The following is a 72,089-nucleotide window of genomic DNA, read 5'->3' as shown; positions in this document are numbered from 1 at the left end:
TTCCTGAGCTCTAAGGATGATACATACAATGAAGTTTCCAATTTATGTAAAGAGCCTTAGAAAACAATTGAGATAACTTGGCCATAAAAGCCAGGCCATTTTTCAGACCCCAGAGATATGGGGAGGCCAATTCTGGGAATAATCTGCATTATTGACTTCTTAGCTACACTTGGGCCAGCTCCATTTGGGATGGAATGGCCTCTAATCAGCCTGTGATTGTACTGACAAAGAACAACAGATATTTCTAGCCATACAGTCTTGGCTTGACTTCAGTGAAGTCCATTTCCCCAAATTCACTGGGTGCTGTGCCTTGACTCTCTTGGCAAGGGGGAAGTATTTCATTTCTTTGCACTTACCTGGGCATAGGTCAGGCAGTGGTCTGAAATATTCTTAAGTTTTTCTTAGTGTCCAGGTAGCCAAACATGAGGGGAGATGAGTTCTGAGATCTCCCTAGGTAACAAGTGGATAGCATGACGCAAGGCAGTTTTGGCCCAGTACCTTTGGTATGCAGACTCTTCCATCAGGCAAGACCCACAATCCATTGTTGTTCTCCTGAGCCCTCAAGTTAGAATACCATCATCAAGACAGAGTCAGGGCTCAAGAGCAGCAGATAGTTCCAGTACAGTCTGGAGTTAGGGTTCCCCCAAAACTGCCTCTTTGGCAACTTGATCTACATGGTTGTTACCTTGTGTTTGGGGGTTTTTGTCTTTTTGGTATCCTAGCCAGTGAATAATGGCCCATTCTTTGTCAGCCATATGACCTCTAGCAACTAGGCAATTTTGTATTTATTTTTAATAGTCTTTCCCTCTGAGGTGAGTAAACTCCTTTGTTTATATATCTGTCCATGAACAAGAGCCGTGGCAAAACATATCAGCTGTTTGTGTAGATGTTCGCATTTTTTTCCTACAGCCTATCTTAATCTTAAAGCTTGTGTCAGAGTAGTTATTTCTGCTCTCTGGGCAGATATGCCCCTGGGCAAGGCTTGTGCCTAAATGACTTCCTTCTGGCCTGTGGCCACTACTGCCCCTGCATACCTGATTGCTTCTGTAATGAAGCTGCTGCCATGCATATAGAGATCTGCATCTCTAGTAGTGAGATGAATGTCTGTCAGGTCAGGTTGCATACCTTGGATAATATCCAGAATCTCCAGGCAGTCATGGATGTGTTCTTCAGGATTGGCATCCAGCAGTAGTATGGCAGGATTAATGGTCAAGGATTTATCTGTCTGTCCCTGTCTAAAAGAAGAGCTTGGTACTGGCTTAGATGGGCTTTAGACATATACTAGTTGGTGGCATCTCTCAACAGGGCTTCTAAAGCATGTGGAGCTGTTACAGTTAGAATCCATCCCAACATGAGTTTATCAGCTTCTGTTACAAGAATTACAGTGGCTGGGATACCTCTTAAACAAGAGGGCTATACAGAGGCTACAGAATCCAGTCTGTAGTTAATGGCCTTTTCCAGGGACCCAGGGTCTGAGTTAGGACTCATTTGGCACTGTCCTTTATTTCATGGACATAAAGATAAAAGGGCTTAGAGATATCAGGGAAAGTTAATATAGGGGCCTGTACCAGGGTCTCTTTTAAGTTCTTAAAGGCCTGTTCATGTTCCTCAGTTCAGTTCAAAGGGATGTTACTCCCGGACACAGCAACACAAAAGGATGGCAAGAATCCAGCTGAACAGAAATGATAGTTCCAAGGAGTATGGTAGGGTAAGGCTGAGATCCTGGCACTCAGGAAACAGAGACAAGAGGATTGTGAAATTGTGTCCAGCCTGGGAGACAGAATGACCCTGTCTCAAGCACACACACACAAAACAACAACAACAACAAAAACAAATAGCTATCTTTTAAAGAAAATTTGGTCATTACTTACATCCCTATATCATGTGATCAATCAACCCAAGGTCTGGCCCTTAACCTAAAAGGAATAGGAACATCTGTCAGATTTGAGAGACAATACTCCATGTGGTTGTGACCTGGAAAAACTAGACTTTAGAGTACCTAGTCCCCTGCTTCCACTCTCCAGGACTGGGTTATAGCTTTTGCTACCATGCTCAGCAACACAAGGTACTCCTTAATTTATCTTCCTAGTCCCTCTCTGTCCCTCTGACTGCTTGAGAGCACATTATTTTATGTCTATTAGTTGTGAACATGCCAAAATTCCTGCTAACCTCATGCTACAGTTTACCAAATAGATCTTCAATTCAAACTAACAGCTTTAGACACATCTGTTGTTCAGTGATAGGTCTGCGCTTAAAAATCAAAAATATCCATTTGGAATGACCTGCAGAGTACTTCAAGCTTACCGAAAAAAGCCATCCCTGAAATATTTACGTGAAGAGGAATCTACAATCCAGTCCATCACTCAGCTTGCTCACCAGACTTTGTTTCAAACAGCATCTGAAAATTTCCAGAAGCAAAACCTACCTTGGAGCATAACAATCTGCTATATGGTTCTTACCCCTAAAAGGACAGGCTGTCCAGTGGCTCTAAGTTTATGTAGCTATCCATGATATAAGGAGAACAAGGTTTGAGTAATAGAGTCTGCTTTCCATCAAGAAAGAGAAATAAGCAAAGCATTCTGGATACTAGAGGAGGTCTATGCTGCCATGGGTAATAGGCTAGTGAAACTTGAATTTCACCATTCATGGAACTACATCTATGTTTCCACCAGGGCTGGGGTGTTGAGTTCATCTTTACAATGATTAAAATTTGGGATATCCTACCAAGATAGGTGTTCTCTATTAGGGTTAATGATGAACCTAATTTTCCATGGAGAGACTAACCCTAAAGTTGGTTAAAAAAAAAACACTCTGAAAAAACAAACAAACAAACAAAAGGTTTTGAACATGTTAAGTGAAGACTTGTGGCCATTCTTTCTAGTAACCTGGCCCCTTTCACCTCAACTACCCAGGATTGTTTGGGTTATTTTGAAAGGTGCACTCAGTGCTGGTCATTATTGGCTATGCAACCAAAAAAGTTGCAGAAATTTGAGGAAATTTCTCTGTCAACTCACAGTAAAATTGAACTGGAATCATTTGCTATTTTCAACCTTTCTATTGACATAGGCTACAGATGGAGAATCCTCACTCCAAGGTGCAGACTTCATGGTCTTCTCAGAGATTCCCTTTTCTAGCCACGTCTTCCCTGCTATAGGACTTAACATTTGATCTCCCATGGCATAAGCCACCACCTACCCTGAGTTCTCTTCCACTCATGAATAGAGGTGTCTCAGTCTCTTTTTTTTTGGTTTATATATTCTGCCAATAAATGAATTCAGTAAATGTTGAATATACACAATATTTGAGAAGTTTCCAGCAGTGCACTGGCCCAACATGCCTCTGCTCTCAAGTTATATTTCACTGTAGCACTTCACTCTATTCCCTTCAGAAAGATGTTTAAGATGAATAATATATAACATCACTCTCATTCCTCTTACTCCCTAACCTACTGCATTCTGGCTTGATTCCTCACTTAATCTCTTGCCATCAAAACTGGCCAAGCATTTTGCTTCAATCCAAGTTGTTATTTTGTTTTTTATGTGTTGGTTTTTCTTTGGATCTCCCTAGGCCTCTGAAGCAATTACTATTATTGGCCATTCTGACATTTTGGAATCTCCATTTGATTCCCATGAAACCCTCCCTACTCAAAACTTGTCAGTTACTCATTCCTGATGTTCTTTCTGGTTGTCTTTCCCATGCTGCTAATTTCATCTCTTATAAATTAGATATATCAGCACTCATTTCCAGTCTAATTTCATTCTATTTCCATATATATTTTTCTTGTATACATTTTAAAAGCCCTAAATATTGGGCTCTGATTAGCATTCAGTTCCGAAAGCTGTGCTCTTCCAAATGTCCTCTTGTTATTCATTTGGCTTATATTAACATTAAATTACAACATGACACAAAGATGATTTCCCACTAATTTCTTCCCTATCCCTACTCACCTCCTGTCAATTGCCACCATTTCCTTTTCAGAAATGACATCACAAACCACGTCAGAATTATGAATGTCTCCTGCTGAACCATGCCTATTTCCTTAGGCCCTGTTCTGCTTTCTTTTCATATTATTGCAGTATACTTTATATTTTTACTTATTTTGAACTTTTTCTGTCCTAGATTAATTTTCACTTCTGTGATAAAGTACACTGACAAAAAAAAATAACTTCATAAAGGGTCTGTTTCAACTCCCAATTCCAGGTTATAGTCCATCATTGTTGGGAAATGAAGGTCACAGGAGCTTAAAACAGCTAGTCAACTGCCAGTCAATGCAAGAGTAGAGAGAAATGCATAGACACATGTTTGCCAGTGCTCTGCTCAGATTCTACACTTACTTAGTCCAGGATGCCTTGCCTAGAGAATGGTGTTCCCAACAGTGAGCTAAGTCCTCCCTAATCAATCCACACAATCAAGACAACCCTACAGACCAATCTGATTTAGATAATCCTTCATTGAGACACTCTTTCCAGGTGACTCCACACAGTGTCAAGCTGGCTACTGAAACTCTGAGGCCCAAACAGGAAAAATACACCTTGCAAGCTAAGAGCTCCCTTTGAAGTTAAGAATAAGTTCCTGTTTGTTCTGTTTATTTGACCCAGCTGCAGCAGATGTGCTTGATCATGTGTAGGCAGGAGGTACATGACCAGGAATTATGTTATGATATATGCTTGACTCCAATTGGACCTCATGAAAAATATGGGTGGTCCAGTGATTTTGCCTTTTTAAGCCCTTGCAAAATGTGACTTGTGGCCACCTCCTGGGAACCTCAGGATGGTGTTGGACAGAGCCCATTCTCCTGGGCAGTATTCAATTAAAGGTTGCTTCAATTTCAGCTCAAATTGTGGTATTGGTCTGATTCTCAACTGGTAGGATTAACAACCCCACATATGCACACATATGTCGGTGTGTATATATAATTAGCTTATAAATAAATTCACAGATGATAGATTAAGAAAATAATGTGGTACAAACATGCAATGAAAATTTAAACAGCCACATAGGAAATGATATGATGACAGTTACAGGAAAATTTGTAAAACAGGAAATCATTATGTTAAGTGAAATAGGCCATACTGGAAGAGTCTGCAGAATCTATGCTGACTCCTACCTTATACACACGTCCACTGTTATACCAACACCTGGTGTTCTTATCATACCTTTTCAGCCTTCTTCATTACACATGCTCTATAGATGGAGAATCTGCATCTTATCTGACATGGTGCCTATCTCATAAGTCAGAAATAGAAGCTAAATGGAATTGCATTAAATATTCTAAACACTCACAAATCACTTTAGTCAATTCAATTTGAGGTATGAGAGTTTTAATTTCATCAGCATTCATCACTCTTAAACAAAGAAAACTTCAAGGGCAGATCACATTTTAAAGATGTTTCTGACAGAAGATTAATTTTATATATCCCTGAAAGTCATGTTCTCCTTCCAAAAGATTTATCACTTTCTATTAAAAGAAAGTCATAAATTTATGTATTATTTTTTATTTTTGTATTAAAAAGGCATAAATTAAAATCTAACTGAACTTTTAGTTGAGAAGTGTTGAACAGTTTGAAAATGGTATACAAAATGATAACAGCCTCCAAATCCAACATAGTAAGAGATTTCTGCATGTGTCAACTTCTGATGCCTTATCATTTAAACTGACTTTTATCTAGAAGATTGAAATCATTACAAATAAGGAAAAAACAGCTTAAAAGTCCTTGAAAAACTATTATACATTTTTCAGACCAGTAGTATTTGTACACACATTCAAGTTAATTGAATATTTTCTTCGAATTTGCAATCAATAGCAAAGAGTAACAAAAAAAGTGATACAAATAATCATGCTTCACTGGAATCTTGCAATACTTAAAGGCAGTAACAGATCTCTAGGGCATTCTTAAAGGAGCTTAACAGATCTCCCAGCCTGGTATGCAAGGATTCAAAAGACTTCATCCTATCTTAAAAGGAAATAAAAAGCTCAAACCACCAAAACTCCAACAAAATGACTTACGGTCATCACAGAAGTTGGGTCACAGTGTAATCCATGTCCCCATAGCAGTGGAAACAGATGAATTCAGAGAAGCAAAACTGACTAGGCCAGAGATACATGAACAGAAAACACTGTGTGAAACATTACCTGATTGATAAATTCATTGGCTTAATGTGGACAACATAAGAACTCAGTGGAACTGAGTCACTGGGGCCCTCTACCCTTCTGCAAGTTTGATTTGTAGCTTCACTGGGTTCTTGGTTTGAACATGTCCCCTGTTTCTTAATTTCCAGCACAAGAATTGAGGGACATTGATGTCAGGATTAGACTCTAGTCACCCCAGTAATGGATGACTAGTAAAAGGAGTCTTCCTCCACCTCTCTTTACACCCACTTTTGGACTTTCCCCTTCTGTGATGAGATGACAAAGCACAATCTCCCACACAAGATGTACCTATTCCAGAAGTCTAAGTGAGAGGATTGTATATACTACACAATTTGTAGGAGCTTTTTAGAACTAATAGAAAATGGAGTTAGACACACAGTGAAGACACAGGGTGATTCCTCTTGTTTAGGTCATAAGGGGTGGAAAAGCAAAGATTTGGAGATATACAGACCAGACTATTTCTTCCAAGAGCCTGCCTTAGGAGAATTGTTTTACCACAGCCTGAACTACTAGGGCTTAAGAAGATCTTAACCTATCTTCAAGGGAAAGAAAGCAAAGCCCAACTGCAGCTTTGCTTTGCTTTGCATATGGGAAAAGGGTCATAGAGGAGGCAACAGCCCCCTAGCTCTCATGAACACATGAGACAAGGTTCCTGAGATTCACTTTAGAAGGGCCCAGAGATGACATACAGGCTCACCCGAGAAGCACCTACTCACAGAACTGCAGAGTGTGTTCTGTCAATCAATCCCAAACACCACCTTTAGAGGGCCTGTCAGTTAAGTTACTTTCAGCCATGTCACATACATTTTTCAATTAAAAATAATCACAAGGAGTTCTAAGAGGTAAAATGCACAATGAGAGGAGGCTGAATATATATTAGAATAGAACCAGAAATTGTGACAGAATGATGGGTTTATAAAAGCAGAACTTCTTAAACCATGAAGAATATTTAATGGCATTAAAAGAGTAGGCAGCATGGCAGAGAGTAGACAAAAGCAGAAAATATATGGAAATTCTAAAAAAAAAATTACAGAGAAATGCTGTGCAAAAAATACACTCCAACATATGAGAGCCTGATGCGCAGGTAGAAAAGCAGACACAATTGAGAAAAGAATCTGTGAGCTCGAGAGCAGGTAATGAAAGCTTTCCAAAAGAATAATGATAAAAAAAACTCTGAAAAATATTAGAAAATCGAAATCAAGACCACGGACAGTAATAAAAATATTATGTAGGTATATATTAACAGCACCACTAGTAAGGAAAGGGAAAATGTAGTATTTAAAACAATAATAACTAACAATAAGCATGAAACCTTAGATGTGGGAACTTAAGAATGTGAAATGAAAAATGTCTCACAGCTCAAAGAATTAAATAAATAAATAATGATGCATCTTGGAAAGTCACATTTAAATGTAGTAAAGTAATAAAAAAATCTTGAAATATTCTAAAGGGAAAATATTTATCTGAAGAGGACAAAACAGGAAATAATTTTGGGGGGAATTACTTGCATGAGTACTGTATTTAAATAATTTCACCCCACCCTATACTTCTCCAAGCCTCCCATTTCCTCCCACTCCCTCTCTATTTCAAGACCCCTTCTTCTTTATTATATTCTTATATACATGTACACATATATACATACAAATATACATAGAAACGTATAGATTTATGGGTCTGTTTAGTGCTGCTCTTACATGTATTTGTATAGATCTGACCAGTTTTCAGGTTAAGCAGTCAGGATGCTCATCTCTGGAGAACATTAATTATCCCTCTTTGGGCATCCATTAATTTCCTATAGCTCTTCATCTAGAGTGAGGCCTTATGAGATTTCCACATCCATGTTGGCATATCACTGGTGGTGTATTTTATAGGTTTTGTTCAATCAAATAAGTGTGTGTGTGTGTGTGTGTGTACATGTGTCATGTGTCAGTTTGTGTTTGTGTTGTATCTGTGAGAAGAGAGAGAGAGAGAGAGAGAGAGAGAGAGAGAGAGAGAGAGAGAGAGAGAGATGAAAGGCAGGCAGGTAGAGACAGAGACAGTGATAGACTAAATTTTACCACTTAGGGTGATAATGCTTTACTGAAGAGCCACAGGTTATCTAACAAAAAACCGAGTATCAGCTATGGGTAGCTTCCCTTTGAGTTTGTAATCAAAGGAAGCCAAAGAAACTCACAAATTAAATTCACAACCATTGTCCTTGGTTGCCGACCAGAACTTGAAAATACTCTATTGCAAAACAAAAAACAAAAAACCCACAAATGTTGCATACAGGACTTTGAGGAACTGGGCAGGAACAGACCTGGCAGTCTCCTCATTGTAGACTAGCTCTCACAGTGTCTAAAGATGCTATGCAAACTGCCAACTGAGAAAAGCAATCATTAATTCTCCTGATCTATAAAGCCTAGCAATAACCAGCATTGAAAGATATCCCCAAGGATACAGTAGGGTATTTTTACCTTGGGATAACAATGTCTAATTGGACTTGAGCACTGCTCAATAAGAGGGAATTTATGCCCCAAACTGTAAATCTAGCCAACTGCCCGAAGGACGTGAGGCCTGGAGCTTGGAGAACAACCTACTGCTCCCACTTTGCTAAGCCAGTGTAATTTCTAACTGCATTCTAAATGTGTACCCTTAGACACACAGGTAAGTGTAGTTTTTCCACTCATCAAAGAAGCCTCTTTTTGTGGCAGGCAGAGACCATTACAGAAATCCAAAACTAGTAAAAATACAAAGAGCAACAAAGCACAGGGCTGTATTAACACCAATTATGTTGATGCATTAATAACATAACCCCTACACTCAAGTCTTAGGGAGCATTATGAAAGAGGAGACAGAGAGACTGCAAGAGACAGTGGACTAGGACAACTGCTATTAGATCAAGTCTTCTACATATAGTAGTTGTACCCATAAAATCTCATTCACACATTTATGAAAAAAATCATTTGTATCATTGTCAACTTTTGACAATTTGCAGTACATTCAGTGACCAACTTTGCCAACTTCAAAGGCTTACAATATTTTTCTGACAATAAAGTAGCTAACCTTTTTTTAATAAGGAAAGCAGCATTTTGCATCCTTTGTACATAAGCCTTATTTGTCCATTTCTTTTCAGTAGCCATCATTTCAGAAATCATAAGAATAACTTTTTACCCAACATCCAAAAAAACATTCCTACTTTCTAATATGTAAATTTGTCACATAGGGAGTTATCACAATCTAAAAGAAAAAAGCACACAAAAAAGAAATAAGCCCAATCTCTAGGTCCTAAACCCCAGGGCATATCCTGTGCCCCTCCCATTCCTGTCTTAGCCCCAGCAAGGCAGCTGGGCCCTGCCTTCAACTCTGGAGGAACTCCACTGCCCTGGTGCAGTCTCCAGCAGCAGCAATAGCTGGTCAGCAGGTGAGAGACTTGTGGGCAGGCATCACTGACACCCACTGGTCTCTGTTCCTATAAGACCCACTCTGTTGCCCAACCCCACATACCCAATCACCTTCCCCATGGACAGCCCTCCCCCACAACATCAGCAGACCCATACACACAAGCACCACCCACACAAGATAGAAGAATAGACTCAAGCACCATCTACACCAGTTGGAAGAACAGCAGCCCTTATAGGAACAGGCATCACCTATAACAGTTGGAAGAACAGATAGAATAACAGGTGCAGGTAGAACCCACACCAGTTGGAAGAACACAGTCCATAGGCACAGGCACAACCCATACCAGTTGAAAGAACAGCATCCATAGGCACAAGTAAAGCCCATACCAACCAGAATAACTGGAGGATAAACTGGATTTAGCCACACAAACCCCAACAAACCTCAGCTGAGACAACACTACTGAACCTGACAACCAGCCACTCACCAGAACCCTTGGTCATTCAGGCCAAAAGGCAATAAAGGAAATAGATAATAAAGGGAAAAAGGACCCACCTAACAAAGACATCAGAAGAATCATCACCTGTACCTATAATGATCCCAAACCCAGATGGGTAAATGCCAGTATAAAAATGCATTCAACAACATAAGGAGCAATATGGCATTATTATAAGCCAGTGGTCCTACAACAGCAAGACCTGCTCTTCCCAACACAGATGAAGCAGAAGAAAATGTTATTGAAAATAACTTTATGAAGATGACAGAGGTCCTTAAAGAGGAAATGAAAAAAATTCCCTTAAAGAAATCGAGGAAAAGACAAACAAAAATTGGAAGAAATGAATAAATTCCTTAAGGAAAGCCAGGAAAAAAACAAACAGGTGAAGGAAACAGTTCAAGAGTTGAAAATTGAAATAGATGCAATAAAGAAAACACAAACTAAGGGAATTCTTGAAACAGAAAATCTGGGTAAGTGAACAGCACCTACATATGTAAGCTTACCAAAAGAAAACAAGAGATGGAATAGAGAATCTTGGCTGTTAAAAATACAATAGAGGAAATAGATTCATTGGTTAAAGAAAATGTCAAATCCAAAAAATTATTAGCACAAAGCATTCAGGAAATCTGGGACAACATGAAAAGACCAAACCTAAGAATAATAAGAATAGAGATACAAGAAGAAGAATTCCAACTCAAAGACACAGAAAATATATCCAACAAAATCATAGAAGAAAATTTTCCCAAATTAAAGAAGGACATGCCTATGAAGGTACAAGATGCTTACAGAAAAGCAAATAGACTAGAGAAAAAAATGTCCCCTTGCCATATAATAATCAAAACACTAAACATACAGAATAAAGAAAGAATATTAACAGATACAAAGGAAAAAGGCCAAGAATATATAAAGGCAGACCTATCAGAATTACACTGGACTTCTCAATGGAAACTCTAAAAGCCAAAAGGTCCTAGACAGATGTTTTGCAGACACTAAGAGACCACAGATGCCAGCCCAGACTATTATACCCAGCAAAACTTTCAATACCATAGATGGAAAAAAGAAGATATTCCATGATGAAATCAGATTCAAACAGTAGTTTTCTACACTATGAATATGTATTACTCTCATTGCTTAATTAAAAGCTGACAGGCCAGTAGCTTGGCAGGAAGTTAGGTGGGAAAGTCAAACTGAGAATGCTGGGAAGGAGAAAGGTGGAGTCATGAGTGCCCAGCCAGGCACAGAGGGAAAAGGAGATGAGTGTGCTGTGCTAATGAAGGTACTGCCACATGGCAGAGCATAAATAAGGAATATGAGTTAGTTAACTCAAAATATAAGAGCTAGTTAGTAATAAGCCTGAGCTATTGGCTGAGCATTTATAATTCATATTTAGCTTCTGGGTTGGTTATTTGGGACTAGAAATTTGGGAAAGGAAATGTCTGTAAGCATATGGCATTCCAATGTGTGACTAAATTTCCAAATAAAACCTGACAAAGCTTAAAGAAGAATTCTAGACTCACAAGAATGGAATCAAGCATAGCTTCTTGGTAGCTCCCTTTTCTCTGGTATGCTCTACTTGCTGGCAGTGAACAGAGGCATGGCTACTTTAAGATCTGGCTTTCTGGTTCAGTGCTAGTGGCAAAAATGAGCAGATCTTTTAAGAGTTCTTCCTTTTTAATTAGACAAAAGGGGGAAATGCTTTTTTTTTTCCATTGGTTAATAAAAAGTTGGCAGGCCCATAGCTGGGCTAGAGGTTAAGCAGAAAAGCCAAACTGATTATTCTGGGAAGGAGAAAGATAGATTCAGGAGTCCCCAGCCAGACTCAGAGGAATCAGGAGATGAACATGTCATGCTAATAAAGGTACTGCCATGTGTTAGAACATAAATAAGGAATATGGGTTAACTTAAAATGTAAGAGCTAGTTACTAATAAGCCTGAGCTATCAGCTGAGCATTTATAATTCATATTTAGTCTTTGAATCAGTTATTTGGGACCAGGCAGTAGGGACAGAAAACATCAATTTACACCTGTCCATAAATCTAGCCTTACCGAAAATACTAGAAGGAAAAACCCAACCCAAGGAAATTAACTGTACCCACAAAAACACAGGCAGTAGAAAATCTCACACCAGCAAAACCCAAGAAAGGAAACACACATACACTACCATCACCACCAAAACCAAAAATTAACAGGAATTAACAATCACTGGTCATAAATATCTCTTAATATCAATGGACTCAATTAGACTATAAAAAGACAAAAGCTAACAGAATGGATATGAAAAAAGGATCCATCTATCTGCTACATACAAGAAATATACCTCAACTTCAAAGACAGTATTACCTCAGATTAAAGGGATGGGAAAAGATTTTTCAGTCAAATAGAACTATGAAGCAAGTCTGTGTAGCTATCCTAATATCTAACAAAATATATTTCAAAGTAAAATTAAACAAAAAGATAGAGAAGGATATTTCATATTCATTATAGGAAAAATCCATCAAGAGGAAGTTTCACTATGGATATTTTTGCCCCAAATACAAGGGCACTCAAATTTGTGAAGGAAACATTACTAAAAGCTTATATCACACATCAAACCCCACACATTAATAATAGAAGACTTCAACACCCCACTGTCAACAATGGACAGGTCTGCCAGATGGAAACTTAACAGAGAAATAAGGGAACTAACAGATGTTATGATTCAAATGGGCTTAAAAGACATCTACAGAACATTTTACCCAAACACAAAAGAATATGCTTTCTTCTTAGCACCTCATGTAATGTTCTCTAAAATTACCATATCCTTGGTCACAAAGCAAATCTCAAAAGATGCAAAAAAATTGGAATAACTTCCTGTATCTTATTAGATCACAATGAGTTAAAGTTAGAGTTCAACAACAACACAGAATACAGAAAACCTACAATCTCATGAAAACTGAAAAACTCTCAACTGAATTACCACTGGGTCAAGGAAGAAATAATGAAAGAAATTAAAGACTTCCTAGAATTCAATGAAAATGAATACAAACATACCCAAACTTATGAGACACTATCAAAGCAGTGCTAAGAGAAAAGTTTATAGCACTAAGTGCTTCTGTAAAGAATCTGGAGTTGGGTGGTGGTGGCACAAGCCTTTAATACTAGCACACGAGGCAGAGGCAGGTGGATCTCTGTGATTTTTGAGGCCAGCCTGGGCTACAGAGTAAGTTCCAGGAAAGACACCAAAACTATACAGAGAAACCCTATCTCAAAAAAAAAAAAAAAGAACAAACAAACAAAAGAAAAGAATTTGGAAAAATCTCACACTAGCAACTTAACAGCACACCTATAAGTTCTACTATAAGCTATAGAACAAAAAGAAGCAAATTCAAGGAGAAAATAATAAAATTGAGGGCTGAAATCAATAAAATAGAAACAAAGAGAACAATACAAAAAATCATTGACACAAAGAGTTGGTTCTTTGAGAAAATTAACAAGACAGACAAACCCTTAACCAAACTAACCAAAAGGCAGAGAGAGAATATCCAAATTAACAAAATCAGAAATGAAAAGGGGGACATAAAACAGACACTGAAGAAATCCAGAGAATAATTAGGCCATGCTTCAAACACCTGTACTCCACCACACTGAAAATATGTAAAATAAATGGACAATTTTCTTGATTGGTACCACATACCAAAATTAGATCAAGACTAGATAAACAATTTAAACAGCCCTATAATACCTAAGGAAATAGAAGAAATCATTAAAAGTCTCTCAACCAAAAAAAAAAAAAAAAACACAAAACAAACAAACCAAAAACAAAGGCCAGGACCAGGTGGTATCAGAACAGAATTCTACCAGCATTTCAAAGAAGAGCTAATACCAATACTCCTCAAATTGTTACACACAATAGAAACAAAAGAAATGTCATGCTATAAGGCTACAGTTATCCTGAAACCAAATCCACAAAAACATGCAATAAAGAAAGAAAATAACAGGCAAATCTCCTTCATGAACATTAATGCAAAAATATTCAATTAAGTACTCACAAACCAAGTCCAAGAACACAACAACAACAAAAAAAAATCATCCACTATCATCAAGCAACCTTCATCCCAAAGGTGCACAGATGTTTCAACATATGAAAATTTGTCAATGTAATATACCATATAAACAAACAGAAAGAAAAAAACATACATAATCATCTCATTAGATGTTGAATTTGACAAAATCCAACACCCTTTCATGATAAACATCTTGGTGAGATCAGGGTTACAAGGAACATACTTAAACATAATAAAAGCAATATAAAGCAAACTGACAGCCAACATCAAATTAAATGGAGAGAAACAGTGATTCCACTAAAATCAGGAACAAGACAAGGCTATCTACTCTCTCCATGTCTATTCAATACAGTATTCAAAGTTCTATCTAGAGCAACAAGACAACAAAAGGAAATCAAGGGGATTCAAATTGGAAAGTAAGATGTTAAACTTCAATATTTGCAGATGATATAATAGTATACATAAGTGACCCCAAAGATTCTACCAGGGAACTCTTAGAGCTGAAAAACACCTTCAGTAATGTGACAGGTTAGAAGATTAACTAAAAAAAATATCAGTAGCCCTCTTATATACAAATGATAAACAGGCTTAGAAAGAAATCAGAGAAACATCACCCTTTACAATATCTACAAATAAAATAAACTATCTTGGGGGTAATTCTAAGCAAAAAAAGTGTACAACCTGTATGACAAGAACTTTAAGCCTCTGAAGAAAGAAATTGAAGAAGATATCAGAAAATGGAAAGATCCCCCATACTCATGGATAGGTAGGATTAACATAGTAAAAATGGCAATTACCAAAAGCAATCTACAGATTCAATACAATCTTCATCAAAATCCAAACATAATTCTTCACAGACCTGGAAAGAATAACACCCAACTTCATATAGAAAAACAAAAAACCCAGGATAGCTAAAACTGATGGAAGTCATAAGCCTAAGTGACACTTGACACACATGCCGCCATATTTGGGTTTCTCTCCTCTTTTTTTGATCTAGGCCTTGCTTAAGTCTCACACAAATACCAGAACCTTTTCTCAGATATCAGGTGAATGATAAGCAACTAGGCAACTAGACAAGAGTAGATAGATAACCCCCAGAGCAATATTCCCTTCTGGCCAAACAGCCCATAATTAAGTCTCTTCCTGCTTGCAACCCCCATAATTAAGTCCCTTCCTCCTTGCAACTCCCATAATTAAGTCCCTTCCTGCTTGCAAGCCCCATAATTAAGTCCCTTCCTGCTTGCAACCCCCTTTGCCTACCTATATATGCCTTGAGAGAAAAATACAATTTTGGAACTTGACCAGACATCCTGTCTTGCTCTCATTCTTTATGTCTCTTGTCCCTCTCATTCACTGGCCCTCCCTTTAGGTCCCTGTTGAGTACCCTGCTGGCAGGGGAATAAAATAATCTTTTGCAATAAAGGAACTTCCAGAGGTATCACTATCCCTGATTTCAAGCTCTACTATAGATTTATAATAATAAAAATAGCTTGGCATTGACCTGAAAAAAGACATGTGGATCAATGGAATCAACTCAAAGAGTATGACATAAATCCACACACCTATGAACACCTGATTTTTGACTAAGAAGTCAAAATTACACAATGGAAAAAAGAAAGCATCTTTAACAAATGGTGCTGGCATAAATGGATGTTGACATGTAGAAAAATGCAAATAGATCTGTATCTATCACACTGCACAAAATTCAAGTCAAAGTGCATCAAAGACCTCAACATTAATCCAGTTACAGTGAACTTGAAAAAAGGGAAAGTGGAAGTAGCTATGAATGCACAGGAGACTACTTCCTGAATATAACACCAGTAGCAAAGACAATGAGAGCAACAATTAATGAATGTGATTTCCTGAAACTGAAAAGCTTTTGTAAGGCTAAGCACACTGTCAATAAGACAAACAGCAACTTACAGAATAAGAAAAGATCGTCATCAGTACTATATCTGATAGAGAGCTGATCTCTAAAATATATAAAGAACTCAAGAAACTAGATGTTAAAATATCAAATAATCCAATTAAAAATGGACTACAGATCTAAAAAGAAAAATCTCAACTGGCCAAAATACACTTAAAGAATTGTTCATCCTTAATCATCAGGGAAATGTAAATCAAAATGGCTCTGAAACACCATCTTACCCTTGTCAGAATAGCTAAGATTAAAAACACTGAAGACAGCTTATGTTGGAGAGGATGTGGAGTAAGGAGACCACTCCTCCACTGCTGATGGGAGTGAAAACTTGTACAGCCACTTTGGAAATTAGTATGGTGGTTTCTCAGAAAATTGGGAATAAATCTACCTCAAAACCCAGCTATACCAACCTTGGACATATACCCAAAGGATGGTCAATTATAACCCAAGGACACTTTCTCAACTATGTTCATAGCAGCAATATTTGTAATAGCCAGAACCTAGAAGCAATCTAGATATCCCTCAACTGAAGAATGGAATAGCAAAATGTGGTACATTTACATAATAAAGTATTACTCAGCTGTGAAAAACAATGACCTCGTGGAATTTGTAGGCAAGTGGGATGGAACTAGAAAACTCCTTCTGAGTAAGGTAACCCAGACATGGTATGTACTCACTCATAAGTTGATGTTAATAGGATAAGATAACCAACCTACAATCCACAGCCCCATAGAGGCCAGAAAACATGGAAGGCCCAAAGAATGATGCATGGATTTTCCTGGGAAGGGAAAATAGAATAGATATTCTGGGTTAATTGTGGGTGGAGGTGGGAGGATAGGGAATGGGAACTTTTGGGAGCAAGGTGGGCAGACTGGGTTCACAAGGAGTGTTGAGGTTTGAATGGAGGGTGAGCATCATGAAAGAGACATCTTATTGGGGATGGCATTTTGGGATTAGGAAGAAATTGGTACCAGGGAAACTCCAAGGAATCCATAAGTATGACCCCAGGTAAGAAGCCCTAGCAATAGTGCATGCCTGAACTGGCCATCTACTGTAATCAGATTGGTGAGTACCCTATATGTCATCAGAGAGCCTTTATCTAGTAACTGATGGATGGAGGTGCAGAGATCCTCAACTAGCACTGTGCAGAGCTCTGGGAGTCCTGCTGAAGAAAGAGAGGTTGGTTTGTACAAGCCATGGAGGTCAAGGTCATGACAGGGGAAAACACAGAGTCAGCTGATGTGAATTCATGGGAGCCCATGGACTATGGACCAACAGTTAGGGAGCCTGCATGGAACCAACCTAGGCCCTCTACATATGTGTTACAGTTGTGTAACTTGGTCTGTTTGCAAGGCTCCTAGCAGTGAGATCAGGATCTGTCCCTGGCACTTAGCTGGGTTTTGGAAACTTGTTTCCCATGCTGGATTACCTTGCCCAGCCTTCATGCAGCAGGAGGAGCTTGGTCGTGCCTCTACTTGATATGCCATGCTTTGTTCAAGCCCATGGATGAGGCCTGCCCCTTTCTGAATGGAGAGGGAGGAGGAGTGGATGGGAAAGGGGGTAGATAGGAGGCAGGGGGAGGGAATGGGAGGACAAGAGGAAGGAGAAACTGTAGTTAGCATGTGAAATAAATGGAAAAAAATAACTAAATAGAATGTTTAAAAAGTAAAGAAGAACTCTGAGGTTATTTATGTGCCAGGCAGGAAAATATATACCAATGTCAAAATTCACTAAAAGGTTATGTGGAGTTGGAGAAGCTCTATAGTTTTCTTGGGGCCTGCACCCAGGCCTTCAGAACAAAGCCCATCATTCATTGGTCAAACATGAATTCTCCCATAATCCCAATAAGAGTTTGATGTGAGTGATTCAAACCCTGTGAAAGTTAAAACCTTAAGCTTATTAGAAAAATTACAGCGAAACCATTTTCAGCTGCTATCTCCTAGGCAACTTGAACTCAGGGAAGTTTTCATTCTCACCATACAGCCTCTTAGTCAGAAGAGAGAAAAACACAGTGTGAGCCCAGCCTCCGTGATTTTTCAGTGTGACCTGTAAATTAAGAATGGTTTCACATTTTTATGTAGCTGTAAAGAAAACAAGATAAAAAGTATACCACAAAAAACATACGTGCACTTCTAAAACAGTCCCCACCTGTTCTATTACAGGGATGTCTTTCACCTGTGTCTTAGAACACAGGTTTATGTTACACATGGCCTTGGAAATCATAAGACAAACTGGACTTTATAGTGAAGTACTGTCATAACATCCTTTTATAAATTAAGGTGGGTAGAAGAGGGAAATAACAGGAAAACTGATTTCTTGAGAGAATGATATCAAATACATAAAGTAGAGTTAACAGGGCAAGTCTTTTTAGCAGATTAGAGGAAATGGGAGAGTTAGAAAAGTAAACGGATGGAGGTGAGTTAACTCTTGTGCAATTCTGGTCAAGTTTCCCTGAGAACCATGGTGCATGTTCAGTTGTGGATGCACAAGGGACATCACACTGCATAGGAGCCAGTGACTCTTCAGTAAGTACTATGTTATATTAAGATTTAAACGACAAAGCAGGAAGCAAATATAAGCAGGGAGTAGAAAAGCTTTTCAGATAAGCACTAGCTTCATCCAGTAGAAATAGAGGCTGCACAGAGGACATTTCTATTATAGCTAGTGTTGTCAACTTTACAGAATCTAGAATCACCTGGGGAGATGGGCTCCTGGGCATGCCTTAGAAGGACTATCTTGATTGCCTTTGATGAGACAAAACACCCTCCCCTATGAGTGGTGTCATTCCCTAGCTGAGATCCTAGACTATATAAATGGAGAAAGGGAGCTGAGATGTGGCATGAATTCATGCCACCTTGATTTGCTCACCATAACAGACTGTGTAGCTGGAGAATTTCTCTCCAGCTCCCACCAAGCCCCGGCAGTCTGACAGCCCACTTATAATATAAACACACAGACACTTATATTATTTACAAACTGTATGGCCGTGGCAGGCTTCTTGCTAACTGTTCTTATACCTTAAATTAATCCATTTCTATAAATCTATACCTTGCCACATGGCTCGTGGCTTACCGGCATCTTAACATGCTGCTTGTCATGGTGGTGGCTGGCAGTATCTCCTTCCGCCTTCCTGTTCTTTCTTTTCTCCTCTCTGTTAGTCCTGCCTATACTTCCTGCCTAGCCACTGGCCAATCAGTGTTTTATTTATTGACCAATCAGAGCAATTTAACATACAGACCATCCCACAGCAAGACTGTACTAAATAAATCTTTTCTCGCTTAAGTAGCTATTTAAACAGTATTTTGTCACAACAATGGGGGTGAGGAAGTGAGTGATAGATAGTAGTCACAACACACACACACACACACACACAGACACACGCAAGTTTGTTTTATAGACTGTTGTGTTACAATTTCTTCTGAGATAAAACTTCTGAGAAGCTTGTTAAGAATCATGATGTTAAAAGGGAGGTGAAATATTCTATCCTGCAGCAACACTCATTATCCTCAAGAAGTAAACAACTCAATGGTTTCAGGAAGTTCTGAAACAGAACAGATTAACTAGAACTCTCTGTCTCCAAGAATATATAAACAGCAAGGGCTGCTGAGTGATCATCACAGACAGCTGAGCTGCCTAGAAGCAGCTAAAACCAGTCAAGCAGAAGTAGCAGAGACTAGTCAAGCTGCCTGAGAAAGGCACTCTGACCTGTCAGGCTGTGAGCATGTTGTGTAGTGAGATCTAGGTTTCCAGATTTTATGAGCTGTCGCAGATCCTGGGGTGACTTTGGTGATGTCGATGTCTGCTCTTGTAAGGAATAACTCACCCACATTCCTGTAAGTAGCCCTAATAAAACTCACTGCTTTATTTAACTTAGATTTTAAAGTATCTTTATTTAGGTCTCTTGTTGGTTCCCTATCTCCCTAAGAATAGTGTGTGTGTGTGTGTGTGTGTGTGTGTGTGTGTGTGTGTGTGTGTGTGTGTGTGTTAGGTCACAAAGCCAGAAAAAGCATCATGAAAGTGGAGGAAGGGGATGAAGAGTTCTTATGGAAACAGAGAAGGAAATAAAATACGTGTGAGAAGAAAGCAGAGTGTTCTGACTGGGAATAGCTAAAAATAGGAGAGTTTACAAGGTAGATAGTGGAAGAGAGGACCAAATAACAATGCTTAGTGACAGATATGTATGAGGATATGATGGTCAAACCCACTATTCTGTGTGCTAGTCTAAAAGTAATCAAGATTATAAAGCTTTACAGACATATGAAACCAAACTTCAATGACAGCAGAAATTCAGAGAGGTAGCAGTTGAAGGTATAAGTCCCTTTCCCACATATCTTGAAAAAGGCATTAAGCTACCCACAAGACATGGGATGAAGATTTTGGCCAATTACTTTATTCATGCAGACATGACAATTTCATTAAGTTGGAGTATCAGTTCAATAAACATGGGCACAATATAGATTAAAAACTCCTGGTTCTATAGACACAAATGTAACTTATTCCAGGATGCAAGTTTTCATCCTCCTTTAATTTCAGAGACGCTGCAAAAAATACAAACATTGAGCTAGGTGCAGCAATGGTACAAGAATTTCTAATGTCCTTGAAAAAAATATGGTCAACGTATTAAAAAAATGATACCCAATTTCACAAAAAAAGTTGCAGGTAAAAGTGAGAGATGATTGCCATAAGGAAATCTATTTTATATAAGAATATATCTACGTGCATCAGCAGTGGAGGCTGGATCTTGTCTGTCTAGAGAAAATTCACAGCATAATTTATTGCTATGAATTTATTCCCATATGAGGCTTACCTTAAAACTGTACACACACACACACACACACACACACACACACACACACACACACTTCAACACTGTTGCCATCCACATCGAAACCTTAAAAATCAACTCCTGAGATCCAATTGCAAAGACAATTCTACATTACTATAACTCAACATCTTTAAACCAGCCATCAGCATCAGTGTTGGGCTACAAATCTATCCAATAAGACATATCAATCACACATGGAAATGATGACAGCAACTATAAATTGGGGAAAATCAAATCACCTGCCAAGCCTCTCACACTCCAAAAATGTGTAATGAGGACAGTAATTATCTCACACTTGAGAAATAACTTCCTCAGCCTTGCAGAGTTCATTCATAAGGAATTTCTCCTCCGTAAGCCATCAGCTAATGAGCATGTGTCACATTGTGTCTTTACAATTATTGTGTAAAATCTTATATGTATAAAGGGATAGGATCATCAAAAGGCACCTAGTCTCAAAAAAAAAAAAACAAACAATGATTTGTAAGCTTGAGATAATGTTATTCATTTTAGATGAGATTGTTCAGAGTAAAGACTCATGCTTATTCCAAGGAGTCAGAAATACATGCAGGTTATCCCATCAAACTTATTACCATTTCAGGCTTTGTTTTTACAAAATAGTTAGAAAACATGTTTGCTTTGTTTCTCTTATCCTTGGGTACCTTTGTTGAGTTGGGTGTGCCTATATTGCCTTGTTTAGCATTTAATTACCTTTATTCTATGGGCCAAATAATACTGAAGAACTTACCAAGTCATTTGCAGAAAGTTGACACAGTGAACAACTGAGATGTGGAGTGAGAATTACTGTATCACACTGCAAGAAAAAGATAAGGAAAGAAGGCATGCAAATAGGTCAATTCTATTTTTGCATAGGAAGCAAAGTCAAGGTGCACAGTTGTTCTTGGATGTGTTAGGATGATACAATCTAACTAAAATGAGAATAGTAAACATCATTGTTGATAATATGAAAATATTCATCCAGTGGTAATGAACCTCATTTAGATGCCAATTTATCAAAGACGCTGGGGCTTTCAATCAATGCCGTAGTCTTCTGTCTTGCTATTGTGCTAACAAAATACTGACCAAAAACAACTTGGGAAGAGAAGGGTTTATTTTGTCTCACACTTTACATTTTACTATCAAGAGAAGTCAAAGCAGACTACAGTAAGTAGCAAATAAAGCAGAGACCATGGAGGAATTCTGTCTTCTAGCATGCTTTCCCTGACTTATATGACTGCCTGTCTTACATAGCCTAGGTACACCTGCCTAGAGTTGGCACTGCACGCAGTAGGATGGGATCTCCTATGTCAATTAGCAATAATAATAAAAAATGTTCTACAGACATGCTCACAGGCCAATTTGAAGAAATTCCTCAACTGAAGTTCTTTTTTCTCAGGCATGTCATGTTGATAACCAAGATTAGCCATCACATGTAAGCTCTATAAGATGATGGTATACAGTTATTAAACAATTATTTGTGGCCAAATTTATAAGCTAGTAACTGCTAAGAACAGGAACCACCTTTAGCATCTCAACACCCTCTCTTCCCTTACCTCTTGGATGTGGCCAATGTGACTGTGTGAGTTAGGATTTCTATTGCCGTGCAAAGACAGCATTACCATAGCAACTCATATAAAAGAAACCATTTAATTTGGGCTGGATTACAGTTAAGAAGTGTATTCCATTATCATCACTGTGGAAAACATGGCAGCATGCAGGAAGACATGGTGCTGAACAGGTAGCTGACAGCTCTATATCTGGATCAGCGGGCAACAGGAAGAGAGAGTGACAATGGGCCTGGCTTGTGCTTCCAAACCCCAAAGCCCAACCTCCAGTGACACACTTCCTCCAATACAGGGACATCTACTCCAATAAAGTCACACCTCCCTACAGTACCACTCCCTATGAGCCTATGGGGTCCATTTTCATTGAAACCACCATAATGACTTTACTTTTTTCTAGGAAATGAAACATAGAAAATTTGTTCAACCTGACCTTACTAGTAACATGACCTTATCCCAGATATTTTCCCAGCACTGAAACTATTACAAAGTCACCACACACACACACACACACACACACACACACACACACGCACACACACGCGCGCACGCACACACACACACACACACACAGTATTGTTATTTTGGGGAAATAATGTAGTATTACACTACCCACATATGGGATAGCAGATTTCCCTCTTTGAAATTAAACATTTGATAAATAATTGCAGGTGTCTTTCAAATAATCATGTGATTCCCAAATGCAAGAAGGAAAATAGCAAATAATCTGGCAATCATCACACCACCAGCATCATTAACTCGAATCTCTAGAGTCTACTCTTGGCAAATGAAAGAGGAAAATAAGGAACTCTCAAAGCTGTACTATTATGTCAGTCAATTACATTTTGATAGAACAGTTTCATGCCTTCATCTGTAATTAAAGTCAGCAATCTTATAAATTAAATTCTTACAAAGGGGAAATTGGATGGGAGCAAAGGGAACACTTAGTTGTTTCTAGAATAAAAGCTGGGAAATAAATAGTGTATAACACAAACTATATCTGAACAGCACAAGTTATTGTGCATACTTCCTGGGCATACTGTAATCAAAACATGCATTATTAAAAGCCTGAATGACACTTCACTTTCATTAACCCACCACAGACTCCAAATAATATATCAGAGTTTTGAAAATTTTGTAATGTTATATGACCTTTTCACAGTAGCACAAATTGACTAACACTATAAAGCAACATCCTCCATGTAGTGACCTGGTTGGAACCTTTCTCTTTCTGCTCCTTTTGGCATAACCATGGTTTTGCTTTGGTCTGTCAGTGGGATGGTGACAGAATTGTTGAAAGACTAGTCTTGAAAACTGATGGCAAAGGAGATCTTGCTTTTTTATGGCTGCATCTTCCTAAAAGACAGTGCTCAGTTTAGTCTGCTAGTCTCAAAAAGAACATGAGAGAATGCTGGGTCCAGTCATGCTCTTTCCAAGTCCCAGATTATTATTGGAGCCAGTTCATTGACTCCAAACCATGAATCAGAAAACAATTGCACATTTGACAATTTATCCTTCCAAAATAGCTGTATGACCATGTGTACTGCCCAAAGTTCTGCCCTTGTGAAGATTTCCCTTCACCAGTGTTTTTCAGGGTTTTCTTAGAATGAGGTTGTAATGCCACAGCTATCAGCTTCTGAGTGGTGGCTGCATAACATGCAGAACCATCACTAAATCATGTCCTAGCTGTCTCCTCCTCAATCAGTCTTATTGAACACCCCATGAGGCTATCGGTGCATACTTGACAGCATATGGCATTGTGACAGGTGTAGAAACCAAAGGCATTTGGGCAGCTTCTTCATGTAACTTGCTTGTGCTTTCATGACATGCTCAGGACTGATCATGTATGAATCACACTTCTATTTGATAATACATTGCTGCTGTGCATGTCCTAGTTTAGGACTTAGTAAATCAGATAACACCAAGCTCATGGTGGGCAGCTCAGGTTGCAGGATAACTTGATGGCCCATTGCCAACATTCAGTTCCCCTAAGGCCTTATATCAGGCCAACAGCTGTCTTTCAAAGGGAGAATAGTTGTCTGTAAATGATAGAGCATCACTCCAAATTTCCAATTGTCTCTTCTGTGACTCACCTATCGGGGCCTGCAAAGGCTTTAAACAACATCCCTATCTTTAACTGATGCCTCAAGTACCATTGAAACTGCTAGATCATATGGTTCAAGTGGTAGATCAGACTGTACATCAGCCTGACCCTGTTAAAGAGCCTTCTCATCTTTCCTATCCCACACACAAAAATGTCAGTTTTCTGAATCTCTTGGTGTATGGACTGAAGATATGTGAGGAATGTGATATCTCCAGAATCCAAACAGGCCCACTAAATTTTGTGCTTGTTTCTTGGATGTGAGAAGGGCCAGGTGCAATAACTAATCTTTTACCTTAAAGGAATATCACTGCATGCTCCACACCACAGAACTCCTAAGAATTTCACTAAGGTTGAAAGCCCTTGAATTTTGATTGGATTGATTTCCCATTCTCTGATATACATATTGGTTATCAACAAGTTCAAAGTGGTTGATACCTCCTGCCCACTTGGTACAATCAGCATAATGTCATCAAAAATAGTGCACCAATGCGATATTTTGCGGAAGAAACAGACAATTGAGATCCCTTCTAAGTTATGACACAAGGTAAGAGAGTTCATATATCCCTGAGGTAAAATTATAAAAGAATTCTCGACAACTGAAAGAAGATTGCTTATGGTGGACCTTATGGATGGGTATGGAGAAAAAGGCATTTGCTAAATCAATAACTGCATACCATATACTAAGTGATGTGTTAGTTTGCTCAAGTAAGGACCCCACATCTGGTACAGTACCTCATTGAGTTAGTGATAGTAAACTGTCATTATACATGGTCCCTCTGTTTTCTGCACTAGCCAGATAGAAGAGTTAAAGGGAGATATGGTGGGAACCACTACCCCTGCATCTTTCAAGTCATTCATGGTGGCACTAATTTCTGCAGTTCCTCGAGGGATGTGATATTGTCTATGATGCACTATGTTCTTGGGCAGAGATAACTCCGAAGGCTTCCATTTGGCCTTTCCAATCATAATAGCCCTTACTTTACAGATCAGGGAACCATAGTGAGAATTTTGCCAACTTCTAAGTATATCTATCCCAACTATTCATTCTGGATCTGGAGAAATAACTACAGGATGAGTTCTGGGACCCACAGTACCTAGTGTGAGTCAGGCTCAGCCAAAACTCCATTAATCACCCTACCTCCATAAGCTCCTACTTTAACTGAGGGGCCACAGTGTTTCCTGGGTCTCCTGGAATCAACATCAATTCATAACCTGTACCTAATAGACCCCAAAAGTCTAATGACTTTCTTTCCTCCAGTGTATAGTTACCATTGTAAAGGGTCTTTCTGAGGAACAACTGGAGAAAGGCAACAGTAAAACTTTCAGGTATTTTATCAAGGTTCTTTAGGGGAACCTGGCCATCCCTTCATTCAAGGGGTTCTGGGTCTACACACTGGAATATGTCTGGAAACTGATTCACCAGCCCAGATTGCCTCTTACTACAATCCAATGTAACCTTTCTTTCATTTGTTTGAGAATTTTTCCACTTATCTAGATAAAAAAAAAATCAGTATGCTTATCTATTTCATACTTGGAAACACCATGATTAATTAGCTAGTACCAGAGGTCCAAAGGAGCTATGTCACCATAAAATTCATTTTGCCTGTGCTGATTTAGTTGACAATCAAGAATAGACATCACTACCAGGCGGTGGTGGTGCACGCCTTTAATCCCAGCACTCGGGAGGCAGAGCCAGGCGGATCTCTGTGAGTTTGAGGCCAAGCCTGGGCTACCAAGGCACAAAGCTACACAGAGAAACCCTGTCTCGAAAAAACAAAAAAAACAAACAAAAAAAAAAAAAAAGAATAGACATCACAATTACCATGGTGGGGAGTATGGCAGCCAGCAGGTAGGCATAGTTCTGGCTTAGAAGCTGAGATCCACAAATACAAGGAAGAGATAACTAATTGGGAATGACCTATCTAAATCTCAAAATGGTGGGTGTAAGAGCATGGTAGTCTCCTGCTTTTTTAACTAGCTCACTCTGTTCTTAGCTATATGGAAAAAGGGCTGCCTGGAAACTCTATGTAAGAATTTGAGCTATTTGAGAAAAAGTTGCACCAAATGAATTGTGTGACCCAGGAGAAATCAATAGAGCTTTATGGACATTACAGGTGATAACTCAGCCACATCACAGTCAAATGGTAAGAAAAGGGATCTGTTCTGAACGAGGTGTATTTTCTTCTGGAAACTAGATGGATTATCTAGATTCACAAAAGTTATTGATCCCCCCAAAAAGACTCTTCCTTGTGCATTTCATCTGTAACACTTTATAGTGCTTGCTAGATTCTCCTTTTCTTCATCCCTAGTCTTTCAGCATTTTCTCCTACAGAACATAAATTCTTTGAGAATGGATGCTGTTTTAAAACTCTTGCACATTTTCTCAAACCATGGTTCAATAAAAGGATGCTCAATCATACCACAAAGACACTTCCTCAACTACATTCATATTAGCTTTATTTGTAATAGCAATAAACCAGAAACAACCTAGATGCCCCTCAACTGAAGAATGGGTAAAGAAAATGTGGCACATTTACACAATGGAGTGTTGTTCAGCTGTTAAAGACAATGACTTCAAGAAATTTGAAGGCAAATTGGTGGAACTAGGAAAAATCATCCTGAGTGAGGTAACCCAGACCCAGAAAGACGAGCATGGTATGTACTAAGTCATGATTGGATATTAATGGTAAAGTAAAGGACAACCATGCTACAATCCACAGACTCAGAGAGGCTAGGTAACAAGGAGGCCCCAAGGTGGGATGCATAGATCTTCCTGGGAAGGGGAAATAGAAGAGATCTCTTGGGTGGACTGGGGGCAAGTAGGGATAAAAACTTGAGGGATCATGTTGTGGGGTGGGTGGAGGGAGAATATACTGAAATAGAAGACTGGAAAGGGGAGTGCTTTGTGGGAACAGATAGAGACTGAACACAAGGGAACCCCCCACAAATCTACAAGGGTAACCCCAGCAGAGACTCCAAGCAGTAGTGGTTATGTAGCCTGAATTTGACATTTCCTGTGATCACATTGGTGACTACCGTAACTGTCAGAGAGCCTTCATCCAGTAACGATGGAAACAGATGCAGAACCCCACTGCTGAAGAAAGGGAGGAAGGAATGTAGGAGCCAAAGGGGTCAAGGACACCACAAGAAAATTCACAGAAACAACTGCCTAACCTGACTCATAGGGACTCACAGAGTCTGAACCAGCAACCAGGAAGCTTACATGGGACCAACCTAAGCCTTCCATATATATGTAACAGCTGTGTAGCTTGATCAATTTGTGGGACTCCTAACAATGGGAACAGGAGCTATCTCTAATGCTTTGGCTGGCTCTTGGGAACCTATTTCATACTGAATTACCTTCCCAGCCTAAATGCAAGGGGAGCTGCCTAGTCTTACCATACCTTCATATGCCATGCTTTGTTGATACCTATGGGAGGCCTGCCCCTTTCTGAACAGAAACAGAGGAAGAGTGGATTGAGGTAGGGGTTGGAGGAAAGGCAGGCAGGGAATGGGAGGAGGGGAGGGAGGACAAAATGCAATTGGGATGTATAATAAATAAATTAACTAAATAAAAAGAATTGATAGTTATAATTAACACATTAAGAAATAAATTACTAGGAGATGAAGGAACAAACGATGGCATCATTCTTCTTCACTCCTATTGTACCTTTGACACCATTTTTTTCTTTTTTTTTATTTTATTTTACAATACTATTCAGTTCTACATAACAGCCACAGATTCCCTTGTTCTCTCCCATCCTGCCCCCCTCCCCTTCCCCCCAGCCCACCCCCTATTCCCACCTTCTACAGATCAAGGTCTCCCCCGAGGACTGAAATCAACCTGATAGACTCAGTCCAGGCAGGTCCAGTCCCCTCCTCCCAGATTGAGCCAAGCATCCCTGCATAAGTCCCAGGTTTCAAACAGCTAACTCATGCAACAAGCCCAGGACCTGGTACCACTGCCTAGATGCCCCCCAAACAGATCAAGCCAATCAACTGTCTCACCTATTCAGAGGGCCTGATCCAGTTTACCAAAGCATTTTCTTTACTGACTGCTGCTTGTAACTGTCCCTGATAACAAGAAAAATCACCCCTCACATTTTCATGTTCTTTCCTAAGGTTCACAACCAAACTGGGTTAGGACTCGTAGGCTAATCAGAACTCCTGGCTATATTGTTATTCTAATTATTAAAGCCAACATACGACTATAATTCTCTGAGCATGAATAATCTTTCTTATTATTTAATCGGATTACTTCTCTCTGTATTATTGATGTTTTGTTGTGCACTATAACTATTGGCTTCTTCAAACACAGGAAACTGTACTCATTCCTAGTTTATTAGTCCACATGTATAATTTGGGCCTGATTACCTATATGTCTAAAACATTTCCAGATCATATTGATGCTGCCAGTCTAAGGGACATAAAATTATAGCCACTGAATCAATCCATCACATAGAGATTTTTATATCAAATTTTCAAACATAGTTGTTAATTTTTAGGGAGAAAAGAGAGATTAAAAGATGAATAAAGTTAGGGTTAAGGATATGATGATGGTTAAGGTTAGGGCTCAAGGTCAGGGTTCAGCATTAGAATTAGAGTTAGGGTTCAGGGTAAGGGTAGGGTTAAGGTTAGCAGAAAAAAAAAGAAAAATGAATAAAACCAGCAACATTTATAGTATTCTAAAAAGATCTGAAAGTGTCATTAAGCACAAATTGAAAGTATAAATGAACATGTAGATCAAACTGTATTTTCCCTCCCAAAGCCCTGGAAAAAGTTCTTCATTAGAAGGAAAATATCAGAAAGGGCTGTATTCTTTTGTGCTAAGATTGCAAACGTTTCCCTATTAATAAGAATGGAACATACACACACATACACATACACACACACACACACACACACACACACACACACACACACACACACCTTTCTAGTTGCTAAATTATAAGCATTGATGTAAAAATATTGTTGACATTAATTCTACAGAGGGCTAGCTAGCACCTTAACTTCTTTTTGCTTAACTGAAATCTACTTCTACTCTGAAAAATTAGTTTCTTGAAAGAAAAGAAATTTAGAAGCCTGGTGCATTGAAGTTATAGATGCATTTTAAAAGCTGTGTTTAGCTGGGTGGCAGTGACGCATGCCTTTAATCCCAGCACTCAGGAGGCAAAGCCAGGCGGATATCTGTGAATTAGAGGCCAGCCTGGTCTACAGAGCGAGATCCAGGACAGGCACCAAAACTACACATAGAAATCCTGTCTCGAAAAACAAACAAACAAAAAAACCTATGTTTAAATGTAAATATAGAAAGTCAAAAGTATTTAGTTTTTTTACTTTCATATGGTATCTGAATAACACTTCCTTATATAAAATTAATATATTTGTGGTAAAATCACAATAAAAGGCTAGTTTGGTGATTTTAATGAGAATGTCCCCCATGGTCTCAGATTTTAGAACACTTGCTGCTCAGTTGATGGTGCTGTTTGTGGGTATTTAGGAGGAAGTATTGCCAGAGGAAGTATGTCAGTAGCAGCGGGCATTAAGAGTTTAAAGCCTCACACAACTTCAATTTCATTCTTTCTGCTTCATGCACATTTGCATATGTAAGCTACCATCTGTGCCTGCCATTTCCTGCCATGTTTCCCTGTCATGATGGACACTTACCCCTCTCTAACTATAAGCCAAACCAAACTTTTCCTTCTACTATTTGTCATGGTTGTGATACTTTTTCAAAGCAAAAGAAACCTAACTATATAGCTTAGAAATAAACCTTGCAAAAATGAAAATCAAGATTTTTCTGTCAGTCAGCATCTCCAAACTGAGAAACATTTCCGTTAACCAAAAGTTGGTAGTTTTTTAGTATTAGATGGAATTCGTAATGATCAAATGCAACAGTAATGGAGTGAAAAAAATTAAAGGCTATTATCAAATCCAAGTACACCAGTTGGTGAAAACAAACAAACAAAAACTGGCATTAGAAGATTCAACCAAATAATGACAAACACAGTTTGTCATTGTTTCTTCTAGAACTGTGTCCTGTGGGTATAGTTGGCATCAAGGAAATTGGGGGAACAAACTTTCCTGCCTTCAGTCCACAGACAGGGAGATGAGAAGGGTGTGACATAGTTTCACAGTCACAGCTGGAGAACCAAAATGATGTACACAAGAAAAGAAGGTGGCCAGTATGCCAGCCCAATCAGATATAAGCTTTACCAGTATGTGTTTGAAATATGTATTGACAATTGGTTCTTTAAGCAATTGTAAGTGTGAGTTTGTGCCAAAGGCAGGGTGTAATGGTTTGAATGAAAACGGCCCCCATAGACTCATAGGGATTGCCATTATTGGAAGTGTGACCTTGTTTTAGTAGGTGTGTGCTTACTGGAGGAAATGTGTCACTGAGTGTAGGCTTTCAGGTTTCAGAAGCTCAAACCAAGCCCAGTGACTCACTCTCTCTTCCTGTTCACTTCTCTCTTCCTGCAAATCCAGATGTGGTATTGTGTATCCTTCTCCAGCACCATGTCTGCCTGTGCACAGTCATGATTCCTGCCATGACAATGAGATGGGTTAAATATCTGAAACTGTGAGCCAGCTACAATTCAATGTTTTCCTTATTAAGAGTTGCTGTGTTGACCGGGCGGTGGTGGTGCACACCTTCAATCCCAGCACTTAGGAGGCAGAACTAGGCAGATTTCTGTGAGTTCGAGGCTAGCCTGGGCACAGAGTGAGTTCCAGGACAGGCACCAAAACTACACAGGGAAACCCTGTCTCAGAAAAAAAAAAGAGTTGCTATGGTCATGGTGTCTCTTCACAGCAATAGAAACTCTAACTAAGATACAGGAGGAAATGAAAAGGGCTTATATTATCTCACAGAGCTCCTAGCCACCTGCTTCAAACACTCTTCCCTTTGTCAACAAGATCAAACTCTTCATTTTTAACTGAGATAATAAGACTAAGATTTCCCAGATGTCTTTATAACTGGTAGTTGCCAGGTAACAAATTATAGTTAAGAAGTTAAGAAGACATAGGTGAAAACTTCAAAGTGCTGGACTACAATACAAATGATATCAGAGTGATAGCTCATCTGGAAAAAGACTCTCTTCTGTGCCGATCCCTCATGTACACTGCAGCTTGGATATACATTAGAAGGGCTCCAGCAGAGCAGTCCTAAGAAGTGACCAGAAGAGAGCAAATAAAGATTTCCTGAAAATGCTGGAAAGTCACCAGACAATCAATCCTCTACATCCTTTCTTCCCAGCACTCACATACAAAGGAGAGTGACAGAAAACACTGAGCAGTTTTAAGTCATTGTTGTGTTGCTTTTTCAGGACAGAGGTGAGCTATATATGAAGTGATACAGAAAACAGTTTGTAAAGTTAAGAACAAAGGAAGGAGGAGAGGGAAGGAGGCAGTGTCAGAATAACAATACACAGGAAAATATTGATTTTAGGGATTAAGAAGGAGAGCTAGGGAAGACAGCTGAAGGAGCTACTGAATAATTGTAGTGTGTGTGTGTGTGTGTGTGTGTGTGTGTGTGTGTGTGTGTGTGTGTGTGTATTACATGCACATGAGTGTGCATTCCTCTATACATGTATGTACAGGCCATAGGTGGACATCGGGCATCTCCCTCGGTAATTCTCTGCTTCATTGCATTATGATAATGCCTTTTAGTGAGCCTGAAGAGCCATTTTGGCTAGGATGGTTGACTAATGAGCTACCAGGATCCACCTGTCTCTGCCCTCTCTCACATCTGGCCCCCAACCAATGTTGGGGTTACAGCCCCTTACAACCACACCTGACTTTTTATGTGGAGGCTGGCTATGCAAACTCAGAACCTCATATTTACAAAGAAAGTACTCTTATTAACTAAGTGATTTCCCCATACTCAAGGTTTATTTTTAAGCTACAAACATAAAAAAATTTGGAGAAAAATAAATTGCAAGTGAAAATTACAAAGGTATTATTTGTTCAAAGATCATACATTTGTATTCATGATGTGGATAATGTACAATAAAACAAAACATTGACAATTTTAATGCTCCAGATAATACAGCACAATTTATTGCAAAATTTATTACACATTTCTGACTAACTTGACAGAAATGTGACTATAAAATATAGTTCTTGTAACTTCTTAGTTAATAATAACTAAATACAAACATAGAGGACCTGAATGATGTAAGTAGCTTTTACATTGTGACTATAAATCAAACTTGTAAATGGCTGTAGACTGTTTCGTGATGTAATCAAAACAATTAGTGTACAAAGAAAAAAAGCTACAAGGAGTATGAAATAAAAAGCCACATTTTCCCCACAATATAAAAACAGCATTCAATAATATCAATGTAAACAAAACAAATCCTATTACCTAAGAGTTTTAAAACATTTTTTAAACTAACTTGTCCATATAAGAAAAAAATTAAAATTAATAGTTAACAAATATTAAAGTAGTGAAAAAATGTTTAAAAAAAGAAAAGAAAGAACAAGAAACACCTATGGAAAGGAAACTAGGTTACAAAAAAAATTTAAAACTATAAATTATAGACTACTCAAAATATAGAAAAATAAAATAAGAACATATGGAAATTGGACTAAAATTCAATACAATAGAAATGTTGGATTCTGAATCTGACATCTAGAGCTTCAGGTATGATGAGGGATTGAGGTGATGTCTATACAATCAAGTGAAAACATTCAGACAGAAACGACAGATTCTAATTCCAGTCCTTTGAGAATTGAAGATAATATCAACTGCCTAAGTGGATATTTCTCCAAGTCAGCAGTGCCCAGCTACAGCGTACTGCTTCTGCTGAGACAAAATCAGACTCAGTTAACAGGGAAGTAGGAAAGTGTTTTCATGGGTGGAAACTAGATGAGAGCTGTCAGGACACACACGCACACACACTCATATACACACACACACACACACACACACACACACACACACACACACATACACATACATACATACACACAGGCTTTATGCAGCATGCAGAAAGGGAAGTGTGTTGGGATATAGTGAAAACAGAAGCAGATGTGTGGCGCAAAGCCTAAAGAAGAGACTAACAGGTACTCACTGAGAAGAAAACCTCTCTCCTCTACCACTGCTTGGAAGAACAAAGAGAGAGCTATAAGACTTTGCCCAGTATTTTGATGAGTGCAATCAGAGTAAAAACAGGTTAGCTGACCCACGGCTCCTTAGTTCTTCAGTCACACAAAGCCCTGAAAGTAGAAATATCCCCAAACCTCAGACACGGGGTTGATATTCTTTGGTATACCACGTCAGATGAAGGATTTATGGCAGAAAAGGGATGTTGGTCACAGTTATCATCCTTACCCAGGTCAGTCTGACTTAACTGGTTTGACTGTAAAGGAACCCTCCTCTGCACCTGTGAAAACTGATACAAATGAGAATCAAAGGAAGAAAGAAACTATCACCACAATAACAAAGAAGTACTGGCTGGGAGAAAATGTGCTCTATTTTCTGTTATTATTCATTTGTAATATTTATATTTTTGTACTTTAACTGCTCAGTTGTGCTTTAACTATTATTTCCTCAGACAAGGCTAGCAAGTTGCCCTTTCTCTTCACCTGATTTGGAATATTCCCTGCTATTTCTCATTTATTTAAGCCATATGTTCTTCTTATTATTTGCCTCTCTTTGATCCCGTCCCTGTTGTCTCCCAGTTTCACTAATATCAATGCCCTGAGCTCTAAAAGCAACTGTAAGCCACTTTACCCCCAACCGCTATTCTAGTATCACTGTCTGAAACTTACCAGAGACACAAATTAAATGCACATCTTCCTCTACAAAAGCAAAGAAATAATATTAAAAGCCACAACAGAAATATACCAACACATATGCAAAAGCAGAAACATCAGAATGTTTCAAGCAAAACAAAGCTAGGGAAGCATAATATGTTCTGAGCCTTGAAAAAAATGCCAAGTAAGATTACTGTACTCAGTAAAGTCACTTCTTAAAAATGGTGAAATAATATTTCAAGACGAACATTAACCAAACCATCAGTATAGAAGACACTATGTGGAGAGAGAAGAAAGTCACTATCATCCACAAGAACACAGAAAATAATATAGTTCATGAACAGATGAACAGAGAGGAGTGGGAATTCATTCATAGCATAGAAAACAGAAGCCCAGAAACATATCTGATATTGACAGAATAGGAAGAAAAGAAAAAATAATAATGCAACCAACCAGAAAACAAAAGACAAATAATAGAATATGGCCAACTTTTTCCAAAAATACACTTAAATGAAAATGCCATGAACTCATCAATTAAATGATGCATAGTAACATATTGAATTCTCCTTTGAGATTCCATTTTATACCTCTCAGAAGGCTAGGATCAATAATACAAGTGACAGCTCATGCTTGCAAGGATGTGGGATAAGGGTAACACTCTTCCCTTGCTGGTGAGAATGAAAACTTGTATAGCCACTATGGAAATAAGTATGGAAGCTCTTCAGAAAGGTAAGGATTGATCTACCTCAAGATCCAGGTATACCATTCTTGGGCATTTACCTAATGGACACTTCATTCTACCATAAAGACATTTGTCCAACCATGTTCATTGTTGCTCTATAAATAAAAGACAGAAACTGGAAACAACCTAGATGTTCTTCAACAGAAGAATGGATAAAGAAAACGTGGTGATTAACACAATTGAATATTACTCAGCTGTTTAAAAAAGCATCATAAAATTTGCAGGCAAATGGATGCAACTAGAAAAAAATCATCCTGAGTGAGGGAACTCAGACCCAGAAAAATAAATATGATATATAATACTCATATATGAATATTAGCCATTAGACAAATTATGACAAAACTACAATCCATAATCCCAGAGATGTCAGGTATACAGGAAGGGACAAGGAATGACATATGGATCTCCCTGGAAGGAATAAATAGAATAGATTTTAAGGGTGGATTATTGCCAAGCTCTTGTTGTTCCCTGTATGACTTGATAGTTTTCTTTTCTGTATATAAACTACTGATTTGCAGAAGTAAAATAACAGCAGATTCAAACCACTTTTGAGTGTGTTTGTCTGTCAGTCGCTGAATCCTTGCCTTCCTGACTACCCAAGCCCTGATTCTCCTACGGTCGTGGTACTCCCGGTGGGCCAGTCCGTGGCAACCAACCAATGGCTGATTTGACTTAAAGCTCACTCCATGAGACAGAAGCCATATACTGCTTGGCTTTCTAAGAACTATAAATTAGAGAGCCCAGAGAACTACAGTAAAACCAAATACACTGGTCTTTAAAACAAAAAAGTAACAATAAAATGACTTCTAATGATATTCTGCCAAAATCATAAATAAGTGCCTTATTCAGCCATCATCAGAGAAGTTTCTGCCTGAAGCAAATGGAAACAAATACAGAAACCCTCAGCTAGACATTGTGCAGAAAGACCTTGTAACACACAGCTCTAAATGGGATATCTCCATCAAATCTCTCCCATCAGAGTTCAAGGAAACCCTGGGAAGAGGAAGTCAAAAGAATGTAAGAGCCAGAGGGGATGAAGGATACCAGGAGAACAAGGCCCACTAAATCAACTGATAAAAGCTCATATGAACTCACAGAGACTGAATTAGCAATGTATATATATATATACACATTTCATTTAAGTTTAGTATTTTTATGGGACTCCTGTCCAACTTCATTGTGATTTTTTTTACCTTATTATGTTTCATTTTCTCATGTTTTGTTGTTATTTCTTAGAAGTCTGATCTTTCTAATGAGACAGAAAGAGAGTGTGTACAGATGGGAGGGGAAATGGAGAGGAATAGGATGGAGTAAAGGGAGGAGAAACTCCCAGATATATTGTATAAGAAAAGAATCTATTCTCAATAAAGAGGGATACAAAGTTACCAGCTATCTTTGTCTCCAGAAAGCACACTTGACTAAAAAATACATGCAAAAATTGAGAATGAAAGAATGGAAATACACTCACCAGGCAAACATAAATACTAAACTAACTTATTCTTACAACAGACAGCATATGCTTCAGGCCAAAACTGGTCCATATCAATACAAGGAACACTCTTTTTCTTTAATTGTTATTGCTAAAGATCTATATATACACAAATATATTAAATACACTTTGCTCATTACAATTATTGTTACTTGTACATGATTTTAGGTCTGACAAATAGCATGGGGACCATTCAGAATCTCACAACTGATCAAAATACAGAGAACAACTGATTACGGAGTGTGCAGCATCAATGAATTAATCTATAAAATAGCTCTTGAATATAAGGCTCAGTTAACATTAAATGATAGGGGGCAGAATGACTGTAAGGGCCAGAGAACTAGAACCAGCAAATCTGATGGGAGATTGTAGGTCCTAGAAAGGGCAGGGGAGCTTTACCCATGATACCTGAACAATGTGACTGGCAAAACAAGACTTAGTCAAGGATAACACTAACAGGCATTCTAACATGGATAGGGGAACCTCCTGAGGATTCACCTTTAAACAGGACATTGATGCCAACCTGTGATGCAGGTAAGATCCCTACCTCCAACAAACAAGCAAAAAAAGTATTTTTATGTAGGCTGCTATTTATTTTAGGACAATTTGCTGTTGTTTATGGTTGTAGTGTTGGTAGTATTTGTTACATTTTAGATTTTACCCTGCTTTTCTTCATTCCAGACAAAGTCTCAATATGTAGCCTACAATGGCCTCAAACTCATAAACTTACTCCTCTACCTCCTCAGTGCTATAATTTCAGCTATGATATGTCAACATGCCCAGCTCAAGACCATTTTTTATTGCATATTAATAATACTTTGCTGGGTTAATATTAATATTATGGTAAACATAAATTTATATTTGAAGGAAAGTATACTTGACTGATCATCTACAGAATATAGTGAAATAAAAACAATCTGGAATTAAACTTGACTAGAATAACATTAATTGAAATCTAGAATATTTTATTGGTATTTCTATATTTACATTTCATATTTATATGATGCTATTGTTTGGTAGCAATGGCTGCAGGGAAACCTGCTCAACTGTTCTCACACAGACCGATGCTGAAGTACTTGTATTTGTTGAGGGACTATATCCTGAGCAGCCGTTTTGTTGCAGGGCCTTCTTTCAATATCACTATTTGTGATAGAATAAATATGGAGGAGAGCTTTGGTGGCTATAGATGTTCAATTTATTCTACTAGGGTTCCATTACCAACAAGTAATTAAACCATGTGCTTTCTTGGCTGGGAAGAACAGTACTGAACCAAGGGGGGCCTGCAATTTTAGTCTCTGTCATGAATTTCCCCTAAAAAGGGCGTTGCTCTATGTCATCCCAAAATGCTTTATTTGAACTACTGGTTCCTAAATTCTGCTCCTCTAGATTGTCCTATTTTCTCATTCTGAATTTTTTTTTTTTTTTTTTTTTTTTTTTTTTTTTACAAGTTCAAGTATTCTTTATTCAAAGTTGAAAAATGTACCATACTGCATTATTGCAAAAATTCACTGGTACAAAACACTTTGCAGCTGGTGAGAAGGCAATAAAAAGTTGATTTTTAAACTCATTACTATAAATTACTGTTACAGTACTTTGCAAATTCAGAATTTCAAACTGCATTTTCTTTTTCTAAATTGCCCACAGTACTCAAGGTTCCTGAAGCTAAGGCAGCTGTTTCAGAGAGGAGGGGAAGAGGTAGCAGATGTCAAGGGATTTCCATTTCTCTTTCGATGCCCACATACTTCAGGGCATCAGCCTGGCTGTATCTGTAATCAAAAAACAGCTCTTCACCAGTCTGGATGGCTCTCTTAGCAAAGATCCCTATCCTGTGGTCACCATTAACCATCATAACTTTTGCATAGCAGTTTGGATTTACTGAATGATTAGCAAAACGAATTTTGTTGCCCTTGCGGGTTGCATCCACCACAAAATCGTTGTTCAAGTTGAACAGGAAGCTGCACATGTACTTGTCGTACACTTTCCCTCTTCTGTCCGCTTCATCCTGAGAAATGATCTCTCCACAGTACTCTGAGATGAATTCATTTTTCTGCACAGGATCTTTGATGAAGATTCCCCAGCCTGCCACATCGGAGGGTGCCAGCAGTAAGTGCTTTTTAGAGCCCCGCTGAATACTGCAGTTCTTGCAGGACACGTTCTTGCTGTCCCAGTGGTCGGCAGCCCCACATGTGAGGCAGAGGTCAGGGTCACACTCGCGCACAGCCAGGTAGCACGGGCACTGCTTGGTGTTGCACTGTGCTTTGCACCGGCACCCAGGAAAGCGGTTTTGACCCTTTTTCAGCTGTATCTTTCTGCAGTGCGCCGCCCACAACCGGTGTTTCCTTTTCTTCTTTCTTGGGGGAGTGTCCACATCCTCAGTGGGGACAGGTGCTATGACACTGGACTCTTTGACTCTGAACTCATACACCTGCCTACATGTTTTGGTCCCAATCAGCCTAGCGATGGCACAGAAATTATCGTAGTAAGTCCCGATGAGGACTCGGAACATTGAGGCTTCAGCACCACTCCACTCCACGTTCTCGGGAGGTTCAATGTTTGGCTTCATCTTTATGGGTGTTTGACACCGAGAATTCGCTTCAGAGGAGCTGGAGGTTTCATCTTTTTTCTCTTCTTCTTCTTTATCGTTGTTCTCGCCCCCAGTTTCAGTCCCTGCCTCCCTGTCACTGTCCGTATCCTTCGACTCCAGCACACTGATGGTGGGGGTGCTGGGTCTGCTACTGTTATTTGGAAGCCTTCCTCTTCTGCGGCCCCCTGGGCGCTTGGGTGGTGTCTTTATCCTCTCAGCAGTGAGGGCAGCGGCAAACTCCTTAGCTCCCTCCAGATGCTGGTAACACTGTGCTCCACAAGGCTTGTTGTCCAGAGCTGTTTCCGTGTTCTTCCGCTTATAGGTATTGGGTGTTGCGTGGAAGGGATGTAGGAAGCAGTCATACTTAAAACATCGCCGACAGAAAAGCGTATGAAATGAATGCAAGCTCTGCTCCCTCTGAACAGATTTAGCATTTGGTCCATCTATGTTTGGGGTGCATTCAGGAGGCAGAGCGCCCGGGAGCTGCTGCTCAGTGAGCTCTTTATATTTTTCTTTCAGTTCCTCTGCTGTGCCCTTATCTGGAAACATTGAGGAAATAGCCTCAAAAATTTTATCAGCAGGAAATTTCCGAGGTGGGCAACTTTCTTTATCATCTTGACTGTCCTCTAGGTCTTTCTGTTTGTCTTCTCTTTCATCAGGATCATCGCCATCATCATCATCGTCATCATCGTTATATTGACTAAGAGCATTTACCAACTCAACAAAAATTTCATCATTTATAAATCCACATTCTCTGTCTCCATGCACTTTTCCATCATAATTTTTTATTAGTTCTTCAATGAAAGTGCCATCCTGATCTAGCACTTCGTCCCCCATATAAGGAATGTTGTGTAAAACAGTTTCATCTTCCACCATAAAATTCTGCTGTAAGGGAGACCAAGAATACATTATGGGCACCGATGCAACTGCATTCAGGGTCTTTAATGGGATGACTTGTGCTGGAAAATCCAAGTCACTGGTCACTGAACACTCCCTAGTCCCGCGCAATGAGCTCACAGAAGTCATGATGTGCACAGGCTGGATCCTTCGCTGCTTCCATTCTTGGTTTAAGGTTTCTGTTCTTTCCAAAATTTTCTGACGATTGGAACTAAACATAGTCTTTACTTCATCAGCTCTTCTGAACCTCTTCAGCTGTCTCAGTCTCATGTACTCTGATTTTACACGCTTCCGCCAACAAACCGGTCCCTTCTCAGATTTCTTCCCAGTCTGGCCCATGATTATTCACACAGCCAGGCCTGACAAGCCCCTCTATGGTGAACATGCACAAACTTCTCGTCACTTTCCCTAAACAAGACTAAACAACAAACAATGCAGCCACTATTTAACAGCATCTGTGTTGTCTAGTTACTGTAAGTATACCACAGAAAACTGACGTATATAGAAGACAGGCACAGGCCATGTCAATCATCTCTCCATTTATAGAAGGAGTCCACGGATTTCAGTATCCAAAGGGCTACTCCAATCAGTCCCCTCAGACATAAAGGGACCACTGTAGTTGCAAAAAATGAAAGTGAAAAGGTCTCTCATTCTGAATTTTAAATCAAAGCTATTTTCCTACAGAGATGGCTGGATAGACATCTACTCTAATTTTTAAGGCATTTGAAAGCCAAAAATTTAAAGTCAATGGCAGATCAGACTTCTGTGTAAAACTGTAGACTAGAAGCTATAGCTAATGACTGGATGAAAACACAAGGTGAAATGTTTAAAAAACAAACATACAAAAAAAACCTGGCCAAACAAACAAACAAACATACAACAACAAAACCAGAAGTAAATTGAGTCAGGAATGCTTCTAAGAAAGGAACAATTTTTACCAGCTCTGTAAAACAGGAGGTAATATTTGAAGTGAACAAATCTCCTAGTCAATAAATAGACTAAAGAAATTAATGGACAGTTTCCAAAGAATTCCTAATAAAAATTTCAAAAGGTGAATCCTTAGGCATTAGAAAAAGAGAAAAAAAGAAAAGGTATTTTGATTTTCTACATCACCTATGTCAAATGCTGGAGAGAAGTGGGGAAAGGGAAAATCCTCAGTCACTATTGACTGGAGTGTACTGAGGCAGCCATTGTGGAAAAAGCATGAGTTTTCAGAACTTACAAATGGCAAAGCTATACCACTCCAGAGTGTTCACCAAAAGAACTGACCTCAGTCCTGCCACATAGGTGCATATAGGTCCATGTTTATTGGTGAATAACTCACAATGGCTAGAAACTGAAATCATCCTAGATATCTACCCAGAGATGGTGGGGTAAAGAAATGTGTATATACACCATGAAATTGTATTGCAGCACATAGAAAAAAGAAATCATGGCATTTATAGAAAAATGGATGGAAATTAATTTTATCAAATTAATGAAAGTAATCCAGACTCAAAAACACAAATACCACAGGCTTTCTCTCACATGTGGATCCTAGATTCATAGGAGGAGGTAATGGTCAGGAAGAAAGGGACAAAGGTGGAGAATTAAAATCAACAAAAACAAACTATGCAAGAAAGTATTATAATGAATCCAATACATCTTATGCTAATTTCAAAATTAATGATTTAATAAAAAAGTCTAGTGGCAAAGATCCAATAATTAACTTTTGTAAACATGAATATTTCATAGCCTGGCAGTGTTTCTACCACCTCAGTCTGGTTTATTCTAGAGTAAGAAACTAATCTGCTGGGATGGTTAACAACACTATCAGTAATAAAAGGTAAGGGTGTATTTCTTTGTGGCTAGCAATCATTTCACAGAGGTTGGAGCTATCTAAACTATTGTGTAGCAGTAGTCCATAAAAGAATCTCTCCTCACTGCTTGAAAGTTTTAGTAAAGTAAAGACAGAGATAGGATGGGTCCTAGTGGGATAAACCCATATACCAGCAACTCAGGGTGCTAAAGTAAGAGGATCTCAAGTTTAAGTTCAGGTAGGGTGTCTTAGCAAGATCTTTTCTTAAGCTAAAAATGGCAAAGGCTAGGGTTGTAACTCAGTATTACACTATGTGCCTGTCATGTCTGAGGCTGTGTATTCCATCCACAGCACCATATCACCAAACAAACAATAAATGTTTGTGGCATTGTGGGCCAAGCAGTTTCTTTGCCAACTCTTCAGCGCTATAGTTTTAGCACAGGTGTATTTTGTAAGCAATTGAGCTGTATACCAATAAAACTTTATTTTCAGGGAACATACTATCTATAGTTATACTGACCCATAGCCTACATAAATACATCATCTTCATTTGATTTGCTTAAACATATATTCCCAATTATAAGGACAGGATTTCTGATATGAAAAGTTAGAAATATCCAGGCTAAGGAGGTTAAATGAAATATAAGAGATAATATCCAATATGCCAGGCATCTAATAAACATGAAATGAAAGTTGGCTGCACTGAAAATCTAATTCACACTTCAAAAATAAATTTATAGCACAATGTTAGCTAAAGCAACTTGAAAGTGAAATTTTTCTCTTTTGTTTTTACTGTCCTTTCTTCTCAAGCTTTAGACTTTTAAAAATATTTTTCAATATCTTCATTACTATGTATGCCATTTTTATAGTTATTCAGCAACTCTAAGCTTTCACATAAACTGGAATTCTTCAATATTGCTGTCTTAAGGGATATTTTAATAGGCTATTGACTGCAATTCCCTCAGTGTTTCATTTACTACTGTTTTGAAGCTTAAATTCATAAAATAATGGATGTCACTATCACAAAAATCAATGTAAGTCCACATGCAAGGATGAGACTAGCTCAAGGAGTTAGTTTATACTTCTGTGACATTTTGGAATTATGTGAGACTGGGGTTTGACATACTGTTCTACCCACTATCATCCATTCAGAGAGAAATATAGATGTCTCAATGGGTTAGCAAGATGTGTTATAGTGATGTCAAGTAAAATTTTGCATGTTTCCATTTATATTCAAATTCATCTCATTGTTTCCTGTTTTTATGAATATTCCTGTCAATGCCATAATTTTCATCTCAAAAGGAATAAGAGATCGTATAGTGTAGAGCCAAATATGAGTGACCATGGTCAGGAGCACAGATTTAGATTATCCCAAATTCTACATCCAAACTGGTAGTAATTTCAAAAATTTTAATAGTAACAGAACAAAAAAAATCATGTATCAAAGCACTTTTCAGAAACGTGGATGAAAACATTGGGTGGTTACAGGAAAGCAGGCAAATCTCAATTATAAGTCTCAGATGTTATCTGATGATTTTGGTTGCTGAAAACAGAGTTTTGTTAACACATTCCAAAGAGTTTCATCTGTCAGTCACGGGATGTTAGGTCAGACACAGAGGTGAACAAAGAATGCCTTCTTAGGGTGCTAATATTAGCTAAAGATAAATTGTGATTTGGTTCTGGACCTGTAATATTCCAGCCTCAAGGTCATTAAATTTTCAAATAGTTAATCAGCCTCACAGATGATTTGGTGATGTGGTTATTTTTGGGAACTTTCATTCACATGCCCAATATATTATTGGAGTCATGTATGTACAAAATGCGGGATCTACAATGAAAAGGTTTGGAAATAATTGGTGTATTCTTGATAATACTGTGAAACACTGTCATATGCTCACAGAATATTTGACATAAATATCCAGTGACACACTCATCCATTTAATGCAGTTTCAAGCCCTCTGCTTAAAGTAGGAATACATGTTTTATAAGCAGATTTAGAAATGGCTTGTATTGCATAACTTGGAGCAGTCTCCTGCTGAATTTCATGAATGGTGTATTCCAGAAGTGCATACTCTAGAGACAGAGCTGCCTGTCTTTCTTGCCTAGCATTTGGGATTCCCCAGACTGAGGTTTCTGTTGACCTGCACTTCCTCCTGCTTCCCTGCCTCATTCTTCCATGAAGAAGAAGCCATGTCTGACTGGCGCTGAGCTTTCAGCAAGAAAACTTTAGTTTTCCAGTGTCAGCCATTGTTTACAGTAGGATAGTTTTCACTGACAATTTTACTGTGTTTGTGTCTGAAACCCAGAATAATCTCCATTGCTAAGGCCAGTTCACACATGACCTAGAAACAGCTCTTTGGTTATTCCAAGTTAACAATGAATCTTTCTATCCCCTGTCTCAAATTCACTAAACAGCTCTCCAGGCTCCAACTTTACAAGCAGTGGGCACCAGGACTGAGGGGGGAAGCTGATACAGGGTTCGACCCCTATCTAAAAAGCTATTTGCAATTCATACTTGTTGGCAAAAAGGAAGTGATTATTCTCCAATGGAATGTCACCGGGTATATCAACCACACTCCTAGGCGAGCCCATGCTGAGGAGTAGTTGGCTAATACAAAATTAACTCCATGTTTGCTTGTGGTATTTTTGTTTCATTTTAGCACTTTGCTTTTGCCTTACTACTTTTTGTTGAGAAAGAACGTGAAGTTGGATAGGCAGGAAGGTGGGGCAGGATCTGGGAGTATTTGGAGGAGAGGGAAAAACATGATCAAAGTATACTGTATGAAAAGTAATAAAAAATAAAACCTTGTCTTCTTCAAAAAATATTGCACATAGTGAGAATAAAGCTGGTACCTCTAACAATATAGTTTGCATCTCCCTAACCAGATCTGTCTGAGAAGCTGTAGGTTTACACAAAGTCCAGCTTTGTGCAAGCCTGGAAGAATAGTTTCAGCTTATTATTATTGAGGAAACCAAGGTTAGTTCATGAGTGCTTACTCCCATTAACAGAAAATTTTAAAATAGACTTAGAGCCAGGTATGGTGGCATCTGTCTCTAATCCCAGCACTGAGAAAGCAGAGGCAGGCAGATTTCTGTGAGTTTGAGGACATAAAAAATTCCAGGCCAACTAGGGCTGTATAATGAGACCCAGTCTCAAAATAAAAAACAACAGGAAGGAAGGGAAAGAGTAAAGAACGAAAACAAGAAAAGACTGGGAAGGAAGTTTGAGAACAATTTTATAAAAGTTAGAAAGAAAGAAAAAAACAGACAAACTGAGAATCCAGGTAAAATCAGGAGAAGGAGAGAAAGCCGTGACTTTCTAATGGAGGTCAGCAAGCGGCTGTATAGTAAAGAGATAGTCTAGGGAATCAGAGTAAGGGCCAGGAAGCCCAGGGTATGAGGGAGTTTTATATTATGTCATTAATGGGACTAAAGACCCAAATAAGGAACCACAATTTCCTGGTAACCAAGCATGGGGTGGGAATGAATCCCTGATGAGAACAGCAGTTAGGAATTAGCTAGGCAGTTTAGGGTAAAAAGACCTTCAAGACAAATGGCCAGTGTGATTCTTGACTAAAGCCAGAAGTGTCCTTGGGGCTGTTGGCAGAATTGTCCTTGCTGGAGGCCAGAGATGACAGAAGTGTCTAAGCCAGCATATCTCTGGTTCCACTATGGCCAGAGGGTGAACATTCCCAAAAGAGGATCTGATTTTTCTTACTTCTTTATCCCCAAGGCAGTAAGTACACTTTCCTGAAAATTGTACTGAGGCTGTGGTTGAAACTGCAAGCACCTTGACACCTTGCCATGGGAGCTGGCCTGAGCAGCTCACCCTTATTTCCTCCTTACATCCCACAAAGTCTTAACTCTAAGGCAGGAAGCCACAACAGAACCCCACTCTCAGGCACCTCTGATGCCACATGGGCACTATGCCTTCCTTCTTTCTCTTAAGTGCCCTATGATGAAATGCTTTTTTTTTTTTTTTCCTAAAATTCATTCTCTCTGGTCCATGAATTACATTCTTTGAATATGCAAGAAATGAACCTGATAACTGCTGGTGTATTAAGTCTCCAGGACCTTAGCTCCCCAACTGAAGGGCTGAGAAAGGCTCTTCCACTCCCAAAGGCACTCCATCATTCCATTTCAAGGCTGTTACATTATCTTCTATACATTATAGAAAGGAATCAAAAGGCAGCATTCCACTGTAACTGCCTGTTGTCTCAGGATTTTGTAAAAGTAAGACTTAGAGACACAAAAACAATGTCAGCAGTAAGATGTTAGGAACCCTACAGATTCAAAAATGGGATGGATCTTGAAGGCTTTTCCTCCTTTTATAGTTGAGTAAACTGGTGCAAAGAGGGCCATTTGCACAAAGTCACCCCATCAGAGAGTTTAGACTTAGATTTGAGGTCATAGTCCAACTGTCTTATATTGTGCAGTTCTCCCCTTAAATTGTGTGTGTGTAAAAGAGAGCCAGACACAGAGAGAAACAGAAACAGACATTAGAGATAATTACATAATTTCAGAAGAGACAATATATAAAGAGGTAGGAAAAAAGTAAATGATGGAAGAAGAAGAAAGAAATAAATTTCATGGAGGTACAACAGAAGAAGGAAGTGAGGGAGGAGAGGAAGGACAGATAAAAGGAGAAAGAGAGGGAAAAAGAAAATATAGTGGTGGTCCCTGTGGAAGGCATGACAAATGGATTTGACTTTATTTAAATTTAAAGACTCAGAGATGTTTACATTGGTTTCTTTGCTCTAAGGTTTGGATTTCCTGTGAAGGAACAGTTAAATACCCCATAGAAATGCAGGTGCTGGCCAGGTGCATGCCTTTAATCCCAGCACTTCAGAGGCAGAGCCAAAGGGATCTCTGTGAGATCTAGGCCAGCCTGGGCTACCAAGTGAGTTCCAGGAAAGGCACAAAGCTACACAGAGAAACCCTGTCTCAAAAAAAAAACCAAAAAAAAAAAAAAGAAAGAAAAGAAAAAGAAAAAGAAAGAAATGCAAGAGCTAACTGATGTTCTTAAATAAACCAAATGGACTAGCAGATATTTACAGAATATTTCACTCAAACACAAAAGAATATACCTTCTCCTTAGGACTTCATGGAACCTGTTCAAAATTGACCATATACTCAAACACAAAGCAAGTCTCAATAGACACAAGAAAATTGAAATGGAACACTGACTCCTACCATGGATTAAAGCTGGATATCATCAACAACAGAAAGCTTACAAACAACTAAATGAAAAATAGGTCAAGACAGAAATTAAGAAAGTAAATAATTTCTTGAATTGAATGGAAATGGATAAACAACATACCCAAACTTATGGGACACAATAATAAGGTTCTAAGAGGAAAGTTTAGGTTACTAAGTGCATTCATAAAAAAAAAAAAAAAAGAGAGATCTCATAGTACTAACTTAACTTCACTTCTGAAAACTCTACAATAAAGAGAAGAAACCCCATACCCAAAATGAGTTGACAGTAAGAAATAAACTCAGGGCTGAAACCAATTAAATAGAAAGGCAAACAACAACAACAAAAGCAAAAATAATCAATGAAACAAAAAGTTGGTTCTTTGAGAAAATAAAAATTAACAAATGCTTATCTAAATTAATTAAAAGGAAGAGAAAGAACACTTGAATTAATAAAATTAGAGATGAAGATGAGGCCATAACAAGAGACAATGAAGAAATCCAGACAATGTAAAAGCCATACTTTAAAAGCCTATGTTCTACCAAATTGTAAAATCCAAAAGAAATGGATGATTTTCTCAACACATACTATTTACAAAAGTTAAATCAAGATCATATAAGCAATTTAAACAGACCTATAACCTCTAGTGATATAGAAGCAATCTTTAATAGTCTACCAACCAAAAAGAGCTCTGAGTCAGATGGTTTTAGCACAGAATTCTATCAGATTTTCAAAGAAGAGTTAATGCCCATGCTCCTCAGATTATTCCACAAAACAGAAACAGAAGGAACATTGACCAATTCATTTTGCAAAGCCACAGTTACTCTGATGTCCGAACCACATAAAGATTCAACAAAGGAAGAATTATATACCAATTTACCTTATGAACATGGGTGTAAAAATACTCAATAAAATAATTATAAACCAAAAGATCACTGGATGAAGTTTTAAAAAAATGAAATCATAAAATTCACAGGTAATTTGGTGGAACCAGAAAAAAAAATATTTTGAGTGAGGTAACCCAGACCCAGAAAGACACATATGGTATGTATTCATTCACATGTGGATATTAGTTGTTAAGTCAATGATAACTAAGCTACAATCTGTAGAAACTTCGAGTTTGGGTATAGAGAAAGAACTGGGGGTAGGGTGGCAGATAAAAAAAGAGTAATAAAATAGATAGCTATGGATAGGTATGTTAGGGTCTGGAACAGTAGGGTCTACTATAGTGGGGGAGGGAAGACAGGGACAGAAGACAGGGGAAGGAGTACAAATATGGAGGGCAGCTAAAATCAAAGGCTGTTTGTGTAGTATGGAAACCTAATAGAACAGAAGCTTCCTCAAATATATATATATATATATATATATATATATATATATATATATATATATGACGGAAATCTAAATCAAATTGCCAAATAATAGAGGAGACAGCATCCTAGGTAGCCATCTCTTGTCTACAAATAAAACTTTCAGTACCAGAGTGGATTACATCTAATTGAGTTGTTGACCGAAGTGACCCCATGGGACCCTCCATAGAACCCAGGCTGTTGTCAAGTCTATACGTGCTCTCCACAAAAGTGATGGCAAGGCCCCGTTGCTGAAGACAGCACTTAACTCACTGAATAAGGAGATGTCAAGCTGGTGCCTTCCCCATTACATGCTAGCACCTTTGGTACAGGAATATAACCAGCATGCTACCAAAGGAGAAAAATAAACACCAACCCAGCCACAAACCCTTTGATCTACAGTGCTGTCCTACCTTCAAGATATGCTTGTGCAAAGGTGGTATAACGATTGTGAGAGTAACCAAACAATATCTGATTTTACTTAAGGACCACTAGCCAAAATGTAACCCATACCAGACACAGCTTGGTTGGCCCAAAATCTGTGACTATATAGCCCAAGAACTTAGGGTATAAAACCAAATACTATCATTTTACTAAAATAATGTAGAAATAAAATGCCTCCTAATGACATTCTGCTGAATTCATATATCAGTGCCTTGTTCAGCTACTACCAGAGAAGCTTCCTTCTGCAGCAAATGGAAAAAAATAAAGAGACCACAGCCAAAGAGTATGCAGAGTGACAGACCTTGAAACACTCAATCTAAATGAGATGTCTCCATAAAATCCCTCCCTTCAGTGCTCACAGAATCCAGTAGAAGATAAAGATGTAAGAGTTTCTGAACCAGAAGTTGCAGAGGATCTTCTGGTTCAGAAAACAAGGCCCTCTAAATCATCATGGATGACTCGTGTATGAACAGAGATTGAGGCAGCATGTAAAGCACCTGTATAGGTCCACACCAGATGGGGTCCTATAGTTCAAAGGATAAGTAGACACATGGCCTTATCCCTAATCCAGAAGCTATCTGTTGCTGTGGGATGTTCTATAAGTCCTGTGGGAGCCCGTTCTTGGGTTCCTCATGGCTTTATCCAGCAGGTCCGCATAGAGGATGATTAGGACCATGGGCCTGAGTGCAGGTGTCTGAGATGGTCTGCACTTGGCTGTGCTGGGGGATGGTCTGTATGTCAAATTGCTCTGATTGGTCAATAAATAAGACCTGATTGGCCCGTGGCTAGGCAGGAAGTATAGGCGGGTCTAACAGAGAGGAGAAATAAAAGAACAGAAAGGCAGAAGGAGAGATAGCCAGCCACCGCCAGGGCAAGCCGCATGTGAAAATGCCCGGTAAGCCACAAGCCACGTGGCAGGTTATAGATTTGTAGAAATGGGTTAATTTAAGCTATAAGAACAGTTAGCAAGAAGCCTGCCATGGCCATAGAGTTTATAAAGCAATATAAGTCTCTGTGTTTACTTGGTTGGGTCTGAGTGGCTGTGGGACTGGCGGGTGACAAAGATTTGTCCTGACTGTGGGCAAGGCAGGAAAACTCTAGCTACAATCTGTAATTGATAACCACTAGCAAATGAAAATTTTCTGTTCTTTTTCTTTATTAAGAAAAATTTTGGTTCATTTTACATACCAACCACAGATTCCCCTCTCTTCCCTCCTCGCACAAACCCATCCCCCTTTCTCTCCTGTGAAAAAGATAAAGCCTCACAAGGGTAGTCAGCAAAGCCTAGTACATTCAGTTGAGGAAGGTCCAAGCCCTTTCCCCTGCATCAAGGCTGTACAAGGTGTCCCACCATAGGTAATGGCCCCAAAATACCAGCTTATGCACCAAGGACAGATCCTGATCCTACTTCCAGGGGTCCCCTTAAGCAGATGAAGCTACACAACTGTCTCACTTATGCAGAGAGCCTAACCCAGTCCCATGGAGGCTCTATAGCTGTTGGTCTAAAGATCATGAGTTCCCACTAGCTTGGTTTGGTTTTCTCTGTGGGTTTCCCCATCATCTATCTCTATCAGGATATCTCTTTCATTGCTCTCCCACTTAGTTCCTGTTCCAGCTCAACCATCCTGTTCCCTCATGTTCTCATCACCCATCCCCTACCCTCCATTGCCCACCCCTCATCCCCAGGTTACTCATGGAGATCCCCTTCCCAGTGTGATCCATGCATCCTTCTTAGGGTCCTAAGCTTCTCTCGAGCTATGGATTATAGTCTAATTATCCTTTGCTTTACATCTAGTATCCACTTATGAGTGAGTACAAACCATGTTTGTCTTTCTGAGTCTGGGTTACCTCACTTAGGATGACATTTTCTAGTTCTATCCGTTTGCCTGAAAATTTCATGATGTCATTGGTTTTTACTGCTGAATAGCACTCCATTGTGTATATTTACCACATTTTCTTTATCCATTCTTTTTGTTTTCTTAAAAGTAATATCACTGGGGAAACATACTGGTGTGAAGAGCAGGATAAATGCCCAGCAGTAGATGATCACCTGAAAACAAACTCAACAATACCTTTAGAGGTTCCTTGTCTCACAATGTCATGTCAGGCTTTTCTTTTTTTCAATTTTTAATTTTTAAAAATTCAAATGGCTGAAAGATATTTAAGGAATTGCTCAACATCCCTAATCATCAGGGAAATGCAAATCAAAACAACTCTGAGATACCACCTTACACCTGTCAGAATGGCTAAGATCAAAAACACTGAAGAGAGCTTTTGCTGGAGAGGATGTGGAACAAGGGGAACACTCCTCCAACGCTGGTGGGAATGCAAGCCTGTACAACCACTTTGGAAAGCAGTATGGCTGTTTCTCAGAAAATTGGGAATCAACCTCCCTCAAGACCCAGCTATACCACTCTTGGGCATATACCCAAGGAATGCTCAATTGTACCACAAGGGCATTTGCTCAGCTATGTTCATATCAGCATTGTTTGTAATAGCCAGAACCTGGAAACAACCTAGATGCCCTTCAACTGAAGAATGAATAAATAAAATGTGGTATATATACACAATGGAGTACTACTCAGCAGAGAAAAATAATGATATCATGAGGTTTGCAGGCAAATGGATGGATCTAGAAAAAATCATTCTGAGTGAAGTAACACAGACACAGAAAGACAAACATGGTATGTACTCACTCATAGGAGGATACTAGATGTAAAACAAAGATGACTAGACTGCTACTCACAACTCCAGGGAGGCTACCTAGAAAAGAGGACGCTAAGAAAGACACCGGGATTGCCCAATGACAGAGAAATGGATGAGATCTACATGAACAACCTGGACGTGAATGGAGGTAATGAAGGGCAAGGTTCGAGGAAAAGAGAGCTTAGGGGGATGGGAGATCCCAGGTGGATCAAGAACAGAGAGGGAGAACAAGGAATAAGAGACCATGATAAATGAAGACTACGTGGGAATAGGAAGAAGCAAAGTGCTAGAGAGGTCCCCAGAAATCCACAAAGATACCTCCACAATAGACTACTGGCAATGGTCAAGGGAAAGCACAAACTGACCTACTCTGGTGATAGAATGGCCAAACACCCTAACTGTCATGCTAGAAATCTCACCCAGTGACTGAGGGAAGCGGATGCAAAGATCCACGGCCAGGCCCCAGGTGGAACTCCAGGAGTCCAAATGACAAGAAAGAGGAGAGATTGTATGAGTGAGAATTGTTGAGACCAAGATTGAAAAAAGCACAGGGACAAATAGCCAAACTAATGGAAACACATGAACTATGAACCAATAACTGAGGAGCCCCCAACTGGATCAGGTCTTCTGGATAAGTGAGACAGTTGATTAGCTTGATCTGTTTAGGAGGCACCCAAGCAGTGGGACCAGGACCTGTCCTTAGTGCATGAGCTGGCTGTTTGGAACCTGGGGCTTATACAGGGACACTTTGCTCAGCCTGGGAGGAGGGGACTGGATCTGCCTGGACTGAATCTACCAGGTTGGACTCAATCCCCAGGGGAGTCTTTGCCCTGGAGGAGATGGGAATGGGGGGTGGTCTGGTGGGAAGGCAGGGGCGGAGCGGGAGTGGGGAGGACAGGGGAATTCATGGCTGATATGTAAAATTAAATTAAATTAAAAAAAAATTATGTCTGTGGTGATTTGAAAAAAAAAATGGCTCCCAAAGAAAGTGGCACTATTAGAGTGTTAGACCTTGTTGGAGGAAGTATGTCAATGTGGAGGCATGCTTTTTAGTTCTCATATACGCACATGTCACTCCCAGTGTCTCAGACTATGAGTCAAGATGTAGGACACGCAGATAATCCCCCAGCACTATATCTGCCTGCACACTGATATGCCACACCATGATGATAACAGAATAAACCCTTGAAAATGTAAGCCATCCCAATTAAATATTTTTTCTTTATAAGAGTTGCCAGAGTCATGGTGTCCCTTCACAGCAATAGAAAGCCTAACTAAGACTGTCTCATTTTTTGTTTTTTTTAATTTATTAATGTATATATTTTCTTCTCTATTTTTTAATCTACATGTCCTTTGTGTATATATTATGGCTTTTGTTAACCCCACCAAATGAGAGTAAAGGCCACTGACTGAAATATATTGGTCAAATAAGTGAAGTTTTATTAGAACCTAAAACAGGGCTGTCTCCCTAAAGCAATATTTGAAAGGACAGTCCTGCACATAGGAGAAGTGAAGTTGTTAAGGTACTCAAACTACAGTGCTGTGGGTTCCAAGGGTTAGGTGTTTTCCAGAGGAATTTTAGCTATATAGGAACTTGTCAGAGCATCTCATAATTATTTGGCAGAACATCTTATCTTATGAGGATAGAAGGGCACCACTTACCTAGTCCCTTCTGGTGAAGTGAATTACATTTTAAGCAAAGTTTACTAGCTTTCTTGATAAAATATCATAGTAGTGCCATTAATTTGAATCTATTTTATTCATGAAAAGTAAATATTTTCCCACATATTGAAGTCATTTATATTTGTATCTCTCTAATTTTGTGGGACTCTACTCATCTCCATGTCTCTTCAGAATTTTAATAACCATGCTATTGATTTTTAAGAGTACTTTACATACTTGAAAAGCTATTAGCCTTTGAATACATTTTTAAAATTAGCATTATATTCAAGATATGTGAGGTTAACAAAAAATGATAATGCCTGTGAAAGTTGCTTTTAATCACTACATATTTTGTAATTTGAAATTAAACTCATATAATTGACATTTGAGGTTTTGAATTTTGGATTTGTATGGTGTAAACTTACAGCTAAAATGGAGGGGTTTATATACAGCTCTTGTTTTTGCTTTCATGTGACACTGAGCTGGCAATCACTGGGGGACCTGAGTCTATATGCTCTGATGTGTGCAGAATTCCATAGATAACAACTTCTAGAGCTCCTGGCTTTCATCTCATAATATGGTGATTAAAGCAGAAACTGGGGATGTCAGTAGCAGGCTGAACACTGTTAGTTGTGTAAACTTTTAAAATATATTTGATTTCCATATGAATCTGTCTTATTTACTTCATGGGGCAAATGGCACACTGGTTTGTAAAAATGGAGGGAAAGTTATTTCTGTGGGGAGTACATAAATGAGAGCTCTGAGGGTATGACAGTCATATTATGTGCTGACCCATCTACACTCTCCTGAGATCTTACGTATTACCTACACCAAAGAAACTCCTCTTCTGGCTTATTTTTTGGCTGTTTGAAGTGAAGTACAGATCTGCCAGTTGTAACAATGGCTGATATTTTTCTGGCACACTTGGCAGCATTTACTGATAACCATTACTTATTCAACATTTACCTATTTACCTCAGCTGTAAATAAGACTAAAAAGAGCCCTATGGGTAGAAAGTTTTCCTGCAGTCCAAAAAGCTTTAAAAAGGAAACACACACAATATGAAGTAAAGAGTCAAGAGAATATTCTACATTGCTGAGCTAATTCTATAAGTAGTTTAGCAGGACAGAAACAGAGAGAGGCATATTCTGGAAACTTAGCAAGAAAACCATTGTGAATGTGTCACCTTTACTCACATTCTATGACCAGAACAAGTAGACTATTAGAATCAAATACTGTTACTTCACTAAAATACAAAGAGTTAGCTATGAATGCAATCATAATTCTCATGCATGATACAAAATATAGCTGAGGACACAAAGAACAAATACCATCTGTCATCCAATGGTCAGTACTTTGTGTTTATGCCTTTTATCTTTTTTCTGCACTTACCCGTATAATGCATTTAATATACAGAATTGCCTTATGTATAGTGTATGTAACCTACTTTCTCCAAGGAGGAATTTTTTTCATGGCATTATAGAGTCCTTGGGAGCTCCTCTTGAAAGCTGAACAATTTTATGTCGTGTGGAAGCACAAAGGCAGGGAGGTACATCCCATAATGCTCAGGGTACCCTTTTAATGCTGTTGTCCCTCTGCTTTTCTATGCATAAACAATAAGGCCACTGAGAAGACTGGGTAACAGATAAGTGGGTATCACTCAGGGAGCTGATGATGTCTCAGGAATGTTCACAGTGATTGTGATGCTCAAAGTAGATGCTCCTGAATAAGATGGCCCTCCCACTTGGAACAAGTAATTTCAAGTACTATGTTGCATTCTATTTCTTTTTGTTCTTATATAAGATGCTGCTTAAGAAGATGAAACAATTCGTCTTGGTTACTTTATGGAGACTTCAAAGATAATCAAAAACATAGGTTTCCATTTTAACAGAGGTTCTTGGAGGACAGGACTCATTCTATTCTCCATGTGGTCAAATAGTAGAGATTTTACTGTGTAGTGATCAATCAGATTGATCTTCCCTGATAGCAGATAATTTTCCTTAAAACAAATAGAATGTAAGGTCTAGTGGTGTAGAATAAAGGAGGTTTAAAAAGTTATTTGTAAATCATAAGATCTCTATCACTGTGGAGATACTTTAAAAAAAACTACTTAAAAATTTGAAAAAAAAAAAAGGACACCAGAGAACTAGGAGGTAAAAGGTGGTGGGAATGTTTCATATGTATATACATATGCTGGAACCTATCAAAATGCATATATTAAATATGTGCAGTTTTGACATATCAATTGTACCTCAAAAATCTTTCTTAGAAAATATTATTTGTACCAAAAGAGTGTACTTTGTAGCACGCATCCTAATTAGTCTTAATAATGAAAACCTGGAGTCAGATATCAGGGTGAAAGATGAAAGATCAGAGAATCAGAGAAGCCAGCTACTAGAGAGATTTCTTACCTCTATGAATCCTCAGATTGAAAGGAGTCAATCACCTGTCTCCAGCCTGCCTTATCACTTTCTCTCTCTACCCAGCCAAATAACTTCCTGTTTCCTCTGCCCAAGTGCTGGGATTAAAAGTGTGTGCCACTACTGCCTAGTCTCTAGTGGCTAGCTCTACACTCTGATCTCCAGGCAAACTTTATTTGTGAGAGCACAAACAAAATATCACCACATTTACCCTTTTTGTCTAAAAAAGGTTATAACTAATGTAAGAAAAACTATATCAATAAGTACAATAACTATATATAATATATACAGTCAATAAATACATCAACAATGTCTAGTCTATTAACAATTGAAATTTTCACGGAAAATACTCCATATCAGTCCTATCTTGGAGAGTCCAAAATGTTGTACCTAATTCATTTCCTATCCTAACTTGCATTACCAAAACTATCTTTCAATCTATGTCAGCCTTATACACTTTATACCTCTTTAGTGAATTTCTTTTCTGATTCTGGTAACAAGGAAAACGATAACAACAAAGTCTTCAACTCCATTAGAGAGCCAAGAAAGGAATAATATTACCTGAGTAAGCGAGAAGTGCAAACGAATGACTTCCAAAAAATGTGAGAAATGACATAAACAGCTTGCTGCCTAGAAGGTCACCCAAGATTCCTCTGCAACATTGGGGCATCCATCTTCTGCCTACTGGCCTAGCATATATGATGGTTGCTTCTTCGAAACAGGATATTCTGAAGGGCTATCCTACCTTGTCTTGGCAAAGTTCAGTAGTCACTTTCTTTGTGTCTTGCTTGTTCAATTGACTGCATACTGTCAGCAATCGAGGCAAGGACACTTTCTTGCCCAGTGTCTAACTTTTACCACAAAGAAAGTAAACTCCATAAGGAATTTATTTGATGCCCATCATCTTCTCAGAAGAAGAATAGTGCTGCCAGGAGCAGACATGTCTCATTGTCATAAATAAAAGAACCTATGTTATTAACACATCTTAAATGCTATATTCTGTAGATCTCTGAAGTTTTTGAAGACCACCTCTATCTAAAATATATCTGTTTGACACTGAAAACATACCTATAATGACTTCAAGTTTGATTGTAATAGATGACTAATTACTAACCTGTATTTCTTTATACTCTAATTAGTTGTTAATAATAACTTTCAAGGGCTAGCAATTTGCATTACATTGTTAAATGAGATGTGCTGTGGATATCACTCTATATAAATAAAACACCGATGGCCAGTGACCAGGCAGGAAGTATGGGCGGGACAAAGAGAGAGGAGAATTGGGGAAACAGGAAGAAGGAGGGAGAGACACTGCAGCCATCACCAGGACAAACAGCATGTAAAGACGCCAGTAAGCCACCAGCCATGTGGCAAGGTATAGATTTATAGAAATGGGTTAATTTAAGATATAAGAACAGTTAGCAAGAAGCCTGCCATGGCCATACAGTTTATAAGTAATATAACTGAGTGATTATTTTATACATGGATTGTGAGACTGTGGGGATTGGTGGAACCTGGAGAGAAGCTCTCCAGCAACAGAGATGTATAGATACAATAACTTGAACAAAATTAGAAATGTATGTATAGTATGTACTAACAAAAATAATCTCACCTTTTTATCACTATACAAAGATCCATATCAATGTAAAATATTTAAAACAAAGAGTTGCTTTTTAAAAGTACATTCAATAATCTAACCTTTTATCCTATCATATCTATAATCCCATTTTTTCTTTTCAAAACCAAAACCCAAAATGTAATTTTTTTGACTTTTTTTCCTGACCATTACCAATAGTGACTTGTAACCAACCACCTTAAACAATGACAAATATCCATAATTCATTGAAAGACCAAAAACTACACACCCCACCTCTTTGGAATATGGGCATCATGTTCTTAGGTTTACTTCATGTTTTCTGGGGGCAATAGCATCTTTAGGGGATCCTGAAAAGAAAAATTTAGGTTAATTGTCAAGTCCTGGGAGAGGTAGCTGTATCATTTGTTGTTCAATCTCTGTGTAATGGGAAAGTGCAGGTCTTGTCTCAAGTCCTGGCTAGAATAGTCTGTGAGGTTGGATGATCTCAGCTAGCTACCTCAAAATTGTCCTGAACAGTTTGTAGTCCAACTCTAATCTTTAGGTGGTGTTTGTCAGCTTAGTGGCATTATTATAGTCCATGTGGAATCATCTTTGTGGGGCCCCATCCTTTTTGGGGACTGCAAAGGTCACCATTAGGCATGGTTTTGGTGCAGAAAAGTTTTCTGCAGAAAACTTAAACGTTTTCAATGTCATAAGTAGCATATCTTAAGCTGGTTAAAGGATCATTATTTGTTATGTATATCCAGAGTATAAAATCTTGATTGCTAGTTACCCAATAGAGACACATGCCTGCAATCATGTACAGGAAGCTAGATGAAGCCTTTTTCCAGAATTAGTTAGCACTCTATATCACCATTAGTTTAATATATATATAGAAGATATAAATTTTGAGATATTTATATCTTAAGAGAAGCTTTAAAGACTCAAAATAAAACCAAAGGATTATGAAATTAGTGGCAATAAAATAGTCTCCAATTTTGGTTTTTCTTCTCTCCCATATCAGGTGGCTCTTCTGACATGAGACAGAGATTTTAGATTTTCATTTTACAAACAAGATTGGCTTTGGAGAAGGAGAGAACCACACTCCAACTCCAAAGCCAGCATTATTTTCAATTTTACTGGGACTACAAAAAGACCATTTCCTTTATGTCAGAGAACAGCAGAAACAAACATTTTGGAAGATTTATGAAATTTTATCCTGTTGGATATGTGATATAACAATATGCCTATTTACTCTTCTTCTTGAGACATTTTTTTTTGTGGATGATTTGTCCTTTTTCTTCACATGTCTCATTTGTCTAGTGGTCTTCAGATTTCTTGGCTGGATGCCTTCATTCTCCTGAAAAGACAAAAACAAAACCCTTTCCAAACCTAAGTTCTGGGGAGGTTCCCTTTTGGCAAATGATATTTGATCAAATAAAAAGCATTTGTTAGTTGTATATGCTAGTTTACATTGAAAGGTCATGCTACTTGATGTCAACTATCATCTCTTCTAATTAAGAGGTCTCTGTTGTTCAAAACTAATCTTTATCACATTTGCTTTATGGTTTCTCGTGAAACTTTTATTAACTTCTATAGCTGTTCTGTCATCCAGAGGAGTATGGTTTTTTGCAATAGGAATTAGGTTCTTAAATTGTTCTGGGAAGGAGTTTCCCCCATGGTCACAGGAAACGACTGAAACAAATTTGATGCAGGAGCTTGTGAGTGGCTCCCCAAAGTGTTTCCTGATGGCAAAGCGTTACCTTGTCTGCCCCTTGTTGTTCTCACATTCATTGGTCCAAAGTCTGCCTTTGCAACACTTTCTACATAATCCAGAAGGGAGGAGCATTCTGTTGCAATTACTCTCAGAAAAAACAAAACAAAACAAAACAAAACAAAACATTGTTTCTAGGAATGAACTGTTTACAGTCCCTTTTTACATGACCTTGTTTACTACAATTGAAGCACCTGACATTTCAATTTTTCTTCAAACCTCTGGAAATCACCTCCCCTATCTAAGGATCATCATGGTTATGAGATTGAGATTCAATATTGATTGTATCTTGGATTCATTTCCCCAAGGGTGCTGATCTTGCCTATAATGGCCTAATTACACTTTTACATTGTGTATTAGCATTTTTAAAGTATTATTTGTCTAGCTTCTGAATTTGGTATCATGCTGAAGTCAATCTTTGTAAGAAATTAGTGAAGATTTCTTTTGGACCCTGCATAACTTTAGTAAATGACTCAATTTTCTTTCCTATTTTCTTAAATTCTGTCCCAAGCATTCAAGGCTGCTGCATGGCATAAAGCCAGGGTGTGGTCATCATATAAAGATTGCCTTTGTACATTAGCATAATCTCCCTCTCCAAGAAGTTGATCTTGGTAGATTTACACACTTCTAGCCCTACTTCATTGTTCAATGGTCCTAGCCTCATTTTTTTTTTTTTTTACCAAGTCCTTCATTGTAACTGAGGACTAGCCTCCAAGACTGCTGTCACCAGATCTCTCCAGTCTTGAGGGATAATTCTATTACAAGTTGACCATGTGTTTAACACCTGCTTCACAAAAGGTGAATTCATGCCATATGAGACTATCACTTCCTTGAATCTCCTCAAATCTAACATTTGCACAGGAATCTATTCGGGTCTTACATAGCCTTGAGGATATCTATCATTTGGCCATTCCTGTAAGGTTACTGGTTAAATTAAGGTTGGCTGTTTGAAAACCTTAGGCTGTTCCTCTGCAATCTTATAATGCAATGCTGAGATTGGTTCTCCTTTAAATTTCTGTCTGTGTCTGAATATTTCTGTGATTTGTTTTAGTAAGTTTTTCTTGGCATTCATATTAACCAACTTTTTAAATGATAAAACAAAAATGATCAAACATAATATTTATAATTGACATTATGTAAATCCCATCTAAATTAAATATCCTCTCATTTAATTGCTCCATTTTCAATTGTCTAGAGTATTATCATATAGAGACCAAATTCTCCTCACCATAATAGCATTTCCTGTTTTTTAACGTGGGAAAAAATTCTCTCTTTTAACTAATTCCTCCCTTTAAGAATTTCCAATTGTCTCACTAAATCTGCCAATTATGATGATTCAGTTGACAGTGAAGTGTGGGGCTGACTGCTCCGTGTAGAATAGTAGAAGCCCCAGCAGTTTTCATGGCAGTTACCTAATGTGCCAACAGCCCAAGGAAGGGGTCCATGGAAAGCCCACAACTCACTAGGAGAGAAGAAGCCAAAGAGCCTGACATCTGTACATGTTCAAAAGCAGCTAACTCCTATGGTTTTTGGAGCCCAAAGGCTTTAGAGTTTTCTGCAGATAGGCAAGTTGGATGCCAGATGTAACATGAATCCTAATTGGTCTTAACAATAAAAACTCAGAGTCAGATATCAGGGTGAAAGCTGAAAGATCATAGAGGCAGAGCAGCCAGCCACTAGAAAGATATCTTACCTTTAAGAATCCTCAGAGTGAAAGGGAACAAGCTCCCGTCTCCAGCCTGCCTTATCACTTCCTTTCTCTGTCCACTCATATCACTTCCTGTTTCCTCCTCCCAAGTGCTGGGATTAAAGGCATGAGATCCCAAGTGCTGGGATTAAAGGTATGTGCCACCACTGCCTGGCCTCTAGTGGCTAGCTCTGCACTCTGATCTCCAGGCAAGCTTTATTTGTGAGAGCACAAACAAAATATCACCATAGTGCTAAGTGGTTAAATGTAAATAATAAGAAATATTATAATGAACTAGAAGCATAACATGGGAAAATTCAGCCATGATGATCTAATCCTCAAGAGGGGTGAAAGAAATACTGCACCATTCATTATTTTCTAAAGATGAGAATATGAACACTGACACTAAGGATAACTTTTCTTTGATTCAGTTTTTTGATAGAAAATATAGGACCAATCAGTTACAAGGCTGGTATAGCTGTAATATTTTGAATTAATAAAGATGGGAGGCAGCAGCATCTCATATTTGTGGAGAGATATCGAGTGTTATTGTCATCAGAGAATTCTGAGCCTGGAAACTAAGGTGTGTAGGATAAATGAAGAATAACAACAATTAAGCTACACCATTGTTAATTCTTCAGTGACAGGTTATGAGAGAGAGGATCAAGTAATCAGAAGACAGGGATGCTGTGGATATCATTCTATATAAATAAAACACTGATGGCCAGTGACCAGGCAGGAAGTAGGTGGGACAAGGAGAGAGGAGAATTCTGGGAAGCAGAAGGCTGAGGGGAGAGACACTGCAGCCACCGCCAGGACAAGCAACATGTGAAGATGCTGGTAAGCCACCAGCCATGTGGTAAGGTATAGATTTATAGAAATGGGTTAATTTAAGATAAAAGAACAGTTAGCAAGAAGCCTGCCACAGCCATACAGTTTATAAGTGATATAAGTGTCTGAGTGATTATTTTATAAGTGGATTGTGGGACTGCGGGGCTTGGGGAACCTGGAGAGAAGCCCTCCAGCAACAAATGGCGCCCAACGGCTCGAGTTTCCACCTTAAACCTGAGAATATTTAATAACCAATTCTAAACAGAGCCAAAACCAGGTTCCTGCTTCTTGTCTCATACGGACAGCTAGAGGCCGCAAAACACAGGTTTGAACACTGGCGGGTTCCTGGCGTGTGCATTTGACCGGCAGTATGGCAGAAATGAGGCGTCTGCCAGCGGCACATTAAGCTGTGTGGTAGATTTAGTCTTTACTATTATTTTTTTAAAAAAAGGTTTCTGGGCTACACGCTGCTTTGATAAAAGCTTAGACCCACTATTTCTGAGACTTGATGACTCCCAGAGCTGGCGGAAAACGTACCACTGCCGTGTTGGGAAGCTGAAGTGGGCGGAGCCAGCAGCCACAGCACCTTTTCAGTCTTAGAATGGTACAGTTTAAAGCAATAGGCTCAAGGTAATATAAAAAATAAGCCACTTAAAGATGGCTACCACACAGAGAATCTAGATTATGTTCTCTTTGATATTTGTAACTAAAGAAAAACATTTGATTGCAAAAGCTGTTCAGTTATGCCAAAATGTATATTTTAAAGGTACCTTGACTTCAAAATTTGGATTTAAGGATATGTTACTTTGGAAAAGAGGTTCTGCTTTTGTTTTCACAGAAAGCCAGAGGCTGTGGATTTGTTCCAGATTAAGATACATCAGGTTTCACCAGCCAAGACCCCCTGAAAGGTCTCCGATGACACCATGGCCCAGATGGTCCAACATCCAGAGCAGTTTCAAGGCAACTGGTTCACACAATACAGCCTCACGGACTACCCCATAGGCCTAAAATTTTCTTTGCGTCCCCATAAGATACAGCGCCCCCCTCCAGCAGGAAGTAGTAAGAGATGCTACGCCCAAAATCCCAAATATACCAAGCTGGCTTTGGAGGTGGAATTGGCTCACTCCCCCTCTAAACCCAGACATACTGCTTTAAAAAAAAATGGTTAAGAGATTCTTGCGTCCCAAATCAGAAGAGCCCTCTGGTGTGGGACAGAGAAAAACCAATACTTTTATTTAAAACAGGTTGATTATAAATGTGATCTCTTTCTAAAAAAGAAAAGGGGATATGATATAGATATACAGGAGTATATGGAGATGATAAGATAAAAGGGTAGATTAATGAACCTACTTTTAAAGAACAATTTGTTTAAAATGTTTTACATTGGTATAAATTTTAGTTTATTGATACAAACTTGAAGCTAATTTTGTTATACTGTATATATATATATTTCTATTCTTGTTTGAGGTATTATGTTTAACTCATTTAAAATTGTAATGGATAATTAAAAAATAGATTAATACTTAGTCATCTATGATAAGCCTATCTGTAGCCATGTTAGTTAAGTCTTCTAGGTATACATAGATATATTTCAGATAGATAGGTAATCTTCAAACACTTCATAGACCTAGAGAATATGGCATTTAAATAACTTAGAATTCTGTTGACGTGAGACACAATTGCTCCTGGCTGCACCAATTGATCCCGAGAGAATGTTGGGCTTCTAAGACATTTCCATTTGGAAGTTTGTCTTTTGGGCACAAAATGGCCTACTGGGCAAAGAACTGCCCTTGCCTTGATGGCTGACAGTACAAATATAATGCTGTCCTTTCTGGACAAGCGAGACACAAGGAAAGCGACCACTGTACTCTGCCAAGACAGGGTAAGATGGTCTCTCAGAATTCCTGCTTCTAAAAATGGTCTGTCAGATACTCTAGGCCTGTAGCCAATTTAAATGCACCAACAATGCTGAGAAACATTAGGTGACTGTCCAGGCTGCCAGCTGTCTTGGTCTACTTTTACAAGATTCCTGAAAGTTGCTTGCATCCATCTACCATTTCTCAGGTACCATTATGTTCCTTCTCAGGTCTTTGATGTGGTTGAAAACTAGATAGTTGTAATTTCCTCAGTTATGATAAAAGATAAGTTAGATATAAAACCTTAAACTCACAAATCTAAGATAGATAGGACATCTTCTTTAATATTGTAACTATAATTCTTGCTCGGTAATTGTTTTGTTATATGTAATTTTACCATGCTAAAGTTAAAACCTTCCTTTTTAAAAAAAAGAAAAAAAGGGGAAATGCTGTGGATATCATTCTATATAAATAAAACACTGATGGCCAGTGACCAGGCAGGAAGTAGGTGGGACAAGGAGAGAGGAGAATTCTGGGAAGCAGAAGGCTGAGGGGAGAGACACTGCAGCCACCGCCAGGACAAGCAACATGTGAAGATGCTGGTAAGCCACCAGCCATGTGGCAAGGTATAGATTTATAGAAATGGGTTAATTTAAGATAAAAGAACAGTTAGCAAGAAGCCTGCCACGGCCATACAGTTTATAAGTGATATAAGTGTCTGAGTGATTATTTTATAAGTGGATTGTGGGACTGCGGGGCTTGGGGAACCTGGAGAGAAGCCCTCCAGCAACACAGGGAGATAAATAAAGGTGGGATGAAGAGGTTTTGATTAAGCTAAGTCTTATGCCAAGCAAGCTTACTAAGAAGTATAACATCATATACATTATTTCCAGAGGAGAAATTAGATAGAGTTAGCATAATCTATCATATAATAGGACAAAGTCAGCAGGACACTAATTAAACCATGTGGCACAAAGAGAAAACAAGGTGATTCACAAGCATTACAGACTGAGTTCATAGCAGCCTTGGGACTAATAACCCCAGTCACTTCAGGAGGAAAAGCCAAGTTCCCAGGAATCAAAACCTTGCCTCCTTCTAGGCCTTGTCACAGCTCCAGAATGGCCTTGCCAAGTCCACTCCTGAGCAAGCACACAAAGCTATGTTCTTTTTGTACTTTAATCAGAGCCTCCATGAAAGCCTTGGATCAGACTAGAGGTCAACAAGAACCAACATGACAAGATATCCTAAGAATGCACTAGTGGTACTTATATCTTGGAGGTAACCAACAACTGGTTAATTGGACTTAAGATCTGCTCAATGGGAAGGAATTTATGTCTGGTACTGCAAATGTATCCAACTATCCATGACTGGTAAGTTCATGGTCCCTAGAAGAGAACCACTACTACAATGTCCTAAATGAGAGTAAGTTCTAACTATATTATAAATAGTTATCCATATATCATAGATAACTGTAGCTCTCATTTTTTAATCAAAGAAAAATTGTTTTTGTAGCAAAGGGAGATTATTACAGAAATCTACAACTGGTTATAATATAAAAAACAATAGCTCATAGTGTGTCCTAAACTAATTGTTGTATCTACAACACAATTCCTATCCCAAAGACTTAGGGAACATTCCAAGAAGAGAGGGCGAAATAATTGTAAGGACCAAAGGAACAGGGCATCTTCTGTGAGATAGTATCTTCTGTATTGACAGAGAATCTCCACCCATGAAATTTCAAAACTGTGATCACATAAATATGACACAGACAATGGCAATACCAGTTCAGATACAAATATGGATGGCAGAAATCTTATAAATCCCTAGCCCTAGATGAGGAGCTAGAGGCAATTAATGGCTGCTGAAAGAAAGAATCAGTCTTTTCCAGGGACAAACTTCCTGATTAGTTATCCAATCCCAATAGAGGTGTGTGTGTGTGTGTGTGTGTGTGTATGTGTGTGTGTGTGTGTGTGTGTGTGTGTGTGTGTGTGTGTTCATGCATTTGAAAAGAATAAATGAGGTCATGGCTGCCCATGTTGGAGAGGCAATGAAGAGGAGTGAAAATGACATAAATACAGTGCTTATATGTTGTATGATATTTTGTTTGTGTTCTTGTAGGCAGAAGTTTCTCCAGTCCTGCCTGGCCCCCATGGTCTGGATGAATCTCTCCCACCCACGGTCCACAGCTGCTTATAAAATAATCATTCAGAGGCTTATATTAATTACCAACTATATGGCCTAGGGGTCAGGCTTCTTGCTAGGTAGCTCTTATAACTTAACTCAACCATTTCTATTAATCTATTTGTTGCCATATGGCCATGGCATTACCATTCTGCAGGCATCTTGTTGCTCCTTTGGTGGTGGGCTGCTTCTCCACCCTTCTTCTCTCTGTATATCTGCTGATTTCCCTTCTGGCTGTAAGCTTTCTTGCCATAGGTCCAAACTTCTTTATTTATTATCCAATGGGAGTGATACATATTCATAGCATACAGAAAGATATTCCACAGCATGTTCTGACAAATAAAGCTTGCCTGGAGATCAGAGGGCAGAGATAGCTACTAGTTAACCATAAAGGCCAGGCAGTGGTAGCACACACCTTTAATCCCAGCTCTAGGGAGGTGGAGACAGGAATATAAGGCAGTGGAGACAAGATATTACTCCTACATTCAATCTGAGGATTCATAGAGGTTGCTCCTTTGCTTCTCTGATTTTTCAGTTTATTGCCCTGATATTTGACTCCTGGTTTTTATTGATAAGACTAAATAGATTCATGCTTCATTTATATATAAAATTCCAAAACAAATTTAAAGGTTTAAATTAATATAGAGTAAACTTAAAGAGCAACAGGAACCACCCTTTCAGGAAGTAAGACCTGGAGTCACTACCAAAGAGAAATAGTCTGATCAAAGCTTAGGGAATCATAGTAGAGTGCGGTCTTGTTTTGTTTTGTACTAGTGGTCAAACTGTGGGCTTTGTCTAGTATGGAAAAATACTCTACCACTGAATTACACTCCCAGTGCTTGTCATTTTGTGAGACATGATCTCACTCTGTAGCTTAGGCTGAACTTGAACTCTTTGGGTAACCCAAGCTGAACTCGGATTTCTAATCTCCAGCCTCTACTTCCCATGTTATCACTATGCTAGGCTGCACAGTAGTCTTTTATAATTGTTTAAACACACACCACTTTTTAATCTCTAAAAATCTATAAATCACCTAACTTCAGAAGCTCAAGATAATACTATAAAAGACAGGACCATGACAGCATGTTACCACCAAGGTTTGATCTACAGGAGGCAAATGTCAATATGCATTGTTTCCTTTAGAATGATCTCACAGTTATTTGGCCTACAGACAAACCACAGTGCCTAGACATTCTCTTCTTCTTCATTTATACTGCAAAAAGAGCAACATTTAGTCCATCATAGCTGTGTCAGTCTCAGAAGAAGCATCACTTTCCCTCAGGTTACATGACAGGAACCAGTAAACATGAGACTTGAAAAAAGCCCTCAGGAAAAGAATCCTCTGTCAACACCCGGGCTACATACCATTAACTATGTCAGTCTATGCAAACAAGGAAAAGATTACAAATGTATGCAATAACACACAAGACACACGGACTCAGGGATAATTAGAGATTTCTAACTAAAGGGTAGGAGGCTACACCTACTGTAATTCCCTTGTCCAAACAAGAAGTTGTTTAGTTCTATAAAATGTTTTTAATTTAAACTTCAGCAAGGAGACAAAAATAAAAGTTGTAAAACTCAATCCAAGGCAGGAAAGTGATCACAGCTTCCTTCTTCATGATGGTAAGTTCAGAAGAGAAACACTGTAAGTACTCAGCTACAGTGTACAGCTGAGTCAATCACTCAAGGCAATTCAGTTTAGTATGTATGAAGCACAGCTATATGCTTTCATCCACATTCTCTCCACAGCATTCATTTTCTTAAATATCTTTACATATATTTTGGGGATGGTTGTGCCACAGGCGCATGTGCAGGTCAGAGGAAAACTTATGGGAATAGGTTCTCTTCTTCTACCATGTGAGTCTCAGTGATCCATCAGAAGTCATCAGGCTTGGCAGTAATTACCTTTACCCAGTGAACCATCTCACCACCCATTATTTTAATCTTAATAAGGAACAGAGAGGGACTTAACTAATAATGACAGTAAAACTTCTAGCAGGAAAAACTTCACTGAAGGTTATATGATTCCCTCGGATAGAGTATAACACAGAATATGAAAACACTAATAGTGTTCATTAAAGAACTGTTCTTTCTTGTTAAATTCAAGATATATTAACCAATGCTTCAAAAGCTTACACTTAATCTATGAATTCAAATCATTTCCAGGATTTGTGGTCCATTAGAAAGACAATCTGAAATTCCTTTGTCCTTGTGAAAGGCTGACACAGAGCTGACAGAAAACATACACTGTTTACCATCCATGAGAACAATATCACTTATTGATAATGCTTTTCAAGTTAAAAAAAATGATGCTGCTAGTTCTGCTTGTTTTATTTGTGGTACATAGAAGCTTCACTCTGGTGGAGGTTCCTGGTATATAGGAAGTTAACAGACAATCACATGACAAAAATTGCATGACAATGTTTAGAAGAAATTCACCAAAATTTCAATTAGACAGGTAAATTGGATATCCAATGACACCTTGATAGGTATAGGAAGATAAAGAGTCATATTCACAGATATACAGTCACAAAGAGAATAAAGAATTAAGCTACTTAAATTCACGATAGGGTGTAACCAAGCCAATGTCAATCACTCTTTATTACTTGATTTCTTTATCTTTGTAATAAGCAGGATTATTTTGCCTGTCAAAAATATTAGCAAAGTAAATTGGACTCTAAAGCACTTATGTAGCCTTTGGACGCAGTCAGTGGAAGATCTTTCTCTTTTCCAGCAATTAAAACATCTAGTGGAGAGAGATGGCTCAGAGTCGAAGAGGGCTTGCTGCTTTTGCAAAGAATCAGAGTTCCCTTCGCAGTATGCACATCAGGCAGCTCACAACTGCCTATAACTTTAGCTCCAGGGTATCTGACAACCTCTTCTGGCTTCCTGAGTCATCTTCATGAAAGTGCACAAGCTTGCATTCACGCATGTCCACACATACATAAATTAAAAAATAGTTTTTAAAAATCCTAGTGAATAATTTTTAAATACATACTATCTTCAATAACAGAAGAGTCACAGTGGAAGTGAACAAGACAAGCTTAGCTTCAAGAACCTTAGTTCCTTAGCCAATAAATTACAGAGAATATAAGTAGAAGTCAAAAAAGTATTTCATTGAATCTGTAGATCATTTTTAGTAATGTGGATATTTTCATAATACTATTCTGTCTACCCATGAATAGAAGGGGAGTCTTTCTAGTGCCTATATCTAAAGTTTTTTTCCCCTTCACTGTCTTAAACTTCTAATTATAGAGATTTTTTGCCCCCCTTGGATAGGTTTATTTCTGGGTATTTTTAAGCTATTGTTAAGAGGAATATTTTCTTAATTTCTTCATAAAAAATCACTATTGGTGAATATAAAGGCTACTGATTTTTATGTTTATTTTTCATCCTGATACTTTGCTTAAAGTATTTATGTGTTTAGTAGTTTTCAGGAGGAGTCCATAGGATCTTTAAGTACAGGATTACATCAATGACAAATGGGGACAGTTTATCTTCTTTTCTGTTTGTACACTTTTTATTTGCCGATAATTTTATTGCTCGAGATGAAATCTCAAGCACTTTATTGAATAAGAGGAGACACAGTGAACATCCTTATTTTTTTTCCAGATTTTTGAGTAAAGGATCGTGGGTTTTACACATTTACTATAATGTTGGCTATGGGTTTCTCATAAAAGGACTCTATATTTTAACGTCTATATATGTATGCATTTGTGCATTTAGTAAGTCATGAAAGTAGAAAAATGAGTATGAGAACAAAAATAAAGGTCTTAAGTGAGGGTTGGGTAGGGGATATGAAGGAAAGCAGAAGAGTTAAAGAGGAAAAGGAACCAGTAGAAGAGAGGAGGCTTGGGAGAAGAATTCAGGAAGGGAATCCACAAAAACAATGTACATATAACAGTCCTATAATGAAACTCATTACTTTCTATACAAGTTTTAAAACATGACTATAAATAAATACTATAAATTTATATTAGCAGGAAAGTATCTATTGTTAATTAAAAGAAGACAAATATTCCCTCTAGCAATGGTTTGGCTCTGGTAGCATGTGGAGTTGTAGAACTTGATCAATATAAGATAAATAAATGAAATGAATAAAGCTATATGATATATATATATATATATATATATATATATATATATATATATCCAAAGCTGGATGTGATGGCACATGTTTTTGTTGCCAGCACTTGGGAGGTAGAAACAGGAAGATCTCTGTGAATTAAAGGCCATTCTGGTCAATATAGTGAGTTTCAGACCAGCTGGGGCTACACAGTGAGACAACAAATTAAATAAATGTACAAAAACAAATAAATAAATACATTTTAAAAAGGAATTACAAAGAATAAATCTATTTCCTTCAGGTTCTAATCTAACAGCAAGCTCTAAAGCTTCATTAACTAATTCCAGCACAGATCTCTGCTTTACATAACCAAAGATATTTCTCTGGCCCTGTAGTAATAATCATCTACTACTGCGTAACATGCTGCCCCAAACTTGGCAGCTTAGAATACAAGAATTCCACTGCAAAATGGATGCCTTCTGAGGCAGCATTTATAACTGTGACTTGACCCACATGTATTTATGCATTTCAAAATGAGGCTTCAACCGCTCCATCTGTGATCTCACTATGGTATTGTGAATGACATGAACTTCTCTAGAGTTCTGAAAGTGAGATTGCCATGTTGGATATCTTTGTGGAATTTCAGAATAGACTGTAATACAAGACTAGGTGTTTGTGATATGAGATCCTGAGCCAGGGTTACACTATATGTTAGGATACTTTTCATGTTAATGTATAATTTTAGACAGAAGGGTCTCAGTCTAAATGTAAGAACTCATCTCAATGAGGACAGAGGTAAATTTCATCACATCCAAGTGCAAACTCGCTTCTGTTTAAATTCTTATGTTTGCAGATGAAAATATTGAAGACGAACTAACGGATCAGGGCACAGTTTCTGCAAATCTAGTGACATGCAGCTCTTCAGCATGTGTATAACTTTGGTCCAGATCACAGGTTCTTTTTGACAAGTATCAGATTAAGACTCATTTACTTATTGAGTGAGATAAACACTTCACTCCAAAAGCAGAGTACTAAGTGAAGCAAGATAATGCTTAGATGCCAATCAAGCAGGTGGTCTGGCAGACCTTGGAGCAATACAAATATACAATATATGATGAGGCCGAGCCCTTAGGTTGTCTCCTACTAGTTACTTCTAGGAAGCTTAGTAATCTGGGTTTCCTACTTTCCAGAACATATCACGAACATATTCACTCTACAGAACAGTGATTTTTTTTAACCTATAATCGAAAACAACAACCAAAAACTTGAGTTTGAAAGCCAAATTTTCCTTTGTAAACAGTTTAAATTCTCCAATGTTCCTCTAATCCTGGTATGTCTCCATTTAAGTCTGGTATTATACTTCGTAAAGCTTAGCAAATGCTGTCAAAAACAGGTGAGCAAATGTCCAGGAAGCTTACAGCTAGTGGGTTACAATTAACTTACAGAGTATTATATGAGGGACTGCCAGATGTGTAGTTCTTGAAAACACAGTACTGTTGGACCAGTTGTAGACTGATGCTACAGAGAGATGTGGTGTTATATCAGGTTTCTCTCCTTAATATTCATGTAAAATCCCTTAATCCCACACCAACTATAGAAGGCTTAGAAGAGTAGTAAGATTTAAGGGACCACGGATGGACCACTTGGTTTTTCCTTTTTCTATCTCAGCTATTTGTAGGACAGAGGGAAGTTACAATTTCAAAACATGTTCACCGGTTTATATACAATATTAAAACTTTAGAAAATCAATTATTTTCTAATAGTTTGAGTACAGAATCTCAAAATGTTGTCAGATTGACTGATGTTTTCTCTGACAGTTGAATTATCCATGCTGGCTTGACCTCAGGATACATTTTATCTCCTGGAATTTTCAATGACACTTAGTCAGAGTTAGGAGGTCATAACCAAGACAAGCAGAGTTGCACTGGTTTGACCTGTGTAGGGGAATATGCTCATGATCAGAATTATCTTTTGCTTTGTTCTCCGATTAAATAAATGATATATATTGCCTATATCAGATTTATGAAAAAATGGAGTGTAATTAGGAAGTGTTGAGTCTGTAATATGTAAAATTAAACATATCTATAACTTATGTTATTTTAAAGAAACTTCCCAAAAGTCTAGAGCAGAACAGTGATGAGATGGGTAAAGCAGGGACAGAGTTGACACATAGAAATGTAAAATGGATAAATCTGTATTCTCTTGTATTCCACTCTGTGGCTGTATTGCAGTTTCCTTCATTTTGAGCTGACTGTGAGTAATAGTAATCATGTTGTAAATTCTTTTGTGCATGCATCTTCATTCAAGGGTTTAGGAGATGTCTCAGTAGTGAAGGCCACTTGCTCCTCTTACACAGAACCAAATTTTGGTTCCCAGAACTCACATGACAACTCACAACTGCTTATGACTCTAGTTCCAGGGGATCCAGTATTCTTTTATGGACTCTGGGAGCACTTGCACACACTCATTTATACACACACACACACACACACACACACACATATATATATATATGCATATATATTAGAATCTTGATTCACCTGTACCTCTATTTCTATGGTATATAGATAATGAGGACCTGATAC

General features: G+C 38.4%; 2 pseudogenes; both read right to left on the bottom strand.

Annotated features, from left to right (window-relative positions):
• Positions 1-23,751: 23,751 nt before the first annotated feature.
• Positions 23,752-27,897, bottom strand: LOC143267477 (uncharacterized; annotated as a pseudogene).
• Positions 27,898-37,903: 10,006 nt separating this feature from the next.
• LOC102909903 (histone-lysine N-methyltransferase EZH2 pseudogene) lies at positions 37,904-40,295 on the bottom strand (annotated as a pseudogene).
• Between the last annotated feature and the right edge of the window lie 31,794 nt (positions 40,296-72,089).

Source organism: Peromyscus maniculatus, chromosome 9 (genome assembly GCF_049852395.1).
Source record: "Peromyscus maniculatus bairdii isolate BWxNUB_F1_BW_parent chromosome 9, HU_Pman_BW_mat_3.1, whole genome shotgun sequence".
Lineage (NCBI taxonomy): Eukaryota > Metazoa > Chordata > Mammalia > Rodentia > Cricetidae > Peromyscus > Peromyscus maniculatus.
The sequence above is the reverse complement of the archived record's forward strand: the minus strand, read 5'-3'. Positions and strand labels throughout refer to the sequence as shown.